General features: G+C 37.3%; 2 protein-coding genes, 1 non-coding gene and 1 pseudogene across 3 annotated transcripts; 3 read left to right on the top strand and 1 right to left on the bottom strand.

The window, feature by feature from the left end:
- The first annotated feature begins 3,228 nt into the window (after positions 1-3,228).
- LOC114631015 lies at positions 3,229-12,604 on the top strand (annotated as a pseudogene).
- Positions 12,605-21,402: 8,798 nt separating this feature from the next.
- LOC114631084 (putative olfactory receptor 5AK3) lies at positions 21,403-22,347 on the top strand. The gene has a single exon (XM_028779385.1). It carries the CDS (start codon positions 21,403-21,405, stop codon positions 22,345-22,347), a length of 945 nt encoding a protein of 314 aa, XP_028635218.1.
- Positions 22,348-39,705: 17,358 nt separating this feature from the next.
- Positions 39,706-39,848, bottom strand: LOC114631098. Its single transcript, XR_003712903.1, has one exon. It is a non-coding gene; the product is annotated as a small nucleolar RNA SNORA48 (small nucleolar RNA).
- Positions 39,849-45,202: 5,354 nt separating this feature from the next.
- LOC114631086 (olfactory receptor 5AK2-like) lies at positions 45,203-46,147 on the top strand. The gene has a single exon (XM_028779387.1). The coding sequence runs from the start codon at positions 45,203-45,205 to the stop codon at positions 46,145-46,147; it is 945 nt and encodes a 314-aa protein (XP_028635220.1).
- Positions 46,148-54,568: the final 8,421 nt, after the last annotated feature.

Here is a 54,568-nt window from a genome sequence, read left to right as displayed (position 1 = left end):
TGGTAGAGGCTGTTAACCTTCAAACCTCCACCAGCGCCCAACTAAAAAGCGGGCTAATGATCCTTAATCAACGCCTTGATTTAGTGAGAGAGAGATTGGATATCCTCTTTCAATTAGCCCAATTGAGATGTGAGAAAAAAAAACTGGGTACACTTTACATCACCAGTGTACAGTATAAAAACTTTACTCGTGTAACTAATCTGTCCAGAAAATTGTTTCAGTATCTTACAGGAAATTGGTCAGAAAACTTCAGTGAGACACTCAGAAAATTGAGAGCAGCTGTGGTGAACATCAACTCGACGCGCGTGGATCTGTCCCTGACTGAGGGACTGTCCTCCTGGAATTCTTCAGCTTTTTCTTTTCTTCTTCTTTCCTTTCTTTTTAAGTGGGTGGGAGTAGGCCTGTTTGGTATGCCCTAAGTTGTGGATTAGTATTCATCTTTGGTTGGTTTGCAAACTCAGAGCTCAACAAAATCTTGACAAGGCTATTATTGGCCAGGCGCTTGTGACCAAAGTACTAGGGGCTTCCCTGGCAGTGTGGTTATCACTGCCTCAATCATAAGCAGTCTCCCCCTCACGAGTGGTGGTGCTAAATGTTAGGCCATCAGCGTTGCACCCCAGAGGATTTGCCCATTACACTGGGTCAGTGAGGAGTCTTGGCCTGGCTGATCCTTGTCTGTGTAGCTGTGGTACCTGAATTTTGAGACAAACAGCCCTTGCACCCCTAGGAGATGACTCCATTGCACAGGGATGGGTGTTTGCATCTCTTTCTGTTCCCCTTAGCCCTTGCACCCAGAGGACTTGTTTCCATTGCACCTGGTAGGGTAAGGGAGACTGTCTTAAACTATTGGTTCTTGAACGCTTATTCCCCCAAGATGGAATTTGCTTGAGCGTCCTTGAGTTTGAGTCATAACTGGTACCCCTCCAGACAGGCCAAGAACAGCCAGATAGACAGCTCCATCTTTTTGCCTCCAAGACAGCTGCCATTGGTCCCAATGATGGGAATTAGGCTGACGCCACATGCCAGATTTACACCATGAAGACAACTGAGGAATTGATGACAAGCCAACCCCATGACGGGATTAGCGAGTGGCAATGACCCGGGCGCGGGTATATCCCTCGTAGCCTAAGACAGGGTGGCTTGCCTTTCCTTGGTGTTAGCCCTATTGGTGCTAGCTGTGGAGAAATGTCAGTCAGCCTAGACACGGGACATTGACCAGTGCCTGTTTAACAAATCAAAAAAGAAATAGCCAGTAGACAGATTCCTCAGCCGCTGCACCCAAAGGCTTCTGGTAAAGACACCCTGTAAAGCCTCAAACATTTGAGCACCACCCTCTAAAGAGACTCAGACCCGCTGTGAGACCCCCAAATATGGGAGTTACGTTACCTTCCCAGGGACCTCTACCACCCTCTGTTTTTAAAACAAAAAAGGGGCAGATGTTGGGAGCCGCGGCAGGTGCTGGCAAAGTCCGCCATCGCTAGGTGGCGCTGTCAGCCATAATTCTTCCTAGTAAACAAATAAATTGCGCATGTGCCATGGTAAAAGCCCGCCAAAGTTAAAGCCCATCCCACGGCGTTTGGCGCGCTACGAGTAAGCAGCCAATCAGAGGTGAATACACCACTCTAGGGTTTATAAGCAGTGCCTTTCCAGGTCTTCTTCGTCTTCTACCACCATTTTGGTTTTTGGGAATAAACGTGTTTCTACGGAAGGATTCTGGTGTGTGTGTGTGTGTGTGTGTGTGTGTGTGTTCTTGCCGGTGAGACCACTACAAGCGCCCCCGCACAATTTAAAATAATTATAAACACATATCAGTGAACATGTAATACCTATGCATGCAATATTTGACCATGGCAATGCAAAAAAGAGCATGCCTTTTTTTTTTCTTTCTGGAAGAAGTACCAAGTGAAAGCCTTTGTGAACTGCAATATTGAATATTTTTAAGATGCTCACACTTCCCAAGGTGACCTACAAATTTCACATTGTCATGATAAAAACCCCAATGCATTTCTCACTGAAAAGGAAATAAAACTACTGCTAAAATTTACTTAGCCCCACGAAAGTGATGTGATAGTTTTAGTTTTATGTTATTATATTTTATCTTGCTATGTTTGTTGTTATTTCTTAGAAGCTTATTTGTTTCTCCTGAGAAGCAGAATGGTAGTGGATCTGAATGGAAGGAGAAGTGGGGAGAGATTGGGTAGGTCTGAGGGAGGGGAAGCTTTAATCAAGATATAGCATATGAGAAAAGGATATACTTTCAGTAAAAGAGAAATTTTTTTAAAAAAAGAACAAAGTGATAGAAGCTATTGAAGGCTCTACTTTGTTGGAAGCAAAATCTAGCCAATTTTTCAGATACACAAAAACTTATGAAGAGCTGATTTGAAAACATAGCCACATGTGTGACTCTCTTTCAGCGCCACAGGGGTCACAGTCATAGCAACGCTAATTGATGTTAGAAAAGGCTGCATCTGGCCACAGCATTGAATTCACCACTAGTTATAAATTATTTCAATGGTTCAACAATTATTGTACATTGCCCAAGGTGACAGTGAGGGGTATGGCTGCAAATGCTGCTGAAAAAGCAGCATTAGTAAAAGGGAAATTATTTAGCAGAGGAAACCATCAGTGTGCTGAAACCTCCATGTGTTGAACTGGCTGTCGCGCAGGACTATCATCTATGGGGAGACCAAGGCAATATCAAGTTTCAAGCCTTTAAGAATAAAACGATACTTGTATTTGTGGCTGTTGTTACAGACTACAAACTGATATTCTTGAATCGGGAACAAGGAAAGCTCTCAGTCTTTTTTACATGTCCATAAATAGTCATGGATACTACAGGAGCAGTAACACAGCACTGATGACCACGATCCTCTTCCATGATGCTCCCCCAAATTTCTATGCCAACAAAACTGAGAAATATTGTTGGGAAAATAATATTCCTTTCAGATTTTTACTTAAGCTCCTAATGTTTCTATACATTTTTCATTTTATTGATTTTATACCAATATCAAAGTAGTATTTAATTCCTTCAAATTTCACTGCTTATAAATGGACTAATGTGCCAAAGAGTTATAGCAGCATTTAAACCTACTATCTGAAATGGCGTTTGCCCTGGGCCATTGCTGCAAGTGAACTACACAAAAAGCACTTAGCTGCATTTCTGGAAGGGTTGCAGCATCAATGACTGTACCAAGAATCTTGCTTGGGCCCCTGCTAAAGAGCATGTGAATGATACCGAAAGAAGGCACTGAAATTTTTATTCATAACTTCAGGGAATTTTTCAGCCAGGAGCTTTCAAAACTCATCAAGGCTGTAGTTCAGGTGACAAATACTTTTAGCCAGAACCTAGATAAAGACAATGCTGAGGAGCTCCTAGGTGTGGTTCTTATGGAATTGACTAATGAGGCACTGTTGGCACTGAAACAGGAACATGCAGTTGAAGAAGAGGCAAGAGTAAAGGACACAGCAGAAGAAAATAACCCTTAGACTCACACTGAAGGCTCATCAGGTGTTTCTTGTAGATTTCAGCAAGCTCCTTAGGGTGGAAACAATGGATCCCAAGAGCAAAATGTTTTCATTAATAGAAAGAAATCCCCAGAGTACAAGTATGTGATGAAGGAGAAAAGGTAACCCATGATAGATATATTTCTGAACAGTCACACCTCCCCATGAAGAATCTTGCGGAGGTCTCTGAGGAGGTATTCCAGAACAGGGTGTGGTTATCACATAAGGTAACAGTTGTGATCCACCTATGGTTTGCCCATTAAGATCTTTCAGAAAAAAAATAATAAGTTGTGGAGATAGAAGACAGCTATACTAATGATCTCCAACTTGTGCAGACTTAGGAATATGTACATATGTATGTTCAATTTTAGAACAATTTTTAAGTTTTCATTTGTGTGTAGAACACAGTGATCATCTTAATAATAATTCTATCTGTCTATCTGTCCATCTGTCTTTCCCTTATGTTGATTCTCTTCTCCCTCCTAATTATCCCCTCCCTTTCATGTCTTAGTTTTCATGCAGGTCTTCTGCAGGTAACCATAGCTGTGCTGTGCTTGTGATTGAAATGGACATACCGTATCTAGAAACAGTTTTATAGCACTCCTTCCCATCCTCTTAGTCAAGAGATGTCTTCCATTCTCTTACCTCTTCTTCTGTCTCCATGGACATTGGAAGGAAACATTTATATATTCATTTTTAATTTAAAGTTTTGAAAGTATAAAAACATACAGAAAAGGCTTATAAAAGAAAAATCTATTTAAAGAACATTTTCTTGTTGCTATAATATGTTTGTGATAATTCGAGTCAAAATGCTTAAAGTTTATAAAATAAAAATTATAGTAAGCTAATTTACCATTATTAGTGTTTTTAATAATTTAATAATTAATAAAATGTATGTGGTCCAATTATTTATAAAATCTGAACTAGAGGGAGTAACATTTATGACTTTCACAGACACCAACCTCTTATTCAATGGCTCACTTAGAACAACTTCATGGTAAATATCCTAGTCAGATTTTTAAGTTTGGTTTCTGCCATTATAATAAACATAACAACCAAACCAACTTGAGTGGGAAGGAGTTTATTTCAGCTGACACTTCCAGCTCACACTCTACCACTGACAGAAACCAAAGGAAGAACATCAAGCAAGAACTGAATCAGAGTCCACAGAGGAGCAATCTTTACTAAATTGTTCACCATAGATCACATTCAGGGACCATTTTGTATAACCAGGCCCACCCATACATACTTGAGGGCTGGACTCTCATACACAGATTAGCAATCAAGAAAATGCCTGCAGGCTGATCTGATAGAAACACTGTTTCAAGTGAGACTCCTTCCTCCAACTTATATCTAGTTGACAACCAATATTAGCTATCACAACAAATTATCATGATTGATTTTTACATTGTATTTTAATATACTTTTTCCTGTACCTATATAAGTTTATATGCACAAATTCTTATAATGTATTACAGTTTAAAAAAGGATTTAGTTCAGTAACATGGTTTTTTAACCTACGAACAGTAGACTAGACCACGTAGCTCAAGTATGCGGCAAATCATACCAGCCATACTACACTCTGGTGTTTGTCTGACAGCGGAATCACCTCGTGATACATCCCTCTTCATTTTGTGATGCGGTATCACACTCACATAAAAGTCTTAAATCAACAGCAGTTCATCTGTTATTCCCTGCAGAAAATCAGAATGTTCCCGAGAGGACAAAGTTTGCTTTTGAGTTACTTTCATTAGGGTCTGTTTGCTTGATTTTTCATATATTTCCTTTTTTCTTCCCTCCTTCCCTCCCTCCTTCCCTCCCTCCCTCCCTTCCTCCTTCCCTCCCTCCTTCCCTCCCTCCTTCCCTCTCTCCTTCCCACCCTCTCTCCCTCCCTCCTTCTTTTCCTCTTCTTTAATCGCTCCTCTTCGGTTTATTCCTCTCTTCCCTATCTCTCCTTCTCTTTCTCCTTTTCCTGCTGGGAAGACATACAGAGAAAGGCTGAAGTAGACAATTAGCTAGCTTCAGAAAAGGACTCTGAAGCAAGGCAAGGTAAGCAAATTGCCGGGGACCCAGCCCCGGCTTGGTGGGAGGAGAAGGTGATCTTTTTTTTTTTTTTTTGAACATGAAATGCTTTTTTATAGCATGTTTTACAAGGGGAGGGGGTAAGAGGGGCCAGGTGGTGGAAAAGTACAAAATCTTCTTGGCCTGTGCCTTGAAACATGTCATGGTCTATACGGTACACTGCCTTGAATTATGATCTACCTGCTGTTCTTCAGAAGATATGGTACACTGCTTGAGTTATGGTCTCCCTGCTATTCTTAAGATGATATGGTACACTGCTTTGAGTCTATCTGCAGTTGCTAAGCAGGATCTTGCAGTTGCCAAGCTTCAGAGGACATTGTGCAGGTGGGGAAAGGTAGGGGGTGAGGGTAAGGGCGAGGGTCCTGGCTTCTGGCATCTCCCCCTTCTCTGTTTAGTTAGAGAAGGCATCTTATGATCAATCCCAACTATGTGAATTTTGAATTTGGATGTCTAATTATGGGGGGTCTTAGACAAGTTCACAACCCCAAAACACTGATGTGAGATGAGTCACATCGGTGGTCGAAGGCTTTAGGCTTTCTTCTCCTCCTTGTCGGTTCTTCTTGAGGCAGCCGAGGGAGATAGGAATTGGAAGAGCCTCGGCAGGGGGAAGACTTGGTCTTAGGAGATTCGGGGTAAAGTCTTGCTTGGGCTTTACGAGATTCGGGGTAAGATTTTGGTCTTACGAGATATTTAGGGTTGCTGTTTAATAAAATCTTACTTGTCTACTTTACTAAAGTTTACTTACTAAGCTACTGTAGCTGACCTGCTATCTGTTTGATCCTCTGAGGCCAGAAACTGCAGTTTCTGGGTACCTCAGCCCAAGGACATCAGAGGATTAGGCAAATAACCTTAGTACTCTCTCTGCAGGTGCTGCCAGGCTCTAACTTAGGACTGTTGGTTTGAGGTCGCAGGAAGAAAAGACACTTAGAGAAATTATTATAGTTTATTGCTAAGTGTAAAAAAGTTTCCTATGAAAGCTATCTAAGGGGAAAAGCAGAAAGGTACTAAGTGGGGAAAAAGGAAAACTTCTATCTGGGAAAAGGGAAAAACTCTATTCTATCTCTATTCTATCTTCTATTCTAACTCTCTATTCTAACTCTATTCTATACCTAACTCTCTTCTCTTTGTCCTCAGCACTTATACATCTTACAGAGTACATGGTCACATGTTACAAACTTCATCACAAGTTCACACCAAAATTCAAATCATAAATTGAAATAAAAGTTTACAACAGAAAATGTTTACATGCATAGCCATTAGGAGTAATTATCTGACTAAACATCCACCACCTGTCTAGCTCCACAGGGTCACTGAAGGTTTAAAACTATAACTAAGAAATTAGTGAAGTTTTGTATAGATAAACCCAGGCAATATTTTCTCTTCTGTCCTAGCACCTATAATAAATTGTGAGTGCCCTTTTAGTGACCTTTGGTTAATTGTTTTACAACCACCTTGGAATGTGCTCTGAGCAGGAGAGAGTCTGGTTACTATCTAAGGGCAATTAACCAATGACACTTGGGAGACTGGCAGAGTTCTCATTGCATTTTTGAGTATCAGAAAGGGACTTAATAGCAGTCCCACTATAAAAAGAGCTAAATAATCATTGATATAATTTTAGGAATTCTTATAGGATCATCATTAAGACTTAAGAAGTCATCTATTTGTCTATATAGCATCACTACAAGACAGTACATCTTCATGGCTCTGCAGAGATCTGCTCCAAAGGGGTGTGTTATTGCTTAGTGATTGTTACATATGTTCAATAATAATAATAATAGGAAAAGCATATTAATAGCAGGACCTTTCCTAAAACACGTCTGCCACAGCCTTGCTGAATGGGCACACTTGTCAAAGATTATATGATAATCCGAGGCAAGCATTTCAGAATGATCAACTGATAATTATTAGCTTGTCCCATTATGGCTCCTCACATTAAATCCTATCACCAACACAACCATACTGCTCTGCAGTGTGAGCAAGAAACTGCAAATGCTACAAGCCAGACTCAGAGTCCACCCAGATTCTCCCAAGTCCAGGAGGCCACTCATCCCTGGTGATGTAACGGAATGGAGTGAGGGATTTGAATTGGCTGAGTATCGCCTGGGAGAGACCGTGAATGAGAGAATAAGATAGTGAAACTTCCGTTTGTTAACCGAACAATTAATACGGTGTGTTAGCTTAGTCATTTGATGAACATTCATTTAGTGTGGACTCCTGTTCTGGAAACTTAATACACTGCTCAAATGAACCTTACAACCCTGTACAGCTTGCTTTATCTTTCCCTCTTATTCTTTATTTTGAAAGTGTATAGACACACAGGAAATTCCAAAGATAGTGCAGAGAGCTCCCACAAACCCTATGGTTCTCTATAATAGTTACCATCTTGTTTATTACACTATGATACCAGAGTCAAGACTTCGATGCTACTGTGGTATACACATGCATGAGTCAACAAGATTCTCATTTGAATGAACTCATTCATACAAGCACCATACAGATCAATATATAGGGTCTTCCACCCCAGATCTTGTATTCCAGACAAACTATTATCTTGTTACCATACATAGACATACCATCTCTCCCTATCTGTATCACTAAGTCCTACTCATCACTAATTTATTCCTCATCTCTACAATTTTGACATTTTATAATGTTGTGAAACAGAAATTATTCAACATGTAAATATTGGAAATAAGTATTTTCATTGACTCAGCAAAAAGGCATTGAAGTTTATACAAATTGCTTCATTTATCAACAGTGGGATCCATTACAAGTGCATATTATGACAACTTGTTTATGTGTTTTTCTGTGGAGTAAGTCTTGTGTAAAACAAACCAGAAAAAAATAAGCAGTGCCATGTAGTCGACATACATCTAGAATTCCTGAAAACTACTAAACTTTTCTCCAGGTGTTTTACTGTATTGCAGTCCTACCAACAATGCTGAGATATTTAGTAATTGTGCATAGTTCTTGGTATTTGGTATTGTATTATTTTTTGTTTTGGCAATCATACTATGTATTAACACCATAAAATGTTGTTGTTAGTCTGATGGTTTTATCATATTTATAATTTGTGGATCCATAGTAGGAAATTAGAAATACTTCATTTGTTTATTTAAAATTCATAATGAACTCTGGTGAAATACTTGTTCATGTATCTTACTAATTTTCTAACTTGATTTTTCAAAGTTTTCAGTTTCAAAGTTCCTTAATGTAAAGTCTAGCATTATATATGTATATTAAAAATCTCCTTAGACTATAGCATACCTTTTCCTTCTCTGAACTAAATCTTTGGGCCAAAATGTGAATTTTTATAAGATTCAATGTATTTGTTTATTTTAATGAATTTTGCTTTTAATGTCATGTTTAAGAACTCTTCACTGAGCCCTGGGACATACTTTCTGTCCTCTGCTCCTTTCTAGAATTCTTGTGGCTTTATAGTTTGCATTTATGTATGTGTACTATTTAGGTTAAATAATTGTATATAGTGTAATATTTGCATTGAGTTCATCACATTTTCCTTGGATTGCTAGATATTCCAGAGTCATATGTTAAAATGAACAAACACTATTATTTTCTCCCACAGGTTTCTGCAGCTTTGTTCAAGTCAGGCAGGCTGAACCTGTAAATATCTATTTTTTAGGTCTCTGTTCTGCTTTATATATGTGCCTATCCTTTCACCAACATTAACACTGATCACTATGGCTAGAATATAGATCTTCATATCAAGTGGATTGATCTACACATCCATCCGACTTTCTCAGAATTACTTTAGCTATTCTAACAACTTTTCCATTCCACATACATCTTAAAATATCCTGGTCTATATTTCAAAAAGAATCTTACACGACTTGATGTAAATTATGTTATACTTGTGTCTCAGTATGGTGTTTTGCTTCATTGAGTTCTTAACACGTGAATGTGGCTTGTCTCTATGTTTAGGCGTTTTAGGGTTTTTTTCACTATTTTTCAGTAATACCAAAAGACACAAATAAATACAAATTATGTACTTCATTCATGGATGATTGTAAATTATATATGCAGTTTTTAAAGTACTGAGATTAGGAATAGACTAGCTTTATTTAAAATATTTTGATAATGGCCCATTTTCTTATTGTATTCTATTGGGAAATGTGTCCATCACACACACAGAAGAAATAATTCATATTGAGTCTCTTTGAACTTGACCCTTATGATTTATCTGTAAAATGATGGAAAGGCTGGTCTTAGCTCTTGAATGTGTGTCTGTAACTTTATATCTTTTTACTAGAATAAAAAATCAGTAAAACCAAAGTGGTAAAAAGCATCACCCTATCTACAGAGCTCTTTATATTTTATTCTTTTATTGAAAATATATTTTTCACACTCTATTTTCTGATTATGGTTTCCTCTTCCTCTACTTTTCCCAATTCCTTCCCATCCCCCCACCCATATGGACTATAGAGTACTTTAAATAGACCTAGTCTGGATCTGTCTGGTCATTTCTTTTTCCCCCAAGGAACAATTCACCTTTGAAGGGCTACATTTTGCCTATTTTCTGACACATTTGAATAAGGAAATAATTTACTAGAATTTACTTGTTCTCAGCCCTCATGAAACTAGAACTGAAGGCATCATTGTCTTCCTCATTGGTTGTATAAGTCCTATAGTGCTTGTTTCTCAAGGAAAGTACCAGAGAAGCAAATGTTAACACTGACATAGTTTTCCACATTCCATTACTAAGGATAAGTTGTTCCTTACCACTTTTTCTGTGATGACACAAAACTGCTTAGAGTTACTGGAAAAATAATAGAGTGCTCTACTGATGTGCTGGAGATATGAGATATTTTTTTCTCTACAGATCACATTGTGACATATACAAAAATGAACAAAATGGCAAAGCAAAAATTCAGTCATGTGTTTAGTTGTGATGTAATTCAATAGGTAACTTTTAGTAGCCTGGGAATGCGAATATTGCAATTTAAGGATAAAGTGTTTGCGTAGCATATGTAACCCTGAGTAAAATACTACACAGTGCCAAAAGTCTTTTTAACTTATCAAATACAAGAAGATAAAAGACTGAGCCAGCTACTGGGAAAGTGTAGAGCATGAGCTAGACTTACACTGCTGAATCCTCCAGACATAGTAAGAAGGTTTAATGGAAGTTTAAGTATCATGGCACTGAATCACAGAGTGTAAAGTTTCACATTATGTGAATGCATGTTGGCTCTATACTTAACAGATCAATAGAGGAAAAACAAAGGTTGTTACTATTTAAAACAAGGTATCATTATTACTTAACTGTTGCTACAAAATTTTTAATAAGACTGGACCTGAAAGGAAAATGTTATGGAAATTTATCTATCTTATAAGATATCTGTTTGTGAAGCAAACTCTTTAGATGATAGTTGGCAAAAAGATAACAATAGATCATGTGATAAAAATTATTAAAAACGTGGAGCATGACTGTGTGTCAGAACCTTTTCCTTGCATAGACTCCTAATTGCAGAATTAAATGACTAAAAGAGGAGAGGAATAAGAAAAACTATTGGCTATTTTAAAAGAACAAAATAAAAGTTTTATATTAACCTATGTAAATATAAAAACTTACTTATTACAGGAGAAAGCTATGTCAACCTAGAGATTTTTAGTTTTATACATTAAAAGTCAGCATTTTTCTATCAAGTGTGTTTTATTTAAAAATTAATTGCTGGCTCAAATACATAGACCATGTAATGGCCTCTTATCCTAGACACAGATTGAAATTGCTGGTATTTATCATGAACACTTAGGTCAAAAAAGTAATGTGAGGGACTGAGAACACAGCATTGAGGAGTTCTTGCTACCCTTGCAGAGGACCTAGATTAGGTTCTCAGCATGCACAGCTCTGCACACAACTGTCTATGACTCCAGGTCTGAGGCATCAGTGAGCACTGCATGCATGTGATGTACATGCATACATTAGGTAAATACTCATATATGAAACAAAATAAATAAAAGCTTTTTACAATGTGGAAAATCAGAATCCATTGATTTCACGAAGTCCTAATTTTTCCCTCTTGTCTAGGTTTCCTTCAGATTCTTGATAGCCATTACACAACGAAATGCCACTGAAGTCACTGACTTCTATCTTCTGGGATTTGAAGTCCAGCAAAGCACTGAGTGTGTCCTCTTCATTGTATTTCTTGGGATCTCTGTAACATCCATGGTGGGTAACACTGGGATGATCCTCCTCATCAACACTGATTCCAGACTTCAGACTCCCATGTACTTCTTCTTACAAAACCTGGCTTTTGCTGATATCTGCTGCACATCTGCCATCACTCCCAAGATGCTGCAGTGCTTCATTGTAGAAGACTGTTCCATATCACATACAGGATATGTAATACAATTACTTATTTATGCAATATTTGCAACCTGTGACTGTTACCTCCTTGCTGTTATGGCAGTGGACAGGTATGTGGCAATTTGTAAGCACCTTCAATACCCCATAATCATGTCTCCACAAGTGTGCATACTGTTGGTAGCTCTTTCTTATCTCATGGGATCAATAAATGCCTCAGTACACACAGGATTTGCATTCTCATTGTCTTACTGTAATTCCAAAAATATCAATCACTTTTTCTGTGATCTTGTCCCAATCATCAGTCTTTCATGCTCCAACATTGATATTAATATCATGTTAGTTTTTGTTTTTGTTGGATTTAACCTGACATTCACTGTGTTGGTCATTATCTTATCCTACATATACATCGTGGCTGCCATCTTAAAGATGTCCTCTACTGCAGGGAGGAAGAAAACCTTCTCCACGTGTGCCTCCCACCTGACAGCAGTCACCATTTTCTATGGAACTCTTGCTTACATGAACCTATAGCCTCATTCAGACAATTCTGAGGAATATATGAAAGTGGTCTCTGTGTCTTATGGCATTGTGATTCCTATGCTGAACCCTCTGATCTATAGCTTGAGAAACAAGGAAGTCAAAGAAGGTTTTAAAGCAATGAGAACAAAGATCTTGACATTGAAATTAAATCCTTGACCATCAAAGGGTCTCATGAACATGTGTTCTCACAATGTAATAATTCTGAAACTGAATGTTGGGGTTGGTCTGGTGCTCTTATGTTATATATTCAAATGCTAAATTCTGTACCCCTAGATCTGGTTGCCCCAAAAGCAAATTCTCATGTATACCAGCTTTTGTTGTGCAAACCCTACTCCCCAAGTTAATGAGTCAATAAAAAGCTGAAGCTGTGATTAGGCATAGAGATAAGCAAGACTTCCTGGGAGGGAGAAAAGAACTCTGGGAAGAAAAATAGGAAGGGCTTTTCACCAGGAAACATGAGGAGAGACAGACATGACTAAGTCATCCCAGCTAAGGCCTAAGCTTTCAAATATTAAAACAGTCTCTGTGTGGTTATTTGGAGTACTAGCTGGTTAAAGAATAACTGCCACCTTATTAATTTCCAGCATTAATTAATATATACAGAGTATTAATAAGTCGTATTTACAACTAAAACCATGGTCAGCTATGAATCAATGCTACATATATCAGTATGTAATATCTTAGAATATGGAAAACATCCTAAGACCTACACCTAAAACTGATTTTTGAATTAATATCATTTAGAAAGCATCTTACATTTCTCAGGAAGAAACATTATAGATATTATTTGAAATTTTAAGAAATATACATAAAACTTGAAAAATACTGTTTCACATATTTTAATGGACAGAAAAATCATCTGATTCTACATAATCAATATTAATATTAAAATCTTTCTAAATCTCCTACAATGGAGTCAATCATAAATTTGATTCTAATTGTTACAGAAGTAACATAATAAATGCATACATTATTTAATATTATCTTACAGTTCAGGTAATGTTTTTCTACCCAATACATCTCACATGTATTGCATCATTAACACATCAGAGCAATTATCTACATCAATAATTACCCTCCTTATTCTTATTCCATCTCTTTGTTGTCCTAAGAAGAAAAACTCCTAAAGTGTTTTCTACTCCTCTGTATAAAATACATACTGGAGTAAATATCTAGAAACTACTCTGCATTTATGAAAGTCATGTAGATAATGCTTGTCAACACTAGTCATATCTACAGAAATTCACTGATGGGTACATGGAAATTTTTGAAGGAGGAAAAGGAAGGAGAAATTATGAAATTATATTAAAATCATAAAAGAAGAATTTTTTATAGTTCAGGAGTGCAGGTGGAAAAAGGTCTTTCCCTAGAGCTGAATTTTAAAAAAAAAAACAGAATTTTTTAGGGTAAAATGAAAGAAGAAACAAATGTAATTTTAAAAATAAATATGAATAGTCAATGTGATATTACAAAGCACGTTCCCTCTTTGTCACACTGGGGACCAAATGGAGACATTTAGATTAGATATTGATCTCTTTTCACTGATTACATTCACAAGTATTTTATCTCGACACTGATATCTTCCTAAATATAGATCCTTGAACAATATGAAAGGGCACTGGCCCTGATTCCTAACAATAGATAATAAGCTATTGTTAAAGACAAGCATGAGAAAGAATTGTCCTCTCTAGAAATAAATTATTATTAAATAAAAGGTCTTATATAGAAAAAAAATTCACTAGTCAAAAATGACTAGCTAGGGGCAGAACAGACCTAGAAAGATGATTCAGTAGTTAGGTGCCCTTGCTCAAAAGAAGAAAAGTTCAAATCCTTGCACTTTCATAACAAGGTGAGAATCCTACATCATCTGTATCTCCAGCTATAAGATCTGATACCCCATACTGTCTTCTACTCACTCACAGGTACATGCATCTTCACACATGCATACATACATACACACACACACAAGTATACAATCATGCAAACATATGAATAAACAAATCTAACATAACTGTAAAAAAATAGAGGAACACAAGGAGTGGAAAAGGGCAAGAGAGGTTAATAAGGAACAGACATAATCAATAATCAAAATATACTATATGTTTATATAAAATTATCATAATGAAATCCTTTATAATGATTAAAAGGTGCTAATTTTTATAATCACTAATGATTGTTGTTTATCCAATTCCTAGTAAGCCCTGGAGACCCAGATTGTCAAGAGAGTATATAGGCCTCGGGTATAAACTCCCTGATAAGGAAGAAACATAGAAGCTTTAGTTGACAATCACCTCAACCAACTACAGAGAGAAAATCTGAAAGCTACACCACTGTAAGTAAAAGAACAAAAAATAAATGTCATTTTTTGTACATCAGCTGTGATCACTGCAGTGTGAACAGGAAGCAATGGAACAAAGACAGAGTCCCAGCATGACTCACCAAAGCCCAGAGGATGCACACCATCTTGGGTGAAAGGGTTTGTTTTCATCTGGCTGAGTACTTCCTGGGAAAGAAGGTAAAGAAAACATAATTGAGTCAACTAATCACTGTTTGGCATATGTTGTCAAAGCCATTTGGGTGAGCTCACTCAATGCCTGTCCTATGCTGACAAGTTTGCATAAATTTGCTTGTTTGATGCTTGCGTTACTGCACAGCTGGCTCTATGCTTTTCTACTAACTCTTTTCAGGTTTTAAAGGTTCATGGATTCACAGGAGATTTTAAAGACAATTCAGAAAATTCCACTCATGCCTTTGGCTGATTCTTCCTCAATGATTTTATCCTACATAATAACCCAGAGCTTTGATGTTGGTACAATGGTTATATGGTTATATGGAATTTTCTCACTTCTTTAGACAGATTTCCAAAACCTTCATGTTAGCCGAGATATCAAATATCCTACAGAGATCTCTCACACCTGCTACTTAAAAACACACCACCGCAACTATCTACTAGTTCTAACTTAAGTCAATCACGAGTCACATCACTATCTTAAAATCCTGCCATCTTGATAACATTGTAAGTAAAGTCATACACTATCTGACCTTTGCAAATTAGATATTGCCATGGAGAGTCACCAATTGTCCACATTTTTTTCTCTCTGATTCTAAGTGCTGTTTCACTGTGTAATATAATGAGATTTGTTTAACCAACAGTTTGTTAAAGAACATTTTAGCTGTTGACACTTTTAAATGATTGCCAATGAAGCTTTTTTGAAACTTTTTGCACATTTTGACATAAGCATAAGTTTTGTGTAAGCAAAATTGGCTCCGAGTATAGGGACTGGACTGTATGTTTGGATTTCTTAAATACTTCCAAGTTATTTTTGTAGGACAGTTATGACATTTTTCATGCCCACAGCAATCTATAAAAGACTCATAGCTTCAAGTCTTTGCCAGCTTTAGTTTTGCCACTGTTTTTATGTTACCAATGACGATGGTTGAGCAGTAATGGCTCATTGTAGTTGGTATGATAACATCCCGTCATGTTGATAATTCCTATCTTCTTAATGGTTAATAAAACCTGAGTGGTTTCATGTATTCATACATATATTTCCCCTGGTGAAATAGTCTTTTCATATATTTTTCCAATTTTCTAATTTGGCTTTTCTTTTACTCTCTGTGTTACACTTACTTATTTGGTTTAGATCTAAAACCTTTTTCATCAACTCTACATTAAGCCTTTCATTTTTCATTTTCTTAGTTGAGTTTTTAACAAAGTAAAACTTTATATTTTTGAGAGTTCAATGTATTTGTTTATTTTCATTTATTTATTTTACTTTGCATGTCATGGAAAAGAATTCTTCACTAGCTGCAGGACACAAAGCATTCCCTACTTTTATAATGTTTCATGACAGTATTTGTGGATTTAAACATACTGTGTATTTTGAGTTATTTTTATTTAGCATATTGTTTGAATTGAACACATATCACCATCTTAATGATAGTCAAATAATCTAGCAGTATCATTTTTTCAATGATTTTTCATGTTAATCAAAAACTAATGGATGCACCTGAGTTCAGTTTACTCTTGGGAGCCCTAATGTACTTTGATTGTGTGCTTGTCCTTCCAATATAGGAGTATGCATTAGCATAGTAGCATTTTTTTTTAAGACCTGAAAGCAAGTGGAGTGCTACACGCATTTTTTTTCTTAATTTTGTAATCATTTGCTGAGAATTTCATGCAAATAATTTTTGTTTTGTTTTGTTTTTCGAAACAGGGTTTCTCTGTGTAGTCCTGGCTGTCCTGGAACTCATTCTGTAGACCAGGCTGGCCTAGAACTCAGAAATCCGACTGCCTCTGCCTCCCAGGTGCTGGGATTAAAGGCGTGTACCACCACTGCCCGGCAAGAATTTTTAACATTTTACCCCCCCACCCAATTGCTCCAAAATCCAGCCCTCTTTTCTTACTAACCTTGCCCCCACACACATACACCTCATAAAACTCATTAAGTCCAGTTTGTGTTACCCAAATACTTTTTTAATTATTTTTTATTGGATATTTTATTTACATTTCAGATGTTATCTTCTTTCCCCACTTCCCCCCACCCAGAAACCCGCATCCCATCCCCCCTCTTTCTGCTTCTATGAGGGTGTACCCCACCCACCCACCCATTCCCATCTCCCTTCCCTTGAATTCTGAAACACTGGGGCATCCAGCCTTCACAGAAACAAGGACCTCCTCTCCCACCTATGCCCAACAAGGCCATCCTCCCCTACATAGACAGCTGAAGCCATGGATCCCTCCCTAAGTGCTCCCAGGCTGGTGGTTTAGTCCCTGGGAGCTCTGGTTAGTTGGAATTATTGTTCTCCCCATGGGTCCACAAACCCCTTCAGCACCTTCAGTCTTCTCTCTAGCATCCACCTCTTTATATGTCAAGCTCTGGCATACCTCTAATGAGACAGCTATATCAGGATCTTGTCAGCCTGCACTTTTAGGCATCCACATGAGGTGGATACCCAGGTGGAACAGTCTCTGGACAGCCCCTTCTTCAGTTTCTGTCCCACACTTTGTCTCCATATTTGTTCCAATGAGTATTTTGTTATTCCGTCTAAGAAGGACCAAAACGCCCACACTTTGGTCTTCCTTCTTCATGAGCTTCATGTGGTCTATGAGTTGTATCTTGGGTATTGTGAACTTTTGGGCTAATATCCACTTATCAATGAGTGCATGCCATGTGTGTTCTTTTGTGACTGGGTTACCTCACTTAGGATGATATTTTCTAGTTCCAAATGCCAGCCCAGACTACTATACCCAGCAAGACTCTCAATCACTATAGATGGAGAAACCAAAATATTCCATGACAAAACCAAGTTTATACAATATCTTTCCCAAATACTTTTGGATGTGTAGTCATCCACTAGAGCATGGTCAACTTACTAGGAGCCATATCCATAAAGAAAACTGACTGTTTCTCTCTCAGCAGCCATCAATTTGCCAATGACTCTTCAACTAAGAGTTGACTTCACGCCCACCTCCTGTCTCCATGCTGGGATTTTGTCTGACTTAAGCTACCCCACATCCTTTGCTTGTGTTTCACAACTACTGTTAATTCATATGTGCAAATGTTATGTTGTGCCTAAAAAGAGTTTCCTTATTACAATCCGCTACCTCTGGCTCTTACACTCTTTTTGATCCCGTTTTCTTGATGACCCCTGAGCCATAGAAGGAGAGGTCATTGTAGAGGTGTGCTATTTAGGGCTGAGAGATCTACAATTCTCTCATTCTCTGAGCCTTGACAATTTGAGGGTCTCTATGTTAATAGACATCCACTGAATAAAAAAACTTCTCTGATAAGAGTTGAGGGATACATTAATCTAAGTGCATAATGGTAAGTCAGTGGTAAAGTAGTGCTTTAATACTATTTCAATTCTTCAAATAATAGTAGCAGGTACTCTACTAGGGCATATAACCCACATAGTCACAAATTGGCAGTCCTTGACAAGTAGCCACTGGGATTGGCAACCTAAATAGCAGGGTCTTGGATATGGGGAGTGGCCTCATTCATATACTTAATTCGTTTTTATTAACAGTTCTAGATATTTTAAATAACTTTTCCTTCAGCATCAATTTTTAAATATTGCTTGAAAATTAATAGGCATCATCACATCTGTTTAGCAGTTGAGAAGACTGACATTTCATTGTACTGAGTGAGTGCTACAACACATGAACAGTGTAACTTTTCAGTATTTATTATCTCTCTTATCAGTATTTTCTAATTTTCTGTATAGTAATCTTATGTATATTTTATTATGTTTATACTTAAATATTTTGTTTTTTCAGCCATCAGTAAAGATATATTTTAAGTCTCAATTCTCACCAGTCTCTTGCTAATATAGACATGCTATTGCTGTTCACATGGTCACCTTTATTGTGAAATTTCTTCAGCTCCTTAATATAGAGCATTGTATCTTTGCTAGTAGGACAGTGCTGTTTTGTAGTTCCTGAAATCTGTTACTGGATAGAACTATCCGAAGTATGATGAATATCAGAACAGGAGTAAGGATACAGTCACCTGGTTCCTCGACCTTAGAAGGCAAGCATTTAGTCTCTAATCATAACTCCTGTAGATTTTTTTCATTAAGTAAGAACTAATGTTAGGAGGTTTTTCATACAATAATGAAGAAGTGTTGAATTTTTCCAAATGTCTTTATCCATAAATTTATTTGATTATTTTTCTTCTTTCTGCTGTGAATGTATTTGATTACACTGATTGGTTTCCACATCTGAAACTAGAGCAATCATGGACAAAATCCCACTTGATTGTGTATGCAATTCTGTATGTGTGTCCAAATTAAGCTTTCGATATTTTGTTTTTTAAAATAACTTGCTTTCATATTGATGTGCGATTTAGAGAGTAGTAGTCTCTTTTCATGCTATCTATATCTGGCATTAAGTAATAAGTCACTCAGGATAAGTCAAAAATGATCCTTCTACATAATATTTATTTCCCCCTTAATTTTGGTGTATTCTCCAAGGACATATTTCAGTTACACTTATGTATTGTGTGTGTGTCCCTGTGTGTGTTTGTGTATACTTAGAGTATAATTTGTTCATTCATAAGGAATTCCTTTAATTATATAATTATATTGTATATGTAAATATATATTTATTATAGATGTTTATATATTATGCCATATATTATAAATATAATGACTATTTTATATACAATACTTTATATTTTAAATATGGTTAGTATATATATTGTAGAACTATAAATATATAAATATATGGCTCAATATATAATTATTTGATTACTTCAATTAGATAATATTTTACAGGTACAAAAGTCTATTTATATAAATTATTATTATATGAACAAAATTCAACTCTGTTGAGTATGCTACAGAATGAAACCAATACCTAGTGTTCAACACTAACATATATTCTTCAGTAACTATTTCAACGCTAGCATATATCGTTCAGTAGTTATATTACTGTTTACTATCTGTGGAAAGTGTTGATGGTTTGACGAGCTATTTGAGTCAGAAGATAATGCTTTTTAATCATACTTCCTGCTTTTTCCCATGGTCTTTCTTTCTTCAGGCTTTGGGTTATCTGGTGACCTATGTTGAATATTTACACTGTAAGTCACAGAAAATCTGTTGCCTGTGGTAAACTTAAGTAACTGGTGATCTGCTTTTCAGAGGGCCCTGAATCAATGCTCATAGTTTTAATACTCCTTTATGTCCCCTCTGGGAAGATCTATCAATATCAATCCCTGAACATTTTAGGAATTCTACAAGATAAATGTAGTCAATCATAAGCTTTCTTTATTGCTGGCTTAAAATTTGATCTTCTTGATGCTAATAAATCAGTACTCAACAATGCTGATTCTATCTTTTGAGGTACAAAAGTGTACTGTTATTACAAAACCATATATTTATGACTTTTAATTCAAAAACTTTTCTTGTTCACTTCATTGAAAAATAACACCTCTTTAAAATAAGACTGACAGGGATTAGAGAGATGGTTCCAGGGTTAAAAGCACTTGCTGCTCTTCCAGAGAATACAAGTATGGTTTCCAGTACATTGATTATGAATACCCAAGTGCGTATAACTCAAACTCCAGGGTCTAAAACCCTTCTGTGGATTCTGTGGGCACAGGTGCACCGACTGCATACGTTCTCTCTCTCTCTCTCTCTCTCTCTCTCTCTCTCTCTCTCTCTCTCCCTCCCTCTCTCTCTCTCTCTCTTTCTCTCTTTCTCTCTCCCTCCCTCCCTTTCTCTCTCTCTCTTTCTCCCCCCTCTCTCTTTCTGTTTCTCTTTCTCTCTCTCTCACATACACACACTAAAAATAACTTTTAACATCTTTCAGAAATAAACTACTTATAAAAATGAAAACCCCTAAAATTCAGTGATATAAACCAAAAGAATTCTCAATCACACCAAGTACTATGTAAGAAGAACACAGTTGGAAGGAGAACTACTTTAAACTCAGTATTCCCCAGAGCTCACCTCTGGAAACATTTCACAAAGTTATAGTGTTAGGTCATCACCTCAGTTGTACAAAAACATCTTGAAACCACTAAAATTGTGTACACCTTATAAATGTCTCAAAAAACAGGCTTTTCTGCTCAATTCAAGAGTTTGAATCACAATTAATAAACTAATAAAAAATAAATGTGTAAAAATTGTATAGCCTTCTTGAGACAGTCAAAATTTTATTTGTATATTGCCGCACACAAATACAAACACCTACATAATAGAGTAGAAAAGTATGAGATTTGTGTTTCTTATAGTTGTATATTCAAAGTTGACTTTTCCATGAAGTATTCTGTACCTTTAAATCAATCTATTACTAAAATACACATGCAAAGCAACGAACCTATTTATAAGTCTTTATTGTGAATGTCAAAGTAAAGAATGAAGTGAAAAATAAGAATTTTCTTAAATCTAATGAACGATTCTTTCTTATTTTGCTCCTTTTCTTGATCACCTATAGACTCTTGGTAGCTATGACACAAGGCAATGGCACTGAAGTCACTGACTTCTATCTTCTGGGATTTGGAGTCCAGAGAGATGGCCAATGTGTCCTCTTCGTTTTGTTTCTTGTTATCTATGTGACATCCATGGTGGGCAACACTGGGATGATCCTCCTCATCAACACTGATTCCAGACTTCAGACTCCCATGTACTTCTTCTTACAAAACCTGGCTTTTGTTGATATCTGCTACACATCTGCCATCACTCCCAAGATGCTGCAGAACTTCATGGTAGAAGAAAAATCAATAACTTTTAAGGGATGTGCAATACAATTATTTATTTATGCTATATTTGCAACCAGTGACTGTTATCTCCTCGCTGTTATGGCAGTGGACAGGTATGTGGCAATTTGTAAGCCCCTTCGCTACTCTTTAATCATGTCTCGACAAGTTTGTATTCAGTTGGTAGCTATTTCTTATCTCATGGGATCAATAAATTCCTCAGTACACACTGGATTTACATTTTCAATGTCCTTCTGTAAGTCAAAAATCAATCACTTTTTCTGTGACATTCCCCCAATTGTCACTCTTTCATGCTACAACAATGACACTAATTTCATGCTAATTTTGATTTTTGTTGGATTTAACTTGACATTCACTGTGATGGTTGTTATCTTATCCTACATATACATCATGGCTGCCATCCTAAAGATGTCCTCTACTGCAGGGAGAAAGAAAACCTTCTCCACATGTGCCTCCCACCTGACAGCAGTCACCATTTTCTATGGAACCCTTGCTTATATGTACTTACAACCTCATTCAGACAATTCTGAGGAGAATATGAAAGTGGCCTCTGTGTTTTATGGCATTGTGATTCCTATGCTGAACCCTCTGATCTATAGCTTGAGAAATAAGGAGGTCAAGGATGCTATAAAAGCCACAAGGAAAAAGATCCTTAAATTGGATTTAAATTATTAAAATTCAGTACAACATGTTTATTACTCAGTAGACTAGTATTCATCTAAAATGTCCACAAACTATCACTGTAGCACATTGATCTTTGAAATCATGTCCAGAGACTCTTTCAACCCTAGAATATTTGAAAGCATCTCACAGTTCTGATGAGAAGTATATTCACAGAGATTATTCAAATACCAAGGAGGAAATGTATGCAGAAAAATTTATTTCAAATGTATTTAAGTACATAGAAAATCCCTATTTGCACACCGTCATTATCAAAATTAACGAATATTATATACTCATTCTTTTAAACTGTTCTCTAAATTATCTACAATCATTTCCATTGCCAATTCTGTTCAAATTATTGCAAACAATCTTGATGTTAATAAAACTTTCCTATCTACAAAACATCTTTTTTATCCAAACTGTCATCTCTGCTCTATATTTACACATTTATTACTTTCCTTGATACTTGAAAGTACTTATTTATGTTATTGATCGTCCTCTTAACTTAATTATCCCCATTTTTGGGAAAGGAACTACTGGGAGCATATCTTATTTGTCTCCAATAGGGATAATTTTTAAATACAGTCATCTAAAAACTTACTGGTAAATATCCACTTTAAAAGGTAAAAATATCTCTCTGGGTTCCCTGAGGGACAAGCCTGACTGCATAGGGGTTAATGTCAAAAGTATCCCCTCTCCAGGAAAAAGACATCGGGATGGGTAAAGCCCTCATGCCTCACTGGACAACGACAGGGGGACCGGAGCCATTACAAAGTCCCCTTCAATTACTGGAGGTCAGGCTTCTATCCCTGCATTCGCAAGATTAAAATCGCCACAGCCCTTCTATACTTAGAGAAGGGAGGAGATGTCAGGGGCAGCCCTGCTTATACACTGAAGGCCTAAAATCAGCCATAGGCCTAAAATCAGCAATAGGCCTGTCATACATGTATACTAACACCAAGTCTTGGGTCTCAGTGGAAAAACATTGAAACAGATGACTATACGCTATTGTAAACAGGCAACTTTTGTGGAAATTTACCAGCCTGAGTAGTCATTGACCTTGTAAATAGGTAGCCTTGGTGGATAATACCAACTTAGGTAAGGACAAGTGAATCATAGGCAGAGTCATAGTGACCTGTCCCCTGAACCTTCACCCAGCCAATACCCTGTTCTGAAAGATATCTGTACTCCCCCTGAACACCCACGTTGCGGTGTCATCCCCTTCCCCATGTCCTGCCTTCTTGTGTTTATAACACATGTGTGAATAAGTAAAAATTATGACTTGATTTCAAAAAATAAATTCAAAAAATTTAAAAAATAAAAAAAGTAAAATACCAAAAAGAAAAAAATTTTTCATTAATGTAATTATAATAAAAATCTGTGCTCTGTTAATTCTAAAAAAAAAGGTATATGAATCTCTTTTATTTAGATAAGTCACTATAAACTACAGAAACTCAATGGGAATTCCAGTGGAACCAAAGAGCCCTTTAGTCAAAAATCAGCCATTAGCAGAAAATCTGTAGTACCTTATTGTCCCTCACATCAGTGATCTGAACATATGTAGGAAAACCTCCTGCAAAACAGTAGATTGTCTCTCAAAGTAAATTGTTTTTCAGGAGATACCTTGATGAAACTATATGATATGCCTGCCATAAACAAATATACAAAACTCTAGCCATTTAATGTTTGTTAAGACAAAATATTCATTATTATACTCTCTATGTTTATTTCTTTACAAGAATTTATTAGTTGTGCATTAATCTAGTTTTTTCAAATTTTATGTGTATGAGTAGTTTTGCCTTAATGTGTGTCTGTGTACCACTGGCATGTCTGTTGCCTATAGTTGCCAAAAGAGAGCTTCAGATCCCCTGGAACTAGCACTGTGGGTGGTTATGAACTATCATGTCAGTGCTGAAAAGTAAACCCAGGTTCTCTGGAAGAGCAACCAGTGCGCCAAAATGTTAAGCCATCTTTTCATTCCCTTTACATAGCTGTTTCAAAATCAATAAACAAAGCATGCACACAGATGAGTTGAATATGTTCATTGAGATAGACTATATAGCACCTAGACCTCACCTACAACAAACTCATGATGGGAGATCATGATTTACGAGTTCCAACAACAGTTCTTGAGTATTACTATAGATGTTCAAGTCTTCACTCAGAATTGGAAAGGAGGGCATGAGTGCTCATTCAATAAAGTCCCTGAGTTGTAAGCAAAAGAACCTGACCTTTAATTCCAGTACTCACTTGAAAAGCTGAAGCTCCCCGCACCCCGCCCCACCGCTCTTTGGGTACCGCTCCACCCTGGGGCATGCAAGTGAGTTTCAAGAAATTATTTTTTCTTAAAAAAAAAAATTCCAACTATTAATCTAAGAAACTGCTAATTGTGTGCTTTCAAAATAACAGTTTCTGGGTAATGTAGAAAAGGCCTGAGGTAGGCTCTTGGACCATCCAAGCTGCCCAGAAGAAACACACAGAATGTTGTGGTGACATAGATGGCTTTGAGTAGTCCTGCTTTTGTAAATAATCCCTCACTCATATTCTTATTAGCAACACCAATAAAGTTGTTGATTTACACAAGAGCTGAAATATAAATACACACAAGCACACACATGCACATGTACATGCATACATGTATACATGCAGTGGTAAGAGTGACATTCATGCCATAATTCCTTCTCTGGAATAGTAAAAATATAAATAAGAATGGGTAATGGACCCAAAGAAAGTATTGAATCAGGGAAGTGAGTTCTGGTATCCTAAGTCTGGGGAATAATCTCCTTTGGCCTCGTATACTGTCCTCTAAATACTTTAAGGGGTAAAACTCTCCCTTTCAAACTCACATTGAGACACTTCATGAATATCATAACCATCATTTTTCTACCAATACATGGTTTCTTAAGCTCCAAGAATAAATAAAATATCTCTCTCTCTCTCTCTCTCTCTCTCTCTCTCTCTCTCTCTCTCTCTCTCTCTCTCTCTGTCCTGATGTGAATCATTTTACTTTTTCAAGCAGCACTTCAAAACTTGTCCAGCATCTATTCACTACCCACATCCAAAAGCTGCTTTCCTATTTTTAAACACTTGAAACAGATGCCCTTCGCTCTGTGTAAAAATTTCAATCTCAGACAGTCTGGGCTGCTATAACAAGCTACTATAGCCTAGGTTGTTTCTAAGCAACAGAAATTTGTTCCTCACAGATCTGGAGAGTAAAAGCCTGAAATTAGGACATCAACTTGATTAGGTTCTGGCAGGGGGTTCACTTCTGAGATGCAGACTGAAAACTTCCCATGGTAGCTTTATAAGCAAAGGAAAGGAAGAGAGGGGAATAGAACTTTTTAAATGTAATTTATAAGGACATAATCCTCATTCATTAGGGTCCCAGTGTTAAAACCTTATATATACTCAGTAACTCCATTTATTTATTTGTTTGTTTATTTATTTATTTATTTATTTATTTTACATCCTGATTATAGCCCCACCCCAATCTCTCCTTTCCTCCCAGTTCCACCCTTACAAATTATTCCTTCCTTCCTTATACATTCCCCTTCTGCTCAGAGAAATCAAATTCCCCCCTTTGGGTACCACCCCACCCAGGGACATCAAGTTGCAGGAGGCCTAAGCGTATCCTTTCCCACTGAAGCCTAACAAGGTAGTCCAGTTAGGGAAAGGGGATCCAGTGGCAGGAAACAGAGCTAGAGACAGCCCTAATTCCAATTGTAAGGGGACCCACATGAAGTTCAAGCTCCAAATCTGCTATAAATGTGTAAGGCCTAGGTCCAGGCACAGCATGCTCTTTGGTTAGTGATTCAGTCTCCTTGAGCCCCCATGGACCCAGGTTAGTTGACTTTGTAGGTCTTCTTGTGGTGTCCTTGAACCCTCCAGCTCGCTCCAATTCTATATACCACTCTCTCACAAGACTCCTTCAACTAGTAAGCTGCATTCAAGTTGTACAGAAAGCTCCAGGGATGCAGCTTTAGTGAGTTGTCACCCTCAGAGTCTGTTTTATTACTTTTATTTCCCTTTTCGTGTCTTAAATGATTTTATTCATTTTCTTCATGTGTTTAATTGTATTTTCCTGTGTTTCTTTAAAGGATTTATTAGTTTCATTTTAAAGGCCTCTATCTGATTGTATTTTCCTGTATTTCTTTGAGGTATTTATTTGTTTCCTCTTTAAAAGCATCTATCAGCTTTATAAGGTTGGATTTAAGGTCATTTTCTTGCTCTTCAGGTGGGTTAGAATATCCAGGGCTTGCTGTAGTAAGACAGCTGTGCTCTGAAGATGTCATATCGCTCTAGCTCTTATTGTTTGTGTTCAGTCTGGTCTTTAGCCTTCTGGTTGTCCCTGGATGTTCCTGGTGTAGTAGGTATCCAGAAATCAGGCCTAATCTGAATGTTACTCATGCAGCAGGCCTCTAGTGGGCAACCTTGGACTACATGTTGTTGGTAGAGCAGACTTGGATGCTCCTTTTGAGGTGGTCCTGATGGAGGCCAGCAGAGTAATTGTCAGACAATGAAGCTCAGGGGACAGCATGAAGTTAGCTCAAGGTAGCTAGAAATGCCCTGGAGCATCTCAAATGAATTTGTAATCAGTATATGTATAATGTGTGCATTGAAGTCACCATTTGTGGGGTTATGTATGAAGAAAAAGGGCTTCTGTAGAAACTGTTTGTTCGTAATGTGTAGCTTTACTGATCTTTTTTAATGTGATTCCTGGCTAGCCAAAAAAGAAAACAAAAGGATAGAAAAGTAGAAAATGGTTACTTAGTTTATGATAATTCTACAAGGTATTCTGGTAAACTATGAGGTATACATTGTCCCTCATTTGGACAAGGTATGTAATCAGCCCTCCTCCTCCCTTAGATGACCAGTTTGTGGATTTTAAAACCTCTATACATATATCTTAATTATAATGATTGTTCTTCCATGGCATAAGAGACAGAAACTTATGCTGAAAGAGAGGTGCCATAAAATATATACACATGGAAGGACAGACAAAATTATCAACTACAAATGCTCTAAAATCAAGTCCCAATTGGCTGTGGAACAAGACAGCAATTTTTTGCTCTGCATTATAGAGGCCTAACCAATGGCCTTACGTGGAAGACTGCTGAGTGATATGGGAAGTTGTTGTCTCTTGGGCCGCATTCAACATGTGCCTGTCACTCTATCCCCTTTGTAGGTTATTGTCAAGCTCTGATAGACAAGGTGATGTCCAGAGTTACAGTAGATACATTAGATTATGAGGCATCAAGTATATGAGAAACACTAGGGAAATTGCAAGCATGATGATCTTGACTCTCAATATTTGTTTTAATGAAAAATAAATAAATCCTTGCATTCAAGTCAAAGTTTCCACTTTTATCAGCAACTGTGTGCCTAATTGTGATTGTAGCCATCAATGAGGAATGCTGAGTGTGAGATTGTCTGCCCTTTCCTCTGCACTCACTCACCAACTAAGCCAAAAGCCAGAAACCCACAGAGGCAAGTTTAATCTGTGGCCATGAAATTAAAGGTTTAATCATAACAAAGATCAATGTAAATTAAACTCACAGAAAGTTACATAAAATATTCTAATATAGTAGAGTACTAGTTGAATAAATGACTCTGCAGATGTATACTATTTTTACATTTGAGTTTTAGGAGGAACAAAAAAACAAACAAAAAAAACAAGTGTAAAGTTTTAAATGAACAATGACCAATGTGGTATTACAGAATTAATTCATGTAACATTATATCTGTTTGTTTTTAAATTTAGGATACAGATTTTCTGTTTCATAGAAGACTATGTTTTATTTTTTACCAATATATGAACATGGATTTTATATACAACTAAATATGGGATTATTTGGTATAGGCAAAGATGTTCAGATGTATTCATAATGAGGAAAAAAGTCAATATTAAAGAATAATTTCTTGCTCTCACTCTCTCTCTCTTACTGTTCATATTTAAATCTATACTAAAAGTATTTTTCTTTTTTTTTACTTTTTATTGATTTTTTGTTTTACATCATACACCCCAGTCCTGCTCATCTCCCATCCCCTCATAAGGATTCCCTGCCTGTTGGGTCGCCATCAAGTCCAGGAACCCAAAGGCTTGCTCTGTCCTTTTTCTGCTCCATCTCCCAGTCCATACATCTACTTGTAGTTGAGGATATGCACTTGACACATGGACCACAGCACTGGCTGTCTCCCAGGAGGCCTGCTGTCACCCAGAACAACTAGTACCAGAGGACTTCTACTACCAGAGACTATCAGGCCAGCCAACACCAGAGACAACCAAATGGCTAAAGCCAAGCACAGAACACAATCAACAAAAGCCAATGCAATATGATACAGTTAGAACCCAGCTCTCCTACTATAGAAAGCCCTGGATATCCTAACACACCAGAAAAGCAAACAATGACCTTAAATCTCATCTTATCAAAATGATAGAGGCCTTTAAAGAGGAAATAAATAAATACCTCAAAGAAATACAGGAAAGTACAATCAAACAGGTGAAGGAAATAAATAAAACGGTTCAAAACCTCAAAATGAAAATAAAAGCAATAAAGAAAACATAATCAGAGACCACACTATAGATAGAAAACCTAGGAAAGAGAACAAGAACTACAGGCATTACCAACAGAATACAAAAGATTAAAGACAGAATCGCAGACATAGAAGATATGGTAGAAGAAATTGATACATTGGTCAAAGAAAATGCCAAATTTAAAAAGTTTCTAACACACAACATCCAGGAAATTTAGGACTGTATGAAAAGACCAAACCTAAGAATAATAGGAATAAAAGAAGATTGCCAGCTCAAAAGGCCAGAAAATAAACTAAAAAATATCATACAAGAAAATGTCCCTACTTAAAGATCGAGATGTCTATAAATGTACAAGAAACTTATAGAACACCAAATAGATTGGACCGGAAAAGAAAATACTCCCACCACATAATAATCAAACACTAAGTGTAAAGAACAAAGAAAGAATATTAAAAGCCACAAGGGAAAAAGGCCAAGTAACCTATAAAGGCAGACCTATCAGAATTACACCTGACTTCTCAACAGAGAATCTAGAAGCCCAAAGATACTGGACAGATATCTTGCAGACCCTAACCACAGATGTCAGTACAGACGATTATATCCCCAAAACTTTCAATCATCATAGATGGAGAAACCAAGATATTTCAGGGCAAAAAATAAATTTAAACAATATCTTTCTACTAATTCATCCCTACAAAGGATACTAGAAGGAACAGCCCAACACAAGGAGGGTAATTACATCCCAAAAAAAAAAAAAAAAAAAAAAAGAAGAAAAGAAATTAATCATCTAACAGGAAAACCAAAATTAGAGAATGAAACACAAGCAGACTTTCCCTCTCTCTCTTTCTCTTTCACCACCAATATCAAAATACAGGAATTAATAATCATCAGTCATTAATATCACTCAACATAAATCTGCACCCAGGTGCTAAGTCTGTTCCTCATAAAAATCTGCCAGGAGAGAGCTAGTCTCCTAGAAGGGCTCTTGCTCATAAGCTCAGAGATGAGATCCAATAACTGTCCAAAGCAGGACGGACCAGAAGTGCACATGGCACAGGATCGGTGGCACAGCTGGGGACAGGTTCCTGGAGCTAAGGCTGTCCCACAGCCCTCCTCGCCCAAACCCTGCCAGGAGAAAGCTGTTCTCGCCAAGAGTGCTGACAAAACTAAGATCACAGGCTTACAGGCCCAAAGGAGGAACAAGCTCCAGACAGAGACAGCAAGACCAACTAACACCAGAGATAAACAGATGGCATGAGGCAAGTGCAAGAATCTTACCAATAGAAACCGAGGCTACTTGGCATTATCAGAAACCAGTTCTACCACAACAGCAAGTCCTGGATACCCCAACACACCGGAAAAGCAAGATTCAGATTTAAAATCACATCTCATGATGATGGTAGAGCACTATACATTTCTATGTGTATGTATTACTATACAGGAGAACACAGGTAACAAGGTAGAAGAAATTAAAGAGGAAAAAAAACTCCTTTAAGCCTTACAGGAAAACACAACCAAACAGGTGAAGAAATTGAACAAAACCATTCAGGATCTAAAAATGGAAATAGAAATAATAAATAAATCACAAATTGAGACAACTCTGGAGATAGAAAACCTAAGAAAGAGATCAGGAGTCATAGATACAAGCATCACCAACAGAATACAAGAGATAGAAGAGAGAATCTCAGGTGCAGAAGATACTATGGAAAACATTAACACAATGGTCAAAGAAAATGAAAAAGCTCCTAACCCAAAACATCCAGGAAATCTAGGAAACAATGAGAAGACCAAACTTAAGGATAATAGGTATAGAAGAGAGCAAAGATCCCCAACTTAAAGGGCCAGTAAACATCTTCAACAAAATTATAGAAGAAAACTGCCCTAACCTAAAGAAAGAGATACCCATGAACATACAAGAAGCCTACAGATCAACGAATAGACTGGACCAGAAAAGAAATTCCTCCAGTCACACAGTAATCACAATATCAAATGCACAAAACAAAGGAAGAATATTAAAAGCAGTAAGGGAAAAAGGTCAAATAACATATAAAGGCAAACCTATCAGAATTGCACCAGACTTCTCACCAGAGACTATAAAAGCCTGAGCAAATGTCATATAGACCCTAAGAGAACACAAATGCCAGCCCAGGCTACTATAACCAGCAAAACTCTCAATTACCATAGATTAAGAAACCAAGATATTCCATGACAAAAGCAAATTTACACAATATCTTTCCACAAATCCAGCACTACAAAGGATAATAAATGGAAAACTCCAACAGAAGGAGGGAAACTGTGCCCTAGAAAAAGCAAGAAACTAATCTTCCAACAAACCCAAAAGGAGACAGCTACACAAACATAATTCCACCTCTAATAACAAAAATAATAGGAAGCAACAATCATTTTTCCTTAATATCTCTTAACATCAACGGACTCTATTCCCCAATAAAAAGATGTAGACTATCAGACTGGATACATAAACAGGACCCAGCATTTTGCTGCATATAGGAAATGCACCTCAGTGACAAAGACAGACACTATCTCAGAGTAAAAGGATGGAAAACAATTTTCCAAGCCTATGGTCCCAAGAAACAAGCTGGTGTAGCCATTCTAATATCAAATAAAATCAACTTTCAATCAAAAGTTATCAAAAAAGATAAGGAAGGACACTTCATACTCATCAGGAAAAATCTACCAAGATGTACTCTCAATTCTGAACATCTATGCTCCAAATGCAAGGGCATCCATATACATAAAAGAAACTTTACTAAAGCTCAAAGCACACGTCAGACATCACACAATAATAGTCGGGGAATTTCAACACCCCACTCTCAGCAACGGAGAGATCATGGAAACAGAAACTAAACAGAGACACGGTGAAGTTAACAAAAGTTATGAATCAAATGGATTTAACTGATATCTATAGAACATTTCATCCTAAAACAAAAGAATATACCTTTTTCTCAGCACCTCATGGTATCTTCTCCAAAATAGACCATATTATTGGTCACAAAACAGGCCTCAACAGATACAGAAAGATTGAAATAATCTCTTGCATCCTTTCAGATCACCTTGGACAAAGCCTGGTCTTCAAAAATAATAATAAAAAAATATGGAAAGCCCACATATACATGGAAACTGAAAAACACTCTACTTAATGATGACTTGGTCAGGGAAGAAATAAAGAAAGAAATTAAAAACTTTTTAGAATTTAATGAAAGTGAAGACATATCATACCAAAACTTATGGTACACAATGAAAGCAGTACTAAGAGGAAAACTCATAGCTCTAAGTGCCTACAAAAAGAATCTGGAGAGAGCATACACTAGCAACTTGCCAGAACATCTGAAAGCTCTAGAACAAAAAGAAGCAAATACACCCAAGAGGAGTAGAAGGCAGGAAATAATCAAACTCAGGACTGAAATCAAGCAAGTAGAAACAAAAAGAACTATACAAAGTATCAACAAAACCAGGAGCTGGTTCTTGGAGAAAATCAACAAGATAGACAAACCCTTAGCCAGACTAATCAGAGGGCACAGAGACAGTCTCCAAAATAATAAAATCAGAACTGAAAAGGGATACATAACAAAAAAACTGAGGAAATTCAAAAAAATAATTAGATCCTACTACAAAAGCCTATACTCAACAAAACTGGAAAATCTGGATGAAATAGACAATTTTCTAGACAGATACTAAGTATGAAAGTCAAATTAGGAGCAAATAAACCATCTAAACATTCCCAAAAGCCCTAAAGAAATAGCAGCAGTCATTAAACACCTCCCCACCAAAAAAAAAAAAAAAAAAAAAAGCCCAGGACCAGATGGTTTTAGTGCAGAATTCTATCAGAACTTCAATGAAGACCTAACACCAACTCTCTTCAAACTAATCCACAAAATAGAAACAGAAGGAACACTATCCAATTTGTCCTATGAAGCCACAATTACGCTCATTCCTAAACCACAAAAAGATACAACAAAGAAAGAAAATGTCAGACCAATCTCCCTTATGAATATCAACGCAAAAATACTCAATAAAATTCTCACATACTGAATCCAAGAACACATCGAAACAATCATCCATCATGGTCAAATGGGCTTTACCCCAGGAAAGCAGGGATGGTTCAATATTCAGAAATCCATCAATATAATCCACTATATAAACAAACTCAAAAAAAAAACCACATGATCATCTCACTAGATGCTGGAAAAGCATTTGACAAAATTCAACACCCCTTCATGATAAAATTCTTGGAAAGATCAGGAATTCAAGGTCCACACCTAAACATAGTAAAAGCAATATACAGCAAGCCAGTAGCCAACATCAAACTAAATGGAGAGAAACTAAAGCAATCCCAGTAAAATCAGGGACTAGACAAAGCTGCCCACTTTCTCCCTACCTATGTAATATAGTACTGGAAGTCCTAGCCAGAGCAATTAGACAACAAAAAGAAATCAAAGGGTTACAAATAGGAAAGGAAGAAGTAAAAATATCACTATTTGCAGATGATATGATAGCATATTTAAGTGACCCCAAAACCTCCGCCAGAGAACTCCTAAACCTGATAAATAACTTCAGCAAAGTGGCTGGATATAAAATCAACTCAAACAAATCAGTAGCCTTCCTCTACTCGAAGGATAAACAGGCTGAGAAAGAAATTAGGGAAATGACACCCTTCACAATAGTTACAAATAATATAAAAGACCTTGGTGTGAATCTAACAAAGCAAGTGAAAGATCTATATGACAAGAACTTCAAGTCTCTGAAAAAAGAAATTGAAGAAGATCTCAGAAGATGGAAAGATCTCCCATGCTCATGGATTGGCAGGATTAATACAATAAAAATCGCCATCTTGTCAAAAGCAATCTACAGATTCAATGCAATCCCCATCAAAATTCCAACTCAATTCTTCATAGAGATAGAAAAAGCAATTTGCAAATTCATTTGGAATAACAAAAAAACTAGGATAGAGAGAACTATTCTCAACAATAAAAGAACTTCTGGGGGAATCATCATCCCTGACCTCAAGCTGTATTACAGAGCAATAGTGATAAAAACTGCATGGTATTGGTACAGAGACAGGCAAGAAGATCAATGGAATAGAATTGAAGACCCAGACATCTATGGTCACTTGATCTTTGACAAAGGAGCTAAAACCATCCAGTGGAAAAAGGATAGCACTTTAAACAAGTGATGCTGGTTCAACGGGAGATCAGCATGTAGAAGAATGCAAATTGATCCATTCTTATCTCCTTGTACAAAGCTCAAATCCAAGTAGATCAAGGACCTCCATATAAAACCAGATACTGAAACTAATAGATGAGAAAGTGAGAAAGGACCTCGAATACCTAGACACAGTAGAAAAGTTCCTGAACTTTTGGCTTGTACTCTAAGATAAAGAATTGACAAATGGGATCTCATAAAATTGCAAAGCTTCTGTAAGGCAAAGGATACTCTCAATAGGACAAAATGGCAGCCAATGGATTGGAAAAAGATCTATACCAATCCTTCATCTGGTAGTTGGCTAATATCCAATATATACAAAGAACTCAAGAAGTTAGACTCCAGCAAACCAAGTAACCTATTAAAAACAGGGTACAGAGTTAAACAAAGAATTCTCAACTGAGGAACACCAAATGGCTGAGAAGCACCTAAAGAAATGTTCAACATCCTTAGTCATCAGGGAAATGCAAGTCAAAACAACCCTGAGATTCCTCCTCACACCAGTCAGAATGGCTAAGTTCAAAAATGCAGGTGATAGCAAATGCTGGCGAGGATGTGGAGAAAGAGGAACACTCTCCATTGTTTGTGGGATTGCAAGCTGGTACAACTACTCTTGAAATTAGTCTGGCTGTTCCTCAGAAAAGTGGACATGAACTACCTGAGGACCCAGCTATACCACTCCTGGCGATATATCCAAAAGGTGCTCCACTATGTTGATAGCAGCCTTATTTATAATAGTCAGCAGCTGGAAAGAACACAGAAGGCCTTCAACAGAGGAATGGATACAAAAAATGTGATACATTTACACAGTGGTATACAACTCAGCTATTAAAAACAATGACTTCATGAAATTCTTAGGCAAATGGATGGAACTAGAAAATATCATCCTGAGTGAGATAACCCAATCACAAAAAAACACACATGATTTGCACTCACTGATAAGCAGATATTAACCCCAAAGCTTGGAATACCAAAGATACATTTAACAGACCACATGAAGCTTAAGAAGAAAGATCAAAATGTGGATACGTTGGTCCTTCTTAGAAAGGGGAACAAAATACTCATGGGAAGAGATACAGAGACAAAGTGTGGAGCAGAGACTGAAGGAAAAGCCTTCCAGAGACTGCCCCACCTGGGGATCTATCCCATATACTGTTACCAAACACAGACACTGTTGTAGATCACTATTGTGGTTCCTAAGAACTTCTTGCTGACAGGATCTTGATATTGCTTTCACCTAAAAGGCTCTGCCAGAACCTAACAAATACAGAGGTGAATGCTTGTAGCCAACCATTGGCCTGAACATGGGGTCCCCAATGGAAGAGTTAGAGAAAGGACTGAAGGAGCCAAATGGGTTTGCAATCCCATAGGAGGAACAACAATATGGACCAACCAAACCCCCCAGAGCTCCCAGATTCTAAACCACCAACCAAAGAGTACACATAGAGGGACTCATGGCTCCAGCCGCATATGTAGCAGATGATGGCCTTGTCGGACATCAGCGGGAAAAGAGGCCCTTGGTCCTATGAAGGCTCCGTGCCCCAGTGTAGGGGAATGCCAGGATGTGGAAGCGGGAGTGGGTGGATGGGTGGTGGAACACCCTCATAGAAGCAGGGGAAGAGAGGATGGAATAGACTGGTTTTGGAGGGAAAACCGGGAAATGGGATAACATTTGAAATGTAAAAAAAGAAAATATCTAATTTAAAAAAAAGATTGAAGCAGCAAGCACAAGCACAGGGCCTGTAAGGATCTGGACCAGGTCCTCTGTGTACGTATTATGGCTATTAGCTTAATGCTTTTGTGAGCCTCCTAACTATGGAAGCAGGTGTGTCTCTGACTTTTTGGCCTGCTCATGAAATTCTTTCCCTCCTGTTAGACTGCATTGTCCATCTTCAGAGTGAGGGCTCTTGCCTTGCCATATTGTATTATATTTTGTTTTGTTGGATTTAGTTGTTGTCTCTTGGAGGCCTGCTCTTTTCCAACGGAAGACAAAGTGGGAGTGGATCTGTGAGAAGAGGAGGGGGCTTGGCTTGGAGGAGTGCAGGGAGTGGAAATTGCAGTCAGGATTTATTGTATTAGAGGGGTTATTTTTTAAAAGTATCTTTTACTAAAGAATGCTAAGATTAGATTGAAACTGTTTCTTAACTAAAATAAACATGAAGACAATTTTTGAATATCATTTTATTTTTCACAGAGAGGAGCATGATTGCCTTACAAAACCTATCATTGTACCTCACAATAAAGAGTTGTGTTTCTATTGAGTTTTATGAAGAACAGGGGCTCTTTCCCAAGAGATTTCTTTGGCCATAGAAGGGAAGAGTAGTTTGTTTGTAAAGAGTGATGTGATCATACTTGCACTAATAAAAATATTGAATTTGGTGTTGTAAAAAAAATCACATTAATGGACTCAATCCACCAATAAAAAGACACAGGCTAAGAGACTGCATATGTAAACAGGATCCATCATTCTGCTAGATGAAGGGATGCTGGATGAGGAGAAACATACTTCAGAAACAAATATAGATATTACCTCAGAGTAAAGGGTTCTAAAATGGTTTTCCAAGCAAACAAATCCAGGAAACAAGGTGGAGTAGCCATTCTAATATCTAATATCTAATAAGATAGACTTTTAACCAAAAGTAATAAAAAGAGAATAGGAAAAGACATTTCATACTCATCAAAAGAAAAATCCAACAAAATGGCTTCCCAATTCTGAACATCCCTGCCCCAAATGCAAGCGCACCCACATTTGTTAAAGAAACATTACTAAAGATTAAATCACACATTGAACTCCCCATACTAATAATGGGAGGCTTCAACACTCCACTCTAGCCAAGGTACAGGTCATCAAAACAAAAACTAAACAGAAAAACAATAAAGCTAATAGTTGTTATCTACAAATGGATCTAACAGATATGCACAGAACATTTCACCCAATGACAAAGGACTATAAGTTCTCATCAGCAGCTCATGGAATCTTCTCCAAAATTGGCCATATACTTGATCACAAAGCAATCATCAACAGATACAAAAAAAGTAGAAATTACCCCTTGTGTCTTATCAGATCACCCATACATTAAAGCTGGATATCAATAACAATAGAAACAACATAAAGCCTACAATCTCATGGAAACTGAGGAACTCTCGACTCAATGACTACTAAGTATAAGAAGAAATAAAGAAAGAAATCAAAGACTTTCTAGAACTCAATAAAGATGAAGGTACAACATACCCAAACTTAGGGACACAATGAATACAGTACTAAGAGTAAAGTTCATAGCACTAAGTGCCTTCATAAAGAAATTGAAGAACAACAATATCAACCAATCAGACCCCCCAGAGCTCCCAGGGACTAAACCAACAACCAAAGAATACACATGGAGGGACTCATGATTCCAGCCACATATATAGCAGAGGATAGCTTTGTCAGACATCAATAGGAGGAGAGATCCTTGGAACTGTGAAGGCTCGATCTCAGTATAGGGGAATGCCAGGATGGGGAAGTGAGAGTGAGTGGATGGGTGGGGAACACTCTCATAGAAGCAGGGGGAGGGGTGGAATAGGGAGATTTTGGTGGGGAAGAACCAAGAAAGGGGATAACACTTGAAATGTAAATAAAGAAAATATCCAAGAAGAAAAGAAAAAAGAAAGAAATTCGAGAGTTCTCATACTAACAATTTAAAATTACACCTGAAAGGTCTAGACTAAAAATAAATTTATCCAACAGGAGTAGATGTGAAGAAATAATCAAACTCAGGGCTGAAATTAATCAATTAGAAACAAGGGCAACAATACAAAGAGTCAACAAAAGAGATAATTCTTTGAGAAAATCAACAAGATGGACAAACCCTTAGCCAACCTAACTAAAAGACAAAGAGACAGTATCCAAATTAACAAAACGAAATGAAAAGGAAAACACAACAACAGACACTGAGGAAATTCAAAAAATCATAGTTCAAAAGCCTATACTCCAGAAAATTGGAAAATTGAAATGAAGTGGATGAATTTCTAAACAGATACCACTTACCAAAGTTAAATCAAGATAAGGCAAACTATCTAAAGAGTATTGTAATCCTTAAGGAAATTTAATTAATTAATGAGAAAAGGATTTATTGCTTTTGTGACACCATCCATACTGGATCCTGATGGAGACTTCTCCCAATTATCCTGATGTTGCCCTGTGTCATGGAGGAAGATTCTGAAGTTTTGGACTAGCAGGGCTAACCCTTTCAAGCATTCCAACCATCCATAGATGATATGATTTCGGGTGGGCCACTTCAGAGCCCTGGACCTGGGCCTGGGTGGTAACTGAGCTGGTGAGCCCACTGCTTTTCCTTATCCCCAGAACCAGGGCAAGGACTGCCCTGGCTAGGCCACCTGCTTCTACCATTAGGAGGCAAGGAGGCAAGGTCACCTCTCCTGTTCTCATGCTCTCAAGGCCAGTTCATCTGCACCCACACTTCCAGAGCCAACTCCACTACGCTGTCTAGTCAAGGTTCTGGACCCAGCCTTTCAAGTGCTACAGCCTGTGAGGGACTGGGACAGCTCGAACATTCTCACCCTCTTAGGGATGGCTCACCTGTGCTTTTGCCATCGGGGCTACCTCTACTGTGCTGCCCAGGTGACGTACAGGGGCTACTCTCCAAGTGTTCCACTGGGTGAGGGAGAGGGCAAGCTAACCTACTCTACTGACCTCAGGGCCAGTCCTCCCAACAGTGGTGTTAAGAGGGGGAAGAGGGGGAGGGCATCAGGCACCCATGTGACTTCACTGCAGAATAGTGGCAGGGACAGCTCTTCCTCGTTCTAGCCCTTGAGGCTGGCTCACTAGTGCTCCCCGTCCCAAGGGTCAGCTCTGTTATGTTGTTCAGGCAAGATGCAGGGCTCGTTCTCCCAAATCCTGCAGCTGGTAAGGAACAGGGCTAGCTATCCCAAACTCATGATCCTGTGAACATCTTTGCTGTCTGCCAAAGGTGGTAAGGGGAAGGGGGTAGTATCATCTCTGCAATTTTGCCACCCAATACCAGATGAGTGGCAGGGACAGCTCTCCTGCCCCACCGCCAGGACCAGCTCCACTGCACTACCTGTGCGAGGCACAGGACCCACTCTTCCAAATGCAGCCAGGCATGTGGTGTCAACTCTCCAGAGTGTCACATTTAGTGAGGGATGAGGCCAGTTATACACAGCCCACTGAACATCCACGTGGTTCCCAGAGGCTGCCCCAAACAGGGACATCTCCATGTTCTCTGGTGGTAATATGAGCCAGGGACATCGACACTGACCCCTGTTTCTCCATAGGCATGGACTCAGACATGACCCTAAGTGACAGCTTGTTCCTCTCCTCCCTTGAGTTTCCAGTTCCATCTATCTTCATAATGTTCAAGCTGCTCCACTTCTCTTTCTCTCCCATCTGACTATCACATATTCGAACATTGGGATGGCTCCCTCTACAGGCTGGCCACATGACTGGCAGGCCCCTAGAAGAAGAGCATGGATACCAGCGGATGTCTATGACCTGCCTGTGCTGTGCACACTGGAGGACAGGTCTTCCTCCTCCTGTGCTGCTGCTGATTGGATTTGACTGATCTGATTTGAGGTGACTTGACTTGATTTAATTTTTATGAGTCCTAAGCATAAGTCAGCTTTGTCGACCAAGCCAGGCATCAAGCTAGGATGAACAACCCTCTGTCATCTACTCTGCCCCTAACTGATATAAAACAGCACCAACAACAAAGTGTCTCTTTTTTCATTGCCAGGAGTGGGAAGGGTGTAAAGTTTTTCTAAGTAAACTTCAACTTTGTTTCAAAACAGCAAAGAACAGTTAGCATGAAAAAATTATCTTTTCTAGAAATAACATCTAATGTACTACATCTCTAGAAAGTTTAAATCACATCATCCAAAAATCACAAGAGAATGTTGTTTATCCAAAGCCACCTCAGCCCCTGAGATATCATATTCTCAAAAGAGTCAATCCCTTCAGGCCCCAGTAATAAACTCCCCAAAGAGGAAAAATTACTCAAGAGAGAGTTGGAGGCAATCAGCCTGCTCCGGCTTCAGCCAGTGAATTGCAGCAACTCTGGTGTAAGTAAAGCAAAGCAATCCCATGCTCAGCACTAGTTACACATCTCATCGGTGTGTGACAAAGCAAAGGACCTTTGTCAGAGTCCACCATGGCTGACAAAGCCTGGAAGGTATTTTCCATCACTGGTGATGTAACAAAATGCTTAGGAATCTAAATGTTGTCTTGGAAATGATATGAAAATGAGAGCAAATACGTCCAGTTTAGAAACCAACTGATACTCTACATCTTTAATATATTTTGAGAGTTCTTTATGTACCTTAGGTATGATTCTTTTTTCAACTATGAGTTATGAACATCTTTTCTCCCATGTAGTATGCCTTTTCAGACTCTTAACCTTGTTTTTAGTTTGTTGAAAATATTCATTAAGGTTGATTTACTTATTTATACCTATTAATCTATACTGCCTAATTTTTCCCAATTGTGACATCTTGTATAACATGATGAAACCTTAGTATAGAATGTCTAAGAGCTTTCCATTATGTTCACTGACCTCAGTGTTTTACCTTATATTATTTTATTTAAAAGTAATGGCTTACTGAGTGATGATGGACATGCCTTTAATCTCAGCACTTGGGAGGCAGAGGCAGGCAGATCTCTGAGTTCAATTCCAGCCTGGCCTACAGAGTAAGTTCCAAGGCTACACCAAAAAAACATGTATTAAAAACAAAACAAAAAAACAAAAAACACACAAAAAATGTCTCTTATGTTAGCTTTAAATATATGATCTATTTTGAGTTCATTTTGATTTATGATGTAAATTTTATATTAAGTTGATATTTTTACCCTGAAAAGGTCAAGCATTCTGGCATCCTACTGAATGGCTTTGCATTCTTATAAAGCTCAGTGGGCTAGACCTGTGTATATTGTTTTCTGGGATTCCTCTACTCTTCGTCTGTGTGTCAGCTCATCCAACAATATCACAGTGTTTATACACTACCAGGATAAATCCTGACAATAAGGTTACTGGCTCACTACACTTTATTCTTTGGGAAGTTTTGCTTAAAGAGTTTAACAGCTTTTCCCTTACATATAAATTATAGAATAGTCTGTTCTATATCTAGAGAAAAATCTGACAGACTGGGAATTATGTCTATTGTGTGTCAATTTCAGACAGATTAACATCTCATTATACTAAGCTTTTTAGCCCATACAGTTTGTCTATGTACGTAGCTCTTTGGTTTCATTCATCAGTGTTTTCTGAGTTTCATCACACTAACCCTATGCATATATGACTACATTTATACTTAGGTATTCTACTTTAGTGACTATAAAGGAGACTTAATTTCATCTCTCATTTTCCCTACTAATATGCAGAGAACTGATTTTTTTATGGTCATCTTGTGTTCTGAAGCTTTGCTGAAGTAACTTGTAAACTCTAGAAGATGATGGTAGATTCCTTGGGATCTTTTGTATTGTTCATGTGACCTACAAATACACACAGGTGTATTTCTTCCTCTCTAACATGTATTATTTTGATTCCTCTTCTGCCTTCATTCTACTAACTAGAATTTCTATAAACATAAGGAATGGCATTGATGATGGTATGTTTACCTAAGAAGGTAAATATTCATATTTGTAGATGTTCTTGGTCAAATTGAAAATATCCCTTCTATTCATAGAGTTTGAACTTTTCTGAAGTCATGACCAAGTGTTGAATTATGAGAAACGCATCCTCAAAAGTTATCTGAGGTGTTAGGTAGTTGGGCTAGGACAGGGAAGTTGGCTCAGATATTTTGGTCATCCCAATAAGCCCTTAGAAACAGTGATCACAGGAGTGTTCATGGAATTTTGTTTATTGCCTTGCTTGTTCTTTGACTATTTATGTTTATTGTCTTGCTTGTTCCTTAACTATTTGCACCTAATGTATTGCTAGTCCTCAAACTAGAACTGACCTTAATACTTACATGTAATTAAAATGGTATAGAAACAAAAAGGAGGAGGGGGGATGGGATGGGGGTTCTAGGGAGGGGAAATGGGGAAAGAGGATGCGATCTGAAATGTAAATAAATAAAATATCCAAAAAAATAAGCCATGGGAGTTTATATGTATTTCCTAGGAATATATATATAAATAGATACCTGTTTATATACAACATCAAACTCAAGGCTGTATCATACTTTAAATAACAGTTACCATGGAATTCAGAAATGATAAAATTACAAAAGTTTGTAGATGATTCTGTCTAGGAAACCCTGGATATTTGATCATGGTTAAGCATGCATCTCTAGTCAAATCTTGGCTTCACTAGGTAATGCTGCTAATATTTTCTAAAGACTTGCTCCACCTTTGAAATGGGGACAGTGATCTGATGGCATCTGAAATTTAAATAAATAAAATATCCAATAAAAATAAAAAGGAAAAAAACAATATCTTCATAAAATAAAAAGGGGGAAGGTATATCCCCATACACCACAAAAAAAGAAGTAAGTTTCTTTTTCATACTATTTATATCTGAAATTTTTTCCAATTTTATCCATTTATCTTCAATTTTCTACTGATAAATAAATATCCATTGAATATATGTACCATAGCTTCATAATCCATTTGTCTGTTGATCATCTAGACTGGTTCCATATTTTTGCTATTATGAATAAAGAACAATAAACATAGATGTGTAAGTATGTCTATGATGACATACATAGTTCTCTAGGTATATATTGAGGAATGCTCTAGATACATAGTTCCATAATTCTACTTCGTTATTACTTTTGAGATAATATAATTGCAACATTTCTTTCTTCCATTTCCTCCCTCTAAACCTCCCATATGTCATTCAAATTTATGACTTCTTTGTTCACTAATTGTTATTGAATGCTTATATGTGTATATGCATATAGATGTTTTATAAATACAATGTGCTCAGTTAATATATTATTACTTATATATATATGTTTTCAGGGCTGACCATTTGGTTACCAACACTGGACAACCAATTGGTGTGCTCTTCCCTGAGAATGCCACTCCTAGCTTTCCTTCATTAGCTATAGTTCTTTGCATAAAGTTTAGGTCTCATGGGCTTTTCTCTTTCTACTTTGGCATGTACATTAAAGTCATCCTTGTTGAGCTCTTGTTTGGGCAATCATGTTGATAAGATTTCATGGGTGTCACTTGCGATGTTACTAGGAGATACAGTCTCACATCAAAGTCCCTGTTCTTCTGGCTCATAGAAGCTTTCTGTCTCTTCGGTTGCTCTGCTCCTTGAGCCTTCAGAACAGGCATGTTTTGTAGATGTATACACTGTGACTGTCCACACATGGCATTTTGATTCATTTTCAGAACTCTTCACATAGATTTCCAAAATGCCATTACTAGAGTACACTCACAAAAGCAGTAAATAACGATTTTCTTTCCCTATTCCTTGGCATTTTTGTTATCTCTCTTTTTTTGTCGATACCCATTCTTTCTAGAATGAGATGGAATCTCATAGCAGTTTTAATTTGTATTTCTTTGATAGCTAGGCATATTCAAAACTTTTTAAAAGTGTATGACCACTTTTATTTCTTCTAAGAACATCTGTTATAATTATTAACACATTTGTTACTTAGAAGTTTAGGAGTCTTAATGTTTAACTTTTTAAGTTCTTTATATATTTTATATATTGACCCTTGTCAACACATAGGTACAACTGAAGGTACATAGGTACCTTCAATCAAGGGTACATAGGTATCCTTGTCAATAAAAGGTATAACTGAAGACTTTTCTCCTATTTCCTGTCTGTTTACTCTGCTCATAGTCTCCTTTGCTGTTCAGAAGCTTATTAATTTCATGTAGCCACATTAGTTAGTTTTTCTGGCTACTTCCTCTTCTACTGGAATTATGTTCAGAGAGTTCTTGTGAATACTTAAATACTGAAACATTTTGTCTATTTTCTCTAGCTTAGCGTTTGAGATTTCCAAGTTCTTTGATCTACTTTATATGGCATTGAGCAGGGTGAAAAATATTCATCTAGTGTTATTTTTATACAGGTAGGCATCCAGTTTTATGCACACAATTTGTTGAATGGATTCTTTTTTCCAAAATGTTTTGACATTTTTGTCAAAAATCAGATGATCATGGCTGTGTGGGTTTATTCCTCGGTTCTATGTTCTATTGGTCTATGCTGCTATCTATTCTGCTGTTCTGTGTTCTATTGGTCTAGGCTGCGATCTATTTCTCAGTTCCATGTTCTATTGGTCTATGTTTCGGTCTGTTCTTCAATTCTATATGCTATTGGTCTATGCTTCTGTCTATTCCTTGCTTCTATACTTCTGCTCTTGTGCTGGTCCAGGCTTTTTTTTTACTATGTGAAAAAAAACCTCCATAGTTAGATCAGGTATAACAATACCACCGTACGTGTCCTTTCGACTTAGGATTGTTTGGCTGCAGTTGGCCTTTGTATTCTTATATGAATTTTGTTTTTTTCTGGTTCTGTGAATTAGAATTTTGGTGAGTGTTGCACTGAGTCTGTAGAAAATTTTTGGTAATAGAAACTTTTCATAAATTAATGCTACCAATCCAGGAACATGGAAGGTTATTCTATATCTAACATATTCTTCAATTTCTTCCCACCTTGTCTTAAAGTTTTCATTTCCATGCTTACATTTACTCATAGATACATTTTTAATCTATTGTGAATGATTATTTTTCCTAAGTTTGATCTTAGTAATTTCAGTGTGCATATATAAAAACTACTAATTTTGTATGATGATCTTTGTATCCTGCAACATTAGTGAAAGTGTTTACTAAAATCTAAGGATTTTCTAGCAGAAGCTATGTGGTCTTTTGAGTATTGAGCACATTATCTGTAAATACTGACATTTTTACTTTTTTAAGAATAATGGATCAAATACATTAATTAATTAATTAATTAAGTGACTTCATATCATAGATATAAAAGACTCTCTGAAAATTAACAAATATTATGGGTGCTTATCAGGAAAAGCCAAATAAAATTAATCAAAATAAAACAAACTGTTAATATTTTAAAAATAAAATTACTGAGATTTTCTTCTTTCTCCCTCCTCTTCTTAGTGTTCTCTAGATTTTCAGTGACAATGACACAATATAATGAGACTGAAGTCAAAGGCTTCTATCTCCTGGGATTTGGAGTCCAGCATGATATTCAGTGCATCCTCTTCGTTGTGTTTCTTGTCATCTATATGACATCCATGGTGGGTAACACCGGGATGATTCTTCTCATCCACACTGACTCCAGACTTCAGACCCCCATGTACTTCTTCCTACAACATCTGGCTTTTGTTGATATCTGTTATACATCTGCTATTACTCCCAAGATGCTACAAAACTTTGTAGTGGAAGACAGATTCATATCATTTGGAGGATGTGTAATACAATTACTGATCTATGCAATCTTTGCTACTTGTGACTGTTACCTCCTGGCAGCTATGGCAGTGGACCGCTATGTAGCCATCTGCAAACCACTTCATTATCCCATACTCATGTCCCGAAAAGTCTGCATCCAGATGGTAGCTGGTTCCTATCTTATTGGATCAATAAATTCTTCAGTACACACAGGCTTTACATTTTCATTGTCATACTGTAAATCTAATCACATCAATCACTTTTTCTGTGATGTCCCCCCTATTATTAAACTTTCCTGCTCCAACATTGACACCAATATCAGGCTTCTTGTTATCTTTGTTGGATTTAACCTGATATTCACTGTATTGGTTGTTATCTTATCCTACATATACATCATGGCTGCCATCCTAAAGATGTCCTCTACTGCAGGGAGAAAGAAAACCTTCTCCACATGTGCCTCCCACCTGACAGCAGTCACCATTTTCTATGGAACCCTTGCTTACATGTACTTACAGCCTCATTCAGACAATTCTGAGGAGAATATGAAAGTGGCCTCTGTGTTTTATGGCATTGTGATTCCCATGCTGAACCCTCTGATCTATAGCTTGAGAAACAAGGAGGTCAAAGATGCTATAAAATTGACAAGGAAAAAGTTATTTAGATTTGACCCACAATAGTAAAAATTCACCATATCAAATAATTAATATAACTGTTCAACTACAACTTAATAAATATATTTTTAAATGTCTTGCAGTTGAAGCTATCCTTCCCATCTCACATTCTCATCATTATTACATTCCATGGCACTTTATACTTATTGTTTCAATAGTAACTTCTTTCTTTTTCAATCTACCTTAATCTTCCCTATTAACTGTAACAACACAAACACTTTTTATTTCTATTCCATGAGATAATCTAGAAAGAGATAGAACTAAAAATATATCCTTGATAATTCATTTACAAAAGATATACAAATCATTTTATGCAGACAAATGGCTTTAGAACAGACAAAATAGAAACTTACTGCTTTGTAGTGTACAAAAAAATCTGGCTTCAGATACTTCGATGTGTGAAGTGCCATACTGACACTCAATTCTCTCTGCTGTCAGTTCTCTTATTCACAAAAAATAGAGAGGGAGAGAAAAGAAAAAAGTGTTCTTAGCATCCATTGGAATCCCGTTGATTTTCCTATTGATTTTATGTTATAAAGCCCCAATACAATTCTGACCACCAAAGACTGAGGTAAGCTTTATGGATAGTAATATTCTGCATAAACTCTGTGTTCATTCTACTGATACCTCACCATATATGATTCATCTTTCATATTTATATATGAAAAACACTCAAATTAAATCTGTGTTTTTATAAGAAACAGGTTAATTTATGTCTTGCATACAATGGTTGACCGAACTTTGTTAGGTGTTTACTAAGGGTATGTTTAAGTTTTGAAATGACTGTACAAAGAATGCAAACAGGCAGTATCACTCATTTTTCATTAAATAATAAAGTACACCATCAGTAAACTGCTAACCCAGCATCCCATGCTTAGTTCAACAAAGTGATTTATTACAGGAGTTTGGGATATTCTCTAAGCTTGGGCTAGATTCTGCAAGTATTTTCTGGCGTCCTCACTGATCCACTCCTGTTTTCAATCTTCAGTACAATTCTGGACACAAAAACTGAAGAGTTTCCTAGGTACGGAATACTCCATGCATACTGCCCACCAGTTCATTAAAGTGTAGCCCAGATTCAGTGGAAGACTGAAATGCTAGTACCATGGAATGTCCACCAAGAACAGCAGCTTCAGTAGTGTGAGCTGGCTGGAACCTAGAAGACAAACTGTTGAAGCTGCAGAGGGCAGAGATAGAAAAGGGACTCAGGCTCCTTGGAAGAGCCCAGAGGATTATGAGTGAACACCCAATAATTGGACATCAAGCTACTTATACTATTGTAGTTTGATTTTGCTTGGTTCAGAATGTGACTGTGCCCTGGTTTTTCCCTCATGAAGAAGGTATTTACTTTAATTCTGATTTTTACAAGAGCCCACAGATGAAAGATTTTGAAGTTTAAAAGGAGATTTTAGATTTTACAGAGATTCAATGTTTTAAATAGACTGAAATTTTAATATTTTTGAATTTTGTAAAGACTGTGTGAACCTTTTCCACTCTCTCTATTTCCCTAGACTCAATCCTCAAGGTCACCCTAAACAGAACACCAGCTGTAGCCTCACCTCTGCCTAGTCTACACCTACTGTGTATTCCATACATAATGCCCTGCTGGCCTCCATTTCCTCAGCCTCCAAAACCAGCAAGTACTCCTGCTGAGCACAATACAGGATTAGGCCTATAAAACAAGCAACACACAGCTAACACACTCTGAAAATCCAGAGAGGAAACAGAAATCAAGGAACAAAATACCCACACAACAAAGACAAGCCCAGAAATCGACACCTAGAACTACAATCACCCCAAATCTAAATGCATAAAAGCCAATGTAAGAACACAATAAATGGCTGGGCGGTGGTGGTGCACGCCTTTAATCCCAGCACTTGGGAGGCAGAGACAGGAGGGTTTCTGAGTTCGAGGCCAGCCTGGTCTACAGAGTGAGTTCCAGGACAGCCAGGGCTACACAGAGAAACCCTGTCTCAAAAAATTAAAAAAAAAAAAAAGAACACAATAAATAACAGTCAGGGCAATTTGTCTCCACCAGAGCCCAGCTATCTACCAGGCCCAGACTAATCCAACAGAGCTGAAGTACAAGAAAAAGACTTTAAAACTTTATGAAGATAATAGAGGTCCGTCCTTAAAGAGAAAATGAATAAATACCTTAAAGAAATCCAGCAAAATACAAACGAATGAGAGAAAATGAATAAATCCTCCAAAGATAACCAGAAAAACAAAAACAATTGGATGAAATGTGTAATAACAGTTCAATGATTGAAAATGGAAATAGAGGCAATAAAGAATGCACAAACTGAGGGCATCCTGGAAATGAAGGATTTAGGAATATGAACATGAACCAGACAGGCAAATTTTATCAACAGAATAAAAGAAATGGAAGAGAGAAAAATAATTTCAGATAGTGAAGGTACAACAGAAGAAATAGATAAGTCAGGCAAAAAAATGTTAAATCTAAAATTTCTTGACACAAAATATCAAGAAAATCTGTGACACTGTGAAAAGACCAAACCTAAGAATAATAGGAATAGAGAGAGGAAGGAGAAGATTACACAGCTCAAAGGCCCAGAAAATATTTTCAACAAAATCGTAGAAGAAAAGTTTCCTAAAGAAGGAGATTCTTATAAAGGTACAAGAAGCATACAGAACACCAGGCACACTGGATGAGAAGGGAAAGTTCCCTCACCAAGTAATAATCAAAACACTAGACATATGGAACAAAGAAAGACTATTAAAAGCTGAAAAGTAAAAGATAAAGTAACATATAAAGGCAAACTTGTTAAAATTATACCCTACTTCCCAATGGAAATGCTAAAAACCAGAAGGGCCTAGACAGTTGTCCTATAGACTACAAACAGTTGTCCTACAGATACCACAGAGATCATTCTAGCCCATTTGCCTGAAGTGTTTATCAGGAGTTCCTTGGTGGAATTTTTAGGGTTATTTATGTGCAAATAACCAAACTTTGACTTCTTTTCAATTTGTATCCCCTTGATCTCCTTATTGGTTTACCTAAAACTTCATGTACTATATTGAGTAGATAAATAGAGGGCAACCTTGTCTTGTTCCTGATTTTAGTGGAATTGCTCCTAGCAATGGAAGAGTTGAAGGCTGAACTAGCAATCCTCTGTAACCCAACAAGTCTTCCGTTAGGAGGACTGAAACACCAACCCAGCCACAAAATCTTTGACCTACAATCTATTCCACCTATGAGATGTCCTACAGCAATGGAGACATAGAACTTGTGGGAGTGACCAACCAGTGACTGGTCTAATGTGTGTCCCATGTCACAAGAAGGAGCCCATACCTGGTACTGTCTGGATGGCCAGGAACCAAAGACTGGATAGGCCAGAGATCTAGTGTAGAACCTAACATAACTAGCCAAAAAAAGTCAATGAAATAATATAATTTCTAATGATATTCTACTATATTTATAGATCAGTGCCTTGTCCAGTCATCATCAAAAAGACTTCTTCCAGGAGCAGATGGGATTGGGTACAGAGATCCACAGCCAGAGGTAGTCCTCTCTCCATTAGCATAAATTGAAGGTCTATATCAGGTCGTTTCCCTTGAAAATCAGGGAAATCTCATAGAAGAAGGAGAGGAGAGATTGTAGGAACCAGAGGGGATTGAGGACACATGGAGAACATGGCCAACCAAATAAACTAAATAGGGCTCATATGGGCTCACATTGACTAAGGCAGGAAGCCTGAGACCTGCATGGGTCTACACCAGCTCCTCTGTGCATATGCTTGGTGTGTGGGGAACTCCTACTAATGGGATCATGTGGGTTTCTGACTTTTTTACCTGCTCTTTTCCTCCTAGTAAGTTGGCTTATCCAGCCTCAATATAAAGGCTTTTGCTTTGTCTTATTGTATCTTGTTTTGTTGTGTTTGGTTGTTGTTTCTTGGAAGCCTGCTTCTTCCTGAAGGAAAACAGAGGAGAGTGAGTCTGGGTGAAAGGAGAAGTGTAGGGGCGCTGGGAGGAATGAAGGAATGGAAAACTATGTTTAGAATGCATTGTTAGGAGAAAATAATCTCTTCTCAATAAATAAATAATTTTATTTATGTTTTAACGTGAGAGCTTGGGGATGACTGAGAAAGGAAAGGGGTTGCTTAATAGTGATGCTTTTGAGTGTCAAGTTGACAAGGGGTCAGTTGTGCTGCCTAGTCTTGTGTCACCTTGACACTTAAACTAAGTTATCTGAAAGGAGGGAACATCAGTTGAAAGATGGCACCATAAGATCTAGCTATAAGGCATTACTTTAGTGATGGATGTGTTAAAGCCCAGCCCATCATGGATGGTTCCATCCCTGCTTTAGTGGTCCTGGGTTCTATGAGAAAGCAGGCTGAGCAAGACAGGGAAAGCAAGCCAGTGAGCAGCACCCCTCCATGGCCTCTATATCAGCTCCTACCTCCAGGTTCCTGCCCTATTAGAGTACCTGTCCTGACTTCCTTTGATGATTAGCAGCAATATGGAGGTGTAAGCCAAATAAACCCTTTCCTCCCCAATTTGCTTTTTGGTCACAGTGTTCCATCACAGCAGTAGAAACCCTAACTATGACAGTCTCCATACCAGTGCTGGAAATTGAACATGGGATCAGGAGAACCAGTGCTATTAAATGTTGAGCTATCTCTCTAGCCCATAAAAAAGTCCATTCATCTCTCAAGGACCTTAAGGCCAGGTGTCTGACATAAGGTACTAACATAGTTGGGTCTGGTGCAGATTCTCTTCTTGGTGTATTACATCTTGGCACAACATCAAACAGAGAGTGGAAGCAATACCTTTTATAGCAGATAGATATAAATCTCATCTTTGGGATATATGGTATAATCTAATCATGATCATATCCCAATGATGTTACTCTTAATGCTATTATATTGGTGAGGTTTTGAGTCAGATCAATTCAAGAATTTCTCAGAGATCCTAATGAAAGGTCAAAAAGAACATAGTTTTGTGTCCTTGTCCAGGGGCAAACTTGACAAGGCCCAGTCTGGGTCTGAGGCCAAGGCCTCAAAGTAGTTAAGATTTTGTTTCTGGGAACTTTGCTGATCCTTCTGAAGAGGCTGGACTTATCAGTCCAATGGCCACCATGTTGTCAGAATGAAAAGGGATACCTTATGTTCTTTTTGTACAATATTGCTTAGTTATCCTCCGGCTGACTTCCACTGGATGATAGCTTTCTATGGGCTCTGTCCCATTTTTCCCGGAAAATAATATATAATATACTATAGTTCTTAATAAGTTTCTTGGGCATAAGACATAGCTTATGAAAGACCTCCCAACCCCAGTTTTTCTATCTCCTTATCTTTTGGTCCTTATCTCCTTATCTATTATCAAAAGGTCTTTTGCTCCTTTCTCTGAAGAGCCCATCACTGAGAAAGGACCTGCTAGTCCAGGTCAATTGAGAACAGAGATTTCAACTCTTAGCTCAAAAGACTTGTGCAGCATATCAAATATGAGAGTGGTCATAAAGGCCCAAGGGTACGATTTTGAAGGTTTTTGTCCTAAATCACAGAAAATAACTGGAAGAAGAGTGAAACAGATAGAGACAATACAAGCAAGAGTGAATTATTTGTCTTGGTTACAAATTGTGAAACTGGAACTGTTCTACCATGTCTTTAATGGACAGTACAGAATGTCCCTCAAAATTGTCCCTCTGCAAGATAAAGAACTAAGATATCTGTTCTTCCTCCCTCCGGGGCTGAAAATTTACTGATATTGTTTATATGTGTGTATATACATATATTCACTCAGATAAGTCATCCTCTCTGGCTTCAGAGTTGTTCCTGAGGCAAGAAGTTAAGAGATAACATGAAAAGAAGGATCAATTTTAGAACAGGAAAAATCTCTCTACTTCATATGCATTGAAGTATAAAAAAGGTCAATGTGACTATAAGAAACAGATTTCTCTCACTCCATACTTAAAAGTCTAGCCAACATCTTTTACATACAGAATATCTAAGGACACAAAGCCTTTGTTTTCATGTTTAAATACATCTACATAGTTGATGCTCCACTCTTACAATTCTTTTCTTACCCTTACTTTAAAAGGGCATAGGATACTGGGAATAGGGCAGCCGTTGTTTGATAATCAGCCAGTATATGTGAGCTAAAAGCAAGGTAAGTAAAAGCTACAAGCTCATTAAAATTAGTTTGTTCCTGGGAGACCAATTAACTCAGATTTAATAACAGCACTACAAGTAAACACAATTCAAAGTTTCTTATTCCAGGGATTTCTAGTTGAATAGCTGAATTATGTAATGTGCAACTAAAATAAACATTTCCTTTATGTAGGGATGTCTTTGGAAAATAAATATTTATTGAGTAAGGAAAGAAATAATCATGATTTAATATTTTTTGGTAAATAAAAGATGGCCAATGTGGTAATGGCTGCATCTCTAACGCCCTTAAATTTGAGTCATATTTTCCATGTTTCAGAAAGCCCAGGTTTGTATGGGTTTGGTAGCTAAGCTTTATATCTAAAACTAAGCACACATCCTTGGTTCTATTTTGAAAAGGTGTTCAACCTGACTTATAACAAGAAATAACAATTGTTAAATAATAAAGCAACACAACAACAAAAAGTACACTAACAGTTCATAATAAAAATGAGAGAAAATGGTCTCTAAAAATTTTAAATCTAGTTAGCAACATATAACTGCAGAATATTGTTTATTTCATCTCAGCTCCTGGAGCTCCAGGTTCTCAAGGGAGTGAGTATTGATCCCTTACCCCCAACTATGAACTCCCTCATGGGCAGGAAACATTCAAGATACCTTGATGATCAGTTTGTGCCTGCTGCAGAGGTCCTGGAAGCAACCATGATTTAAAGAAAGCAAAACCAGTGAGGTTTCCAGTATCTTCTGTGCAACATTGGAGCCTGTAGTGAAGTATAAAAGGGTTCAGCTTATTTTCCAAAATGTTTCCCTTCTTCCTTGGTCCCATTATGGAAATTGAGTTAAGACAATGAATTACACTGATTTGTCCAGAGAGGATGAGAGTAAACAAAAGATCAAATAACTAAACTACGAAAGAAATCTGAACTCCCTTAGTGTTTTATTTGCATGCATATAACTGAGTGTTAAGCACTCATTCAGTACTGGCCCTGTGGTGAGTGAATTCCTTTCAGCCATGAAATGAAAATTATGAACTGAATTTGCAGGTTTAATATCTCTGTCTATCTATCTATCTATCTATCCATCTATCTATCTATCAGCTATCTATCAGCTATCTGTCAAATATAATTTATCTATCTCCTCCACACCATGACTAAAATAATAATCAGAAACTTTTTTATCTGTTCTCAATGTAAACAATATCTTCGAGACAACAGAACTAATGCACAGACAAACATAGAGACCATGTGACAGCAAACATAGACCTGCATAGGTTCAAAGCAGGCAAAATTCTAATATTGAAAAGGGAGAAATGGAGATAAAGTCCTACCCCCTAACCAAAAAGCTATTAGTAATTGATACGTGCTGGAAAAAGAAAAACAGTCTTTTCCAATGAAGTGTCACTGAGTCTATCAAGCGCACTTCATGGCAAGTCCTCTGTTCATGAATAGTTGATAAACACAAAACCAACTCAATAGATTTTTATGGGATGTGTGTGTGTGTGTGTGTGTGTGTGTGTACGCACATTTCTTGTTTCATTTTGCTTTGTCTAAATTTGTCATCTTACTGGAGTTTTTCATTTGTTTGATTTTCTTTTTTGTTTGTTTTTGTTTTGAAAGAGAAGACAAAACATGAATCTGGGTGACTAGGGAGGAGGAGCTGAGAGAAGGAAAATATCAAGATGCATATTGTATTTTAAAAATGTAACAGTAAAAGGGAAAAGAGGAAAATTAGAAAAGAAGTAAAATTGTGTAAAATGTATTTTGAATATTCCACACTGTCCATATCAAACTGCAAGAGCCTTTCCTCAGTATGCAATATGATATGGGCACTTTTCCATAAGTGTATATATTTATCTTAATTTGAGAGTCAGCATATCAGTCTATAAGATGAAGCTACTGTGGTTTTGCTAACCTTGTTTCTGATCATTTGTTTTTATAAATCTTTAGAGTGAACATGTCACCTTAAGTAAATCTGTGACCCCATCTTACAGGAGACAAAACTGAGACAGAAGGAGTGAAGTCCTCTGTCACTCTGAAGCTGTGATTGATAATCAAGCCAAGGTCAGCACGTCCCTGGACACCTGCACAATTCTGACTTTACATGAAGTTTATAAGGATATGGACTCATCACAGATTTTACTTTCTCAGAACATTCAGGTATTCTTTTCTGAGTTCTCGTCACAGAATTCATTTGATTAGCAAACACCCTCGCTGTGTTCAGTTTGTGTGTGTCTGTGTGTGTGTGTGTGTCTGTGTCTGTGTGTCTGTGTGTGTCTCTGTCTGTGTGTCTGTGTGTGTCT

Source organism: Grammomys surdaster, unplaced genomic scaffold (assembly GCF_004785775.1).
Source record: "Grammomys surdaster isolate TR1022 unplaced genomic scaffold, NIH_TR_1.0 350, whole genome shotgun sequence".
Taxonomy (NCBI): Eukaryota; Metazoa; Chordata; class Mammalia; order Rodentia; family Muridae; genus Grammomys; species Grammomys surdaster.
This window is presented reverse-complemented; position numbering and strand designations above follow the sequence as displayed.

Excerpts from the sequence above, each read along its gene's own strand:
- LOC114631086 (XM_028779387.1), top strand. The coding sequence starts at position 45,203 with ATGACACAATATAATGAGACTGAAGTCAAAGGCTTCTATCTCCTGGGA.
- LOC114631084 (XM_028779385.1), top strand. The coding sequence starts at position 21,403 with ATGACACAAGGCAATGGCACTGAAGTCACTGACTTCTATCTTCTGGGA.